The 70,805-nt window shown below is 43.7% G+C and overlaps 1 long non-coding RNA gene across 2 annotated transcripts; it reads left to right on the top strand.

The window, feature by feature from the left end:
* Positions 1-17,775: 17,775 nt before the first annotated feature.
* Positions 17,776-30,135, top strand: LOC127541503 (uncharacterized). Of its 2 annotated transcripts, none has more exons than XR_007948460.1 (2): positions 17,776-18,493; positions 27,809-30,135. It is a non-coding gene; the product is annotated as an uncharacterized LOC127541503 (long non-coding RNA). The 2 variants fall into 2 exon arrangements; XR_007948459.1 differs by lacking the exon at positions 17,776-18,493 and adding an exon at positions 26,984-27,702.
* Positions 30,136-70,805: the final 40,670 nt, after the last annotated feature.

The raw sequence follows: 70,805 nt of genomic DNA, 5'->3' as shown, positions 1-70,805 counted from the left end.
TTCCCTTCCCTTCCCTTCCCTTCCCTTCCCTTCCCTTCCCTTCCCTTCCCTTCCTTCCCTTCCCTTCCCTTCCCTTCCCTTCCTTCCCTTCCCTTCCCTTCCCTTCCCTTCCCTTCCCTTCCCTCCCTTCCCTTCCCTTCCCTTCCCTTCCCATCCCTTCCCATCCCTTCCCTTCCCTTCCCTGACCCATCCCTTCCCTTCCCTTCCCTTCCCTGACGCATTCCATCCCTTCCCTTCCATTCCCTTCCCTGACGCATTCCATCCCTTCCCTTCCCTTCCCTTCCTTGACGCATCCCATCCCTTTCCTTCCCTTCCCTTCCCTTCCCTTCCTTCCCTTCCCTTCCCTTCCCTTCCCTTCCCTTCCCTTCCCTTCCCTTCCCTTCCCTTCCCTTCCCTGACGCATCCCTTCCCTTCCCTCCCTTCCTTCCCTTCCCTTCCCTTCCTTCCTTCCCTTCCCTTCCCATCCCTTCCTTCCTTCCCTTCCTTCCCTCCCTGACGCATCCCATCCCTTCCCTTCCCTTCCCTTCCCTTCCCTTCCCTTCCCTTCCCTTCCCTTCCCCTTCCTTCCCTTCCCTTCCCTTCCCTTCCCTTCCCTTCCTTCCCTTCCCTTCCTTCCTTCCCTTCCCTTCCTTCCCTTCCCTGACCCATCCCTTCCCTTCCCTGACCCATCCCTTCCCTCCCTGACCCATCCCTTCCCTTCCCTACCCATCCCTTCCCTTCCCTTCCCTCCCTGACGCATTCCATCCCTTCCCTTCCCTCCTTCCCTTCCCTGACCATTCCATCCCTTCCCTTCCATTCCCTTCCCTGACGCATCCCATCCCTTTCCTTTCCTTCCCTGACCCATCCGTTCCCTCCCTTCCCTTCCCTTACCCATCCCTTCCCTTCCCTTCCCTTCCTTCCCTTCCCATCCCTTCCCATCCCTTCCCCTTCCCTTCCCTTTTCTTCCCTTCCCTCCCTTCCTTTCTATTCCCTTCCCTGACCATCCCATCCCTTCCCTTCCCTTCCCTTCCCTTCCCTCCCTTCCTTCCCTTCCTGACCCATCCCTTCCCTTCCCTTCCCTTCCCTTCCCTTCCCTTCCCTTCCCTTACCCATCCCTCCCTTCCTTCCCTTCCCTTCCCTTCCCTTCCCTTCCCTTCCCTTCCCTTCCCTTCCCTTCCCTTCCCTTCCCTTCCCTTCCCTCCCTTCCCTTCCCTTCCCTTCCCTTCCCTTCCCTTCCCTTCCCTTCCTTCCCTTCCCTTCCCTTCCCTTCCCTTCCCTCCCTTCCCTTCCCTCCCTTCCCTTCCCCTCCCTCCCTTCCTTCCCTCCCTTCCCTTCCCTTCCCTTCCTTCCCTCCCTCCCTTCCCTTCCCTTCCCTTCCCTTCCCTTCCCTTCCCTTCCCTTCCCTTCCCTTCCCTTCCCTTCCCTTCTTCCTTCCCTTCCCTTCCCTTCCCTTCCCTTCCCTTCCCTCCCTTCCCTTCCCTTCCCTTCCCTTCCCTTCCCTTCCCTTCCCTTCCCTTCCCTCCCCTTCCCTCCCTTCCCTTCCTTCCTTCCCTTCCCTTCCCTTCCCTTCCCTTCCCTTCCCTTCCCTCCCTTCCCTTCCCTTCCCTTCCCTTCCCTTCCCTTCCCTTCCCTTCCCTTCCCTTCCCTTCCCTTCCCTTCCTTCCTTCCCTTCCCTTCCCTTCCCTTCCCTTCCTTCCCTTCCCTTCCCTTCCCTTCCCTTCCCTTCCCTTCCTTCCTTCCCTCCGTGACCCATCCCTTCCCTTCCTTGACCCATCCCTTACCTTCCCTGACCCATCCCTCCCTTCCTTCCCTCCCTTCCCTGACCCATTCCATCCCTTCCCTCCATTCCCTTCCCTGACCATTCCATCCCTTCCCTTCCATCCCTTCCCTGACGCATCCCATCCCTTTCCTTCCTTCCCTGACCCATCCCTTCCTTCTCCCTTCCTTACCCATCCCTTCCCTTCCCTTCCCTTCCCTACCCATCCCTTCCCTTCCCTTCCCTTCCCTTCCCTTCCCTTCCTTCCCTTCCCTTCCCTTCCTTCCCTTCCCCTTCCGTTCCCTCCCTTCCCTTCCTTCCTTCCCTCCCTTCCTTCCCTTCCCTTCCCTTCCCTTCCCTTCCCTTCCCTTCCCTTCCCTTCCCTTCCCTCCCTTCCCTCCCTTCCCTTCCCTTCCCTTCCCTGACCATCCCTTCCCTTCCCTGACCATCCCTTCCCTTCCATTCCTTCCCCGACGCATCCCATCCCTTCCTTCCTTCCCTGACCCATCCGTTCCCTTCCCTCCCTTCCCTCCCTTCCCTTCCCTTCCCTTCACTTCCCTGACCCAACCCTTCCCATCCCTTCCCTTCCCTTCCCTTCCCTTCCCTGACCATCCCATCCCTTGTCTTCCCTTCCCTTCTCTGACCCATCCCTTCCCTTCCCTTCCCTTCCCTGACCATTCCATCCCTCCCCTTCCATTCCCTTCCCTGACGCATCCCATCCCTTCCTTTCCTTCCCTGACCCATCCGTTCCCTCCCTTCCCTTACCCATCCCTTCCCTTCCCTTCCCTTCCCTGACCCAACCCTTCCCATCCCTTCCTTCCTTGACCCATCCCTTCCCTTCCCTTCCCTTCCCTTCCCTTCCCTTCCTTCCCTTCCCTCCCTTCCCTTCCCTTCCCTTCCTTCCCTTCCCTTCCCTCCCTTCCCTTCCCTTCCCTTCCCTCCCTTCCCATCCCTTTCCATCCCTTCCCTTCCTTCCCTGACCCATCCCTTCCCTTCCCTTCCCTTCCCTGACCATTCCATCCCTTCCTTCCTTCCCTTCCCTGACGCATTCCATCCCTTCCCTTCCCTTCCCTTCCTTGACGCATCCCATCCCTTTCCTTCCCTTCCCTTCCCTTCCCTTCCCTTCCCTTCCCTTCCCTTCCTTCCCTGACCCATCCTTCCCTCCCTTCCCCTTCCGTGACCCATCCCTTCCCTTTCCTTCCCTGACCATCCCATCCCTTTCCTTCCCTTCCCTGACCCATCCCTTCCCTTCCCTTCCATTCCCTTCCCTTTCTGCCCTATCCCCTCCCTTCCTTTCTATTCCCTTCCCTGACCCATCCCATCCCTTTCCTTCCCTTCCATTCCCTTCCCCGACGCATCCCATCCCTTCCCTTCCCTTCCCTTCCTTGACGCATCCCATCCCTTCCTTCCCTTCCCTTCCCTTCCCTTCCCTTCCCTTCCCTTCCCTTCCCTTCCTTCCCTTCCTGACCCATCCCTTCCCTTCCCTTCCCCTTCCGTGACCCATCCCTTCCCTCCCTTCCCTTCCTGACCCATCCCATCCCTTGTCCTTCCCTTCCCTGACCCATCCCTTCCCTTCCCTTCCCTTCCCTTCCCTTTCTGCCCTATCCCCTCCCTTCCCTTCCCTTCCCTTCCCTGACCCATCGCATCCCTTTCCTTCCCTTCCATTCCCTTCCCTGACCATCCCTTCCCTTCCCTTCCCTTCCCTTCCCTTCCCTTCCCTTCCCTTCCCTTCCCTTCCCTTCCCTCCCTTCCCTTCCTTCCCTTCCCTTCCCTTCCCTTCCCTTCCCTTCCCTTCCTTCCCTTCCCTTCCCTTCCCTTCCCTTCCCTTCCCTTCCCTTCCCTTCCCTTCCCTTCCCTTCCCTTCCCTTCCCTTCCCTTCCCTTCCCTTCCTTCCCTTTCCTTACCCATCCCTTCCCTTCCCTTCCCTTCCCTTCCCTTCCCTTCCCTTCCCTTCCCTTCCCTTCCCTTCCCTTCCCTTCCCTCCCTTCCCTTCCCTCCCTTCCCTGACGCATCCCTTCCCTTCCCTGACGCATCCCTTCCCTTCCATTCCCTTCCCTGACGCATCCCATCCCTTCCTTTCCTTCCCTTCCCTGACCCATCCGTTCCCTTCCCTCCCTTCCCTTCCCATCCCTTCCCTTCCCTTCCCTTCCCTTCCCTGACCAAATCCTTCCCTCCCTTCCCTTCCATTCCCTTCCCTGACCATCCCATCCCTTCCCTCCCTTCCCTGACCCATCCCATCCCTTCCCTTCCTTCCCTTCTCTTCCCTTCCCTCCCTGACCTATCCCTTCCCTTCCCTTCCCTTCCCTTACCCATCCCCTCCCTTCCCTTCCCTGACCCAACCCTTCCCCATCCTTCCCTTCCTTTCCTTCCTTCCCTTACCCATCCCATCCCTTTCCTTCCCTTCCCTGATCCATCCCTTCCCTCCCTTCCCTTCCTTACCCATCCCTTCCCTTCCCTTCCCTTCCCTTCCCTGACCCAACCCTTCCATCCCTTCCCTTCCATTCCCTTCCCTGACGAATCCCATCCCTTTCCTTCCTTCCCTTACCCATCCCATCCCTTCCCTTCCCTTCCCTTCCCTTCCTCCCTTCCCTTCCCTTCCTTCCCTTCCCTTCCCTTCCCTTCCCTTCCCTTCCCTTCCCTTCCCTTCCCTTCCCTTCCCTTCCCTTCCTTCCCTTCCCTTCTTCCCTTCCCTTCACTGACCCATCCGTTCCCTCCCTTCCCTGACCATTCCCTTCCCTTCCCTTCCCTTCCCTTCCTTCCATCCTTCCCTTCCCTTCCTTGACCCATCCCTTCCCTTCCCTTCTCTGACGCATTCCATCCCTTCCCTTACCCATCCCTTCCCTGACCCATCCCATCCCTTTCCTTTCCTTCCCTGACCCATCCGTTCCCTTCCCTTCCCTTCCCTTCCTTCCCTTCCCTTCCCCTTCCTTCCCATCCCTTCCCTTCCCTTCCCTTCCCTTCCCTTCCCTCCCTTCCTTCCCTTCCCTTCCCTTCCCTTCCCTTCCCTTCCCTTCCCTTCCCTCCCTTCCCTGACGCATCCCTTCCCTTCCCTTCCCTTCCCCGATGCATCCCATCCCTTTCCTTCCCTTCCCTGACCCATCCGTTCCCTTCCCTTCTTCCCTTCCCTTCCCTCCCTTCCCTTCACTTCCCTTCCCTTACCCATCCCATCCCTTCCCTTCCCTTCCCTTCCCTTCCCTGACCCATCCCTTCCTTCCCTTCCCTTCCCTTCCCTTCCCATCCCTTCCCTTCCCTTCCTTGACCCATCCCTTCCCTTCCTGACCCATCCCTCCCTTCCCTTCCCTTCCCTGACGCATTCCATCCCTTCCTTCCCTTCCCTTCCCTGACGCATCCCATCCCTTTCCTTCCTTCCCTGACCCATCCCGTTCCTTCCCTTCCCCTTCCCTTCCCATCCCTCCCTTCCCTTCCCTTCCTTCCCTTCCCTATCCCTTCCCTTCCCTTCCCTTCCCTGACCCATCCCTTCCCTCCCTTCCTTCCCTCCCTTTTCTGCCCTATCCCCTCCCTTCCTTTCTATTCCCTTCCCTGACCCATCGCATCCATTTCCTTCCCTTCCCTGACGCATTCCATCCCTTCCCTTCCATTCCCTTCCCTGACCATCCCATCCCTTCCCTTCCTTCCTGACCCATCCCTTCCTTCCCTTCCCTTCCTTGACCATCCCTTCCCTTCCCTTCCCTTCCCTGACCCTTCCATTCCCTTCCCTTCCCTTCCCTTCCCTTCCCTTCCCTTCCCTTCCCTTCCTTCCCTTCCCTTCCTTCCCTTCCTTCCCTTCCCTTCCCTTCCCTTCCCTTCCCTCCCTTCCCTTCCCTTCCCTTCCCTTCCCTTCCTTCCCTTCCCTTCCCTGACCATTCCCTTCCCTTCCCTGACGCATCCTTCCCTTCCATTCCCTTCCCCGACGCATCCCATCCCTTTCCTTCCCTTCCCTGACCCATCCGTTCCCTTCCCTTCCCTTCCCTTCCCATCCCTTCCCTCCCTTCCCTTCCCTGACCCAACCCTTCCCATCCCTTCCCTTCCCTTCCCTTCCCTTCCCTGACCCATCCCGTCCCTTCCCCTTCCGTTCCATTCCCTTCCCTTCTCTGACCCATCCCTTTCCTTTCCTTCCTTCCCTGACGCATCCATCCCTTCCCTTCCATCCCTTCCCTGACGCATCCATCCCTTTCCTTTCCTTCCCTGACCCATCCCTTCCTTCCCTTCCCTTCCCTTACCCATCCCTTCCCTTCCCTTCCCTTCCCTGACCCAACCCTTCCCATCCCTTCCTTCCCTTCCCTTCCCTTCCCTTCCATCCCTTCCCTTCCCTTCCCTTCCCTTCCCTTCCCTTCCCTTCCCTTCCCTTCCCTTCCCTTCCCTTCGCTTCCCTTCCCTTCCCTTCCCTTCCCTTCCCTTCCCTTCCCTTCCCTTCCCCTTCCCTTCCCTTCCCTTCCCTTCCCTTCCCTTCCCTTCCCTTCCCTTCCCTGACCCATCCCTTCCCTTCCCTTCCCTTCCCTGACGCATTCCATCCCTTCCGTTCCATTCCCTTCCCTGACGCATTCCATCCCTTCCCTTCCCTTCCCTTCCTTGATGCATCCCATCCCTTTCCTTCCCTTCCCTTCCCTTCCCTTCCCTTCCCTTCCCTTCCCTTCCCTTCCCTTCCCTGACCCATCCCTTCCCTTCCCTTCCCTTCCTTGACCCATCCCTTACCTTCCCTGACCCATCCCTTCCCTTCCCTTCCCTTCCCTGACGCATTCCATCCCTTCCGTTCCATTCCCTTCCCTGACTCATTCCATCCCTTCCCTTCCCTTCCCTTCCTTGACGCATCCCATCCCTTCCCTTCCCTTCCCTTCCCTTCCCTTCCTTCCCTTCCCTTCCCTTTCCCTTCCTTCCCTTCCCTTCCCTTCCCTTCCCTTTCCTTCCCTTCCCTTCCTTCCCTTCCCTTCCCTTCCCTTCTCTTCCCTTCCCTTCCCTTCCCTTCCCTTCCCTTCCCTTCCCTTCCCTTCCTTCCCTTCCCTTCCCTTCCCTCCCTCCTTCCCTTCCTTCCTTCCCTTCCCTTCCCTTCCCTTCCCTTCCCTTCCCTCCCTTCCCTTCCCTTCCCTTCCCTTTCCTTCCCTTCCCTGACGCATCCCTTCCCTTCCCTGACGCATCCCTTCCCTTCCATTCCCTTCCCCGACGCATCCCATCCCTTTCCTTCCCTTCCCTGACCCATCCGTTCCCTTCCCCTTCTTCCCTTCCCTTCCCATCCCTTCCCTTCCCTTCACTTCCCTGACCCAACCCTTCCCATCCCTTCCCTTCCCTCCCTTCCCTTCCCTGACCCATCCTGTGCCTTCCCTTCCCTTCTCTGACCCATCCCTTCCCTATCCTTCCCTTCCCCGACGCATCCCATCCCTTCCCTTCCATTCCCTTCCCTGACGCATCCCATCCCTTTCCTTTCCTTCCCTGACCCATCCCATTCCTTCCCTTCCCTTCCCTTACCTTCCCTCCCTTCCCTTCCCTTCCCTGACCCATCGCGTCCTTCCCTTCCCTTTCCTTACCCATCCCTTCCCTTCCCTTCCCTTCCCTGACCCATATGGCCCTTCCTTTCCCTTCCTTGACCCATCCCTTACCTTCCCTGACCCATCCCTTCCCTTCCCTTCCCCTTCTATTACCCATCCCTTCCTTCCCTTCCTGACCCATCCCATCACTTGTCTTCCCTTCCCTGACCCAACCCTTCCCATCCCTTCCCTTCCATTCCCTTCCCTGACGCATCCCATCCCTTTCCTTCCCTTCCCTTCCCTTACCTTCCCTTCCCTTCCCTTCCCTTCCCTTTCCTTACCCATCCCTTCCCTTCCCTTCTCTTCCCTTCCCTTCCCTTCCCTTCCCTTTCCTTCTCTTCCCCATCCATTCCCTTCCCTTCCCTTCCCTTCCTTGACCCATCCCTTACCTTCCCTGACCCATCCTTCCCTTCCCTTCCCTTCCCTTCCCTGACGCATTCCATCCCTTCCGTTCCATTCCCTTCCCTGACGCATTCCATCCCTTCCATTCCCTTCCCTTCCTTGACGCATCCCATCCCTTCCCTTCCCTTCCCTTCCCTTCCCTTCCCTTCCCTTCCCTTCCCTTCCCTTCCCTTCCCTTCCCTTCCCTTCCCTTCCCTTCCCTTCCCTTCCCTTCCCTCCCTTCCCTTCCCCTTCCCCTTCCCTTCCTGACCCAACCCTTCCCTCCCTTCCCTTCCCTTCCCTTCCCTTCCCTTCCCTTCCCTTCCCTTCCCTTCCCTTCCCCTTCCCTTCCCTTCCCTTCCCTTCCCTTCCCTTCCCTCCCTTCCCTTCCCTGACCCATCCTGTGCCTTCCCTTCCCTTCCCTTCCCTGACCCATCCCTTCGCTTCCCTTCCTTGACCCATCCCTTCCCTTCTCTGACCCATCCCTTCCTCTCCCTTACCTTCCCTGACGCATTCCATCCCTTCCCTTCCATTCCCTTCCCTGACGCAACCCATCCGTTTCCTTTCCTTCCCTGACCCATCCCGTTCCTTCCCTTCCCTTCCCTTACCCATCCCTTCCCTTCCCTTCCCTTCCCTGACCCATCCCTTCCCTTCCCTTCCCTTCCCTTCCCTTCCCTTCCCTTCCTTCCCTCCTTCCCTTCCCTTCCCTTCCCTTCCCTTCCCTTCCCTTCCCTTCCCTTCCCTTACCATCCCTTCCCTTCCATTCCCTTCCTTGACGCATCCCATCCCTTTCCTTCCTTCCCTTCCCCATCCTTCCCTTCCCTTCCCTTCCCTTCCCTCCCTTCCCTTCCCTTCCCTCCTTCCCTCCCTTCCCTTCCCTTCCCTTCCCTTCCCTTCCCTTCCCTTCCCTTCCCTTCCCTTCCCTTCCCTTCCCTTCCCTTCCCTTCCCTTCCCTTCCCTTCCCTCCCTTCCCTTCCCTTCCCTTCCCCCGATGCATCCCTTCCCTTCCCTGACCATCCCTTCCCTTCATTCCCTTCTCTGACGCATCCCATCCCTTTCCTTCCCTTCCCTGACCCATCCCATCCCTTTCCTTCCCTTCCCTGACCCATCCCATCCCTTCCCTTCCCTTCCCTTCCCTTCCCTGACCCATCCTTTCCCTTCCCTTTTCTTGCCTTCCTTTCCCTTCTCTTCCCTTCCCTTCACTGACCCATCCGTTCCCTTTCCTTAGCTGAAGCACTTCTTCACTTCCCTTCCCTTCCCTGACCCATATGGCCCTTCCTTTCCCTTCCTTGACCCATCCCTTACCTTCCCTGACCCATCCCATCACTTGTCTTCCCTTCCCTGACCCAACCCTTCCCATCCCTTCCCTTCCATTCCCTTCCCTGACGCATCCCATCCCTTTCCTTCCCTTCCCTTCCCTTACCCATCCCTTCCCTTCCCTTCCCTTCCCCTTCCTACCCATCCCTTCCCTTCCTTCCCTTCCCTTCCCTTCCCTTCCCTTCCTTCCCTTCCCCATCCATTCCCTGACGCACTCCTTCCCTTCCCTTCCCTTCCTTCCCTTCCCTTCCCTTCCCTTCCCTTCCCTTCCCTTCCCTTCCCTTCCCTTCCCTTCCCTTCCCTTCCCTTCCCTTCCCTTCCCTGACCCATCCATTCCCTTCCCTTCCCTGACCAAACGTTTCCCTTCCCTTCCTTGACCCAACGTTTCGCATCCCTTCCGTTACCCATCCCTTCCCTTCCCTTCCCTGACCCATCCCTTCCCTTCCCTTCCCATCACTTACCTTCCCTTCCCTTCCCTTCCCTTCCTTTCCCAACCCTTCAATTCCCTTCCCTTCCCTGCCCTATCCCATCCCTTCCTTTCTATTTCCTTCCCTTAACCATCCCTTCCTTTCCCTTCCATTCCCTGACCCAAACCTTCCTATCCCTTCCCTTCCATTCCCTTCCCTGACGCATCCCAGCCTTTTCCTTCCCTTCCCTGACCCATCCCCTCCCTTCTCTTCCCTTCCCATGCCTTCCCTTCCCTTCCCTGTCCTATCCCTTCCATTCCCTGACCCAACCCTTCCCATCCCTTCCCTTCCATTCCCTTCCATGACGCATCCCATCCCTTTCCTTCCCTTCCCTTACACATCCCATCCCTTCCCTTCCCTTCCCTTCCATTCCCTTCCCTTCCCTTCCCTTCCCTTCCCTTCCCTTCCCTTCCCTTCCCTTCACTGAGCCATTGCTTCCCTTCCCTTAGCTGACGCACTCCTTCCCTTCCCTTCCCTTCCCTTCCCTGACCCATCCCTTCCCTTCCTTCCCTTCCCATCCCTTCCCTTCCCTGACCCATCCCTTCCCTTCCCTTCCCTTCCCTGACCCATCCCTTCCCTTCCCTTCCTACCCATCCCATCCCTTGTCTTCCCTTCCCTGACCCATCCCTTCCCTTCCCTTCCCTTCCCTTCCCTTCCCTTCCTTCCTTGACCATCCCTTCCCTTCCCTGACCCATCCCTTCCCTTCCCTTCCCTTCCCTGACGCATCCATCCCTTCCCTTCCATTCCCTTCCTGACGCATCCCATCCCTTTCCTTCCTTCCCTTCCCTTACCCATCCCTTCCCTTGCCTTCCCTTCCCTTTCCTTACCCATCCCTTCCCTTCCCTTCTCTTCCCTTCCCTTCCCTTCCCTTTCCTTCCCTTCCCCATCCATTCTCTTCCCTTCCCTTCCTTGACCCATCCCTTACCTTCCCTGACCCATCCCTTCCCTTCCCTTCCCTTCCGTGACGCATTCCATCCCTTCCGTTCCATTCCCTTCCCTGACGCATTCCATCCCTTCCCTTCCCTTCCCTTCCTTGATGCATCCCATCCCTTTCCTTCCCTTCCCTTCCCTTCCCTTCCCTTCCCTTCCCTTCCCTTCCCTTCCCTTCCCTTCCCTTCCCTTCCCTGACCCATCCCTTCCCTTCCCTTCCCTTCCTTGACCCATCCCTTACCTTCCCTGACCCATCCCTTCCCTTCCCTTCCCTTCCCTGACGCATTCCATCCCTTCCGTTCCATTCCCTTCCCTGACGCATTCCATCCCTTCCCTTCCCTTCCCTTCCTTGACGCATCCCATCCCTTCCCTTCCCTTCCCTTCCCTTCCCTTCCCTTCCCTTCCCTTCCCTTCCCTTCCCTGAGCCATCCGTTCCCTTTCCTTTCCTTCCCTTCCCTTCCCTTCCCTTCCCTTCCCTTCCCTTCCCTTGTCTTCCCTGACCGATCCCTTCCCTTACCTTCCCTTCCTTGACCCATCCCGTCCCTTCCCTTCCTTCCCTTCCCTGACCCATCCCGTCCCTTCCCTTTCCTTCCCTTACCCATCCGTTCCCTTCCCTTCCCTTCTTTTCCCTGACCCATCCCTTCCTTCCTTCCCTTCCCTTCCCTGACCCATCCCATCCCTTCCTTCCTTCCCTGACCCATCCATTCCCTTCCCTTCCCTGACCCATCCCCTCCCTTCCTTCCCTTCTCTGACCCATCCCATCCTTTCTGTTCCCTTCTCTTCCCTGACCCATCCCGTCCCTTCCCTTTCCTTCCCTTCCCTGACCCATCCCTTCCCATCCCTTCCCTTCCCTGATGCATCCCATCCCTTCCCTTCCATTCCCTTCCCTGACGCATCCCATCACTTTCCTTCCCTTCCCTGACCCATCCCGTCCCTTCCCTTCCCTTCCCTGACCCATCCTGTGCCTTCCCTTCCTTCCCTTCCCTTCCCTGACCCATCCCTTCCCTTCTCTTCCCTTCCCTAACCCATCACTTCCTTCCATTCCCTTCCGTTCCTTCCCTTCTCTTCCCTTCCCTTCCTTCCTTGTCCAATCCCTTCTCGTCCCTTCGATTCCCTTCCCTTCCCATCCCTTCCCTTCCCTTCCCTTCCTGACGCATTCCATTCCCTTCCCTTCCCTTCCATTCCTGACCCCATCCATTCCCTTCCATTCCCTGACCCAACCCTTCCCTTCCCTTCCCTGACCGATCCCTTCATGTCCCTTTCCTTCCCGTCCCTTCCCATCCCTTCCTTCCTTCCCTTCCCTTTTCTGACCCATCACTTCCCTTCCCTTCCCTTCCCTGACTCATCCTTCCCTTCCCTCCCTTCCCTTCCCTAACCCATCACTTCCCTTCCCTTTCCCTTCCTGACCCATCCCTTCCTTCCCTTCCTGACCCTTCCCTTCCCTTCCCTTCCCTTCCCTTCCTTCCCTTCCCTTCCCTCCCTTCCTTCCCTTCCCTGACCTTCCCTTCCTTCCCTTCCTGACCCATCCCTTCCCTTCCCTTCCCTTCCCTTCCCTTCCCTCCCTCCCCTTCCTTCCCTTCCCTTCCCTTCCCTTCCCTTCCTTCCTTCCCTTCCTTCCTTCCCTCCCTTCCCTTCACTTCCCTGACCCATCCCTTCCCTTCCTCCCTTCCCTTCCCTTCCCTTCCCTCCCCTTCCTTCCCTTCCTTCCCTTCCCTTCCCTTCCCTCCCCTTCCTTCCTTCCCTTCCCTTCCCTTCCTTCCCTTCCCTTCCTTCCCTTCCCTTGTCTTCCCTTCCCTTCCCTTCCCTTCCCTTCCCTCCCTTCCCTTCCCTTCCTTCCTTCCTTCCTTCCCTTCCTTCCCTTCCCTTCCCTTCCCTTCCCTCCCTTCCCTCCCTTCCCTTCCCTTCCCTTTCCCTTCCCTTCCCTTCCTTCCTTCCCTTCCTTCCCTTCCCTTCCCTTCCCTTCCTTCCCTTCCCTTCCCTCCCTTCCCTTCCCTTCCTTCCCTTCCCTCCCTTCCCTTCCCTTCCCTTCCCTTCCTTCCTTCCCTTCCTTCCTTCCTTCCCTTCTCTTCCCCTTCCTTCCCTTCCCTTCCCTTCCCTTCCTCCCTTCCCTCCCCTTCCTTCCTTCCCTTCCCTTCCCTTCCCTTCCTTCCCTTCCCTTCCCTCCTTCCCTTCCCTTCCCTTCCCTTCCTTCCCTTCCCTTCCTTCCCTTCCTTCCCTTCCCTTCGTTTCCCTTCCCTTCGTTTCCCTTCCCTTCCCTTCCCTTCGCTTCCCTTCCCTTCTCTTCCTTCCCTTCCCTTCTCTTCCCTTCCCTTCCTTCCCTTCCCTTCCCTCCCTTCCCTTCCTTCCCTTCCCTTCCCTTTCCCTTTCCCTTTCCCCTTTCTTTTCCAGTTGGAATTTTCACAAACTGCCAACTCATTGGAATTCATAGATTATTGATCCAATCTTACAAGAAGATGTTTTGGGTCAGATCCTGAAACAAAGTATTAAGTTCTAATAATTGATAAAATGCTTGTGTGTTTATCTTTACTTATTGTAGTTCACAAGAATGGGTGATTCACAAAATTAACTGTGTACGTTTGTGAATGCACACCTCCCTTGAAGTTTTTAGGGCCAGAGAACACAATGGAAGAAAACCAATAATCCCTCTGTGTCGTATCCTATAATTCCCCTCCCTCGGTATAAGAGAAACAGACAGAGCCTCTGGGACAGGTTTTTGCTGAATTAGGGCAGAAGCCGTCTCTCCGAGGCAAGACAGATTCAACTTGTAGCTGAACTGGAGTCTGAAGAAAGCAGAGGCAGAATCAACTGACAATATGCAAGATCTCTTGGAATCAAGCAGAGAGATAGGCCTCTAAGCTAACTGGGCTATATTGGAGGCAATAAAAGATCTGAACTTTTATCACTTGGCTGCATTTGGGGTAATTATTGTTTTGAACTGATCTTAAGCATGCCTCCAGAAAATCTCCCCGAGAATCCAATCTGCTCTCTTTCCCAGAGAGAACCTTTATATTATTTTAAAGAATAAAAATAACACCACATTTTGGTGCCCAATGTGGGGCCGATTCAGATCCTGATCCAGTGGAATAGCCTCTGATACTGATCCAGTGGAAAAGTCTTCTTGACCCAGGAATTAGGGTGAGTGCAACAAAGAAATTCTGTTAAAAGAGTTAAAGTAGAATTTCATCTTAGACGGGACAGATGTTTAGAAAACAGCCTTCTATTTCTGTTCAAGGAAAATGTTTAGAGAACATTGTCAAAGTTATGGAAAGCCAAGGTTTAATTATAATTTTACAGCAGATCACTGAACTTTTACAAACTGTAAAGCACATATGTCCTTGTTTCTCTCTGGAAAAGGAATTCGATCTAAATAAATGGGAATTGGTAGGAGAGGATCTTTGTCAATTCTATAATAAAAATGGACTTAACTCGATTTCCAAAGACATACTTAATACATATAATTTAATACAACTTGCTTTAGGAAATTTTATATGTATTAAAATAAGGAAAAGAAGAAACAGCAGCAGGGAGAGGTGTCAAGTATACTAGGTGAAAAGGAGCAAGAATCAGCTAACAATGGAATTAAGTACAATTCTGAGTGTGATATTTTACAGCAGGAGGAATTAGATCCTTCCACATCTCATGACCCTTCCCCCTCAATTAACCCTTCATGGGTGGAAGAAGGGGGAGGGAGAGAGGCAGAAACAAAGTTTCTCCTGTAAAGCAGAATTTGACAAGATTAGAAAAAGCATTAAGGCAAAAAAAAATTAAGGAGAAGATGAATCTGATTGTATAAATGCATATCCTGTGATTGAAGAGCTTAACTCCTCAGGTCAAAAAAGGAGAAGATATACTCCTTTTAATTTGGAAAAAATTAAAGATTTTAAAAAGGGTTGCACTCTTTATGGGGCTACATCATCTTATGTGAAGTTGTTCCTAGATAATTTGTCTTATGAAATCTTAACCCTGAATGACTGGAAATCCATAACTAAGACATGTCTAGAACCTGGACAAAATTTGTGGCTTTTGGAGTTTCATGAATTACGTAGGATTCAAGCCCAATGCAATAGGCAAACAGGAGCTATTGGAGAAATCACTTTTGACCAACTAGCTGGTGAAGGTCAGTATGGAGAGAGTTCAGAACAGATTTATTATCCCATAACAGTGTATGAGCAAATTTCTAAGGCTGCAATAAAAGCTTGAAATTCTCTCCCTGGACAGAAAGATGAAAATAAAGCTTTTACAAAAATAGAACAAGGTCCCAAAGAACCTTTTGCTGATTTTGTGGGACGTTTGCAAACAGTTGTAATAAGAACCATTGGAGATAATGCTGCCACAGAAATAATGACCAGACATCTGGCTAAGGAAAATGCCAGTGAGGTTTGCAAAAGAATTATATGGGGGAGTTAGACAAAGATGCTCCTTTAGAGGAGATCATAAGATGCTGTGCCACAGTGGGCACAAATCCCAAACTATTGTGGGGAATAGATAAGGTGAAGTACTTACAGGGATGTATGCATTCTTTTTCTGTATTTTATTATTTCTGTGTCTCCCCTATGACCTGTATAATGTGTGCAGGCTCATATCTATTTGAGCCTTGGCCAGCTAGAAACATATTTACTTAACATGAACTGATGACATTTATTGGTATTTGACATTTATCAATATTTAGTCTATTAGCTGGACCACTGTCTGCTTGATTAAGCCTGAAGGCCTGACTTTGTTTCCCAGAAATCAGGAGATTTCAGGGAAACAGAAACCTTCCATTCCAATCTCCCCAAATAGCAACAACCAATTAGATGCCTCTCCCTCCTCTTTCAATGCTCTCTTACTTGTGATGTAATTTCTTGTATAAAAGCTATGTATCTTTACTACTTCTTTAGCCCTCCTACCGCGAGCTTATCTTGCGATGGGACGGCTCATCCTCCAGAGGTTTTTCAATAAACAACTTTTCTGCCTTCTACTGAGTGATCTCTGAGTAGTCATTTTGGGTAAGGGTCTTCTACATCCCTCACAGTTGGGGGCTCATCTGGGATGGGGTCTTTGGGGGAGATAGCTATGTGCACCCCGAACAGGGACAGGCGCCCACGGAGTAGTTTTCTCCATGGTCTCTGGCTCTGGGTGAGCAGCCTCCCTCCCCTCTTAGACAACAACCCGAAGCAGGGATACTCAGTGGAACGCAGAATTGAAGATTGAAAGAAGTAGAGTCCTGATGGCCGGCATTTGCAGCCTGAAAAGAAACATATGTTCTCGAGGTAAAGCTCTTGGGAAGTCTGGGGGTTTATTGGCTGGGTCGAGGGAGACCCTGAGGGATTAGCCCTCTTAAATTTATTTTTGGTGTGGACTGCTGTTAACCCCAACGATAAAGGACTTTTCCTAAGGAGGCTCTCGGGTGGGTGTGGGGGTGTGAGGGTAACATAGGGCCTCTGCCTGGGCGTGAGGGTAACATAGGGCCTCCGCCAACACCTGGATTGGGTCCAGGGTGGTATAGAAGCAGTCCGAAAATTTGTATCAGGACGTTAGCTAGGAAATTCAAGACTGGAATGAACTTCCAGATATACAAGGGTAGAAAACTGGGAAGATGTATATCCCAGGATTATTTGGGTATATCAGACTTAAATCTGTATGTAAAAGGTGAAAATAGAGTTTTATGAATGTCTTGTGTGTATGTCTGCTTTGCATTGCCTTTGTTCTGTGTTAAAAGTTAGAACGCTCATAAAAGATAAGAATTCAGCTCTGTGTTACAGGCTTAGAAAAATATCAGACTGAATTGTGGGAACTGGAATTCATTCAGAGTAGTAATTCTTTCAGAATGGCTCAGAATGTATTGGTCTTAGAATTTGGGAACTAGTTTTGGGCTTCTCAAGGAAAGAAAATCTTTTTTTCTCTTTCTCTCCCTCTGTCTCTGGCAGTGGCTTTGCGGGAAGAGGGAAAGAAGGGGGAAAAATAAAAACATAGATTGAAAGTTTGGAAAGTTTTGAGAAAAATAGAAGAACAGTGGCTATCGCTCCTGTAAACAAGGAGCCTGTTATCAGGACTCAGCCAGAGAAAAGAATTCTCAAGGTAAAGCAAGGATTGGTGCTTAACTCTTTCCTGGTTACTAAAGAAAAGACATGGGAATAAAGTATCTAGGTAAATTTTAGGAAATTTCACAAACTGAAGTAAAATAACTTTAAATTGCTGTGTGTGTGTTAAGATTGGAAATTTTAAGATCGGAAATAAGAAACTGCAGATATTGGAAGGGAGGAATAAATATAGAGTAAGAGAGGTAAATAGTTGAACACAGGGACATTCTGACCTGTTGGACCTGTGGGAAAACTAGGCATATTTCTAAAGAAAAAAATTTGCAGGAAAATAAAGAAAAATCATTATTAGTAAATTTGCCTTCATGGAATTAGAGAACAGAAAGTTTAAGAAGACTAAACTGGGTAATTGTTTGCAATATTTGATTAAGAGTTTTGGGAATTTACTATATTTTAAAGAGGTACTATAATTTTGAAATTGGAATAAAATTAAAATTGGGGGAAATAATTTACTGTTGCCTTACACATGTTAGATTTATTCTGAGTATAAAATCTTAAGAATTTTTCGAATATTGTGGCCTTTACAATTGAAGAGAAAAACTTTTCTTTTTTTTATTATTTGGTTGGACTTCAAATTGAAATATAGGTTATTAAACAAAATGCCAGTAGCTTACCTTGGGGGGGGGCTTGTGTTTGTATCTCCCTACTTAAATGGTATATTGCTTTTTAAAAGTATTGAGTAATTTGTAAACTATATTATAAGTTTAATGAAATTTGATTCAAAATTAATTGTGACTCTTGAAGTTTAAAGTTTAAAAAAAAAGATGATTTAAAGACAAGGAAAAAGAGATTGATTTACAAAAGCAATTAATAGTTTAAATAGAGCATCTAGTCGGAAGGATTTTTGGTTTAGGAGTGTTTAAAGTATGTAATAAATTTTGAGCAAGTAAGCATTGGGAAGAGAGAGAGACAGAGAGATGGGATAGGAGAATGAAGGTAATTTAAGAAGGATTGATTAGTAGAAACAAATGATTTCAAGAAGTCGTCAGTGGGAAAAAGAAGGAACTGGTTGGAAAGGGTAGTCACAGAGAGATAGCTGTTAGAAGGGATGTGTTTTTGTGGGAGGAGAGCAAACGAGCAGCAGTGGAAAGTGGTAGCCGCTTGGTTCCTTTGACTGAAGAAAACAAACGGTTATTTAAAGAGACAAATTGCTCTTACAAGATGTCAATTGAATATTTGTTTCTTTAGATACATAATGGTTATGAATATTAAAGAATATGATCAGAAATGTGGTATATAGTTTGAAAGGGTTATTTCAAAAAGTTTAATTGATGTTTTCAAGAATTTTTCAGATTCTTTTTATGTGAAAATTGGAAGTTTTAATTAACTATATTGATGCCAATTATCTGAAATGGGACTTTAAGGATAATAGTTTTTGCCTTCTTCCTTTTGAAAATGTTTTTGTTGTGAACCATATGTAGTTTGGGATTTTTCTGTATATTGGGCATTTTAAAAGCAAAATGATTGGTATATTAAATTTATTCAAGATGCAACATCTAGTTGGGTATTTAAGAATTGTGTGAATTTTCTGGGATAAATTTCTTACTGTTATTGATATAAGGTCATGGTAAATAACTGGGATTTATTTGAAACTTTGGAGACGAAATTCTTTGGGCTTGTAATTAATGCTATTTGGAAGTTTTAAAGCTCCACTCTTCGATGTGCTGAAGATTGAGTTTTAACTGCTTATGTTATAGTTATGTTCTTGCATTTTTTTCCTCCTGTGACTGATTTCTATGATCAGAACAATAGTTAATAAGAACTGTTAATGTAATTCAAATATGTCATACCTTGCTGTTTCCAATCTGGTTATATGTAATCATTATATCCTAAATACTTAGGCAAATAAGTATTTAGCCTGGTCATCTGTCTGTTACTGGATATTTGTGTTTTATTTTTAAAATGTTTTTTTTTAAATGATAAGAGGACAATTTACAATGGTCTGTGAAACCTAATTGCTATTTATTGGAACTATAGCTGTCTGCCTGTCCTGTGAAGCAAGCTTATTCCTTCACACAGGAACTGCTGGCCAATCTATACTGGCCTCCCCACATGTTATTGCAGGTCCAGACTGTTCTAACTTTTTTTAGATTGGCCAGCAGTTCCTGTGTGAAGGAATAAGCTTGCTTCACAGGACAATCTATACTGGCCTCCCCACATGTTATTGCAGGTCCAGACTGTTCTAACTTTGTTAGATTTAGTTTTTTGTTGTTCTAGATTTTGGTCAAATTACAGATTATTGAATCTCTTCTGAGACATGGATCGGCCCATCTGAAGCTTAGATTGACACCACACCCACACCCCTGCATGGATTGAGCACCTTCGCCCATTTCTCAGCCTGAAGCAGCTAAAATCGAGACCATCGCCAGTGCTCCTGATGTAATTTGGACTGATATGGGGGAAGTGGGAAAGTGGTTGATGAATTTATTGTTAAAATTACAATTCTATTACTAGAGTTAGAAAAAAATGCAAACATTACTGTGTGTTTAAGATTTGGGATGGAAATTATTAAAAATAGTAACTATTGCTGTTAAGGAAGTTATATGTTTATAATATCTATGTTCACTTCAGAATATGTAATTGTTTAAGGTATTTGATTTGATTTGATTTGATTGATTTTAGGAAACTCCTCCTGTACTAGACTGTTATGTATGTAGGAACTTTAATTCACTCTTGGGATTTATATGTGGATGGTTATTTGACTATTTATTATTATTTTTTGGATGATTCCTTTCCATGAGGAAAAAAAAAAGGAGAGGAAGAGATAGGGAACTAGGGAAACTGGTGGATTTTTCTCAAAATACCTAAAAGAGTGGGAACCCTTAGTTTTCTTTCACTTTTGCCTTACGTACTTCTGCCCTACCCCCTAGACCACCAGTTCAGATTGAATTGGAAGTCCTTAAACAATCCTTTTTGTTTTTACTATGTTTTAGCTTTGAAACCCCTTATTCTGTGGAATTGCCCTGGCAGACTCAGTTTTGGGAATTATTCTGTTTTAAAGAAATCTCTAAGATAAAGACACTTGTCTTGGGACTGGCAATCTCCAGCCCTGTAACCCCAGTTTCTTAACTGGTACCTCAGCATTTTTAATAACATTGCCCTTTTGAGATCCAAGCCTTTAAAGTTTGGGGTTTGCCTGCCTTCATATTTTAACTGTGCATGCTCTGATAGCTCTGCTCAGAAATCTGTATTCTAGTAGCAGCCCTGTCTGTCCCCCTGGGTGGGGACAGGTGGAGCTACTCTAAGCCTCACCCTTCTCCCCTGAAGTGGGTTGCCCCTCTGAATGGGCAGCATGACTGTCTCGAGCCCTGCTACTCCCTTTATAAGCAGAAGCTGAGTTAAGTGCACAAATGACTGCAGACCACCTAACACAGTGAACTGTCCATCTCAAACTGGATTCTCTGGCTGAGATGAGGTTCTTTGTACTGCTGATAACTCTGGGGTTGTCAGGAAGAGACTTGCCCTTGCTATAAGTCCTTGCATTTTCTAGTTTCATTTTGACTTATTTGCCTCACATTGGATTGGTCAAAATTATGGTGCTGAGACCTCCTAGGTATCTTGGGGAGGTAATTCAATAATTCAAATATTCAGAAGAAGAGTGTGTAATGTTGTGCCTCAGTTTCCCTAGTTGTCATCTTTATTTATCTTTGTATTTTTATGTTTGCCAAATGCCAATCTGTTCTGTGATAACTGTTTCTAAGATAGTTGGTGGAAGCAATTTTTTATGGTATGAACTTATTGCAATCAATAGTATTCCTTGACCCATCCCGTCCCTTCCCTTCCTTCCCTACCCTGACCCATCCCGTCCCTTCCCTTTCCTTCCCTTACCCATCCGTTCCCTTCCCTTCCCTTCCCTGACCCATCCCTTCCTTTCCCTTCCCTTCCCTTCCCTGACCCATCCCATCCCTTCCTTTCCCTTCCCTGACCCATCCATTCCCTTCCCTTCCCTGACCCATCCCCTCCCTTCCCTTCACTTCTCTGACCCATCCCATCCTTTCTGTTCCCTTCCCTTCCCTGACCCATCCCGTCCCTTCCCTTTCCTTCACTTCCCTGACCCATCCCTTCCCATCCCTTCCCTTCCCTGATGCATCCCATCCCTTCCCTTCCATTCCCTTTCCTGACGCATCCCATCACTTTCCTTCCCTTCCCTGACCCATCCCGTCCCTTCCCTTCCCTTCCCTGACCCATCCTGTGCCTTCTCTTCCCTTCCCTTCCCTTCCCTGACCCATCCCTTCCCTTCTCTTCCCTTCCCTAACCCATCACTTCCTTTCCATTCCCTTCCGTTCCTTTCCCTTCTCTTCCCTTCCCTTCCTTTCCTTGTCCAATCCCTTCTCGTCCCTTCGATTCCCTTCCTTTCCCATCCCTTCCCTTCCCTTCCCTTTCCTGACACACTCTTTCCATTCCCTTCCCTTCCATTTCCTGACCCATCCATTCCCTTCCATTCCCTGACCCAACGCTTCCCTTCCCTTCCCTGACCGATCCCTTCATGTCCCTTTCCTTCCCGTCCCTTCCCATCCCGTCCCTTCCCTTCCCTTTTCTGACCCATCACTTCCCTTCCCTTCCCTTCCCTGACTCATCCTTTCCCTTTCCTCCTCTTCCCTAACCCATCCCTCCCCTTCCTTTCCCTTCCCTGACCTATTCCTTCTTTTCCCTGACCCTTCCCTTCCCTTCCCTTCCCTTCCCTTCCCTTCCCTCCCTCCCCTTCCTTCCCTTCCCTTCCCTTCCCTTCCCTTCCTTTTCTTCCCTTCCTTTCCTTCCCTCCTTCCCTTCGCTTCCCTTCCCTTCCTTCCCTCCCTTCCCTTCCCTTCCCTTCCCTCCCCTTCCTTCCCTTCCTTCCCTTCCCTTCCCTTCCCTCCCCTTCCTTCCTTCCCTTCCCTTCCCTTCCTTCCCTTCCCTTCCTTCCCTTCCCTTGCCTTCCCTTCCCTTCCCTTCCCTTCCCTTCCCTCCCTTCCCTTCCCTTCCTTTCCCTTCCTTTCCTTCCCTTCCTTCCCTTCCCCTTCCCTTCCCTTCCCTCCCTTCCCTCCCTTCCCTTCCCTTCCTTCCTTCCCTTCCCTTCCTTCCTTCCCTTCCTTTCCCTTCCCTTCCCTTCCCTTCCTTCCCTTCCCTTCCCTCCCTTCCCTTCCCTTTCCTTCCCTTCCCTCCCTTCCCTTCCCTTCCCTTCCCTTCCTTCCTTCCCTTCCTTCCTTTGCCTTCCCTTCTCTTTCCTTCCTTCCCTTCCCTTCCCTTCCCTTCCTCCTTCCTTCCCTTCTTTCCTTCCCTTCCCTTCCCTTCCCTTCCTTCCCTTCCCTTCCCTCCTTCCCTTCCCTTCCCTTCCCTTCCTTCCCTTCCCTTCCTTCCCTTTCCTTCTCTTCTCTTCGTTTCCCTTCCCTTCGTTTCCCTTCCCTTCCCTTCCCTTCGCTTCCCTTCCCTTCTCTTCCCTTCCCTTCCCTTCTCTTCCCTTCCCTTCCCTTCCCTTCCCTTCCCTTCCCTTCCATTCCCTTCCCCTTCCCCTTTCCCTTTCCCTTTCCCTTTCTTTTCCAGTTGGAATTTTCACAAACTGCCAACTCATTGGAATTCATAGATTATTGATCCAATCTTACAAGAAGATGTTTTGGGTCAGATCCTGAAACAAAGTATTAAGTTCTAATAATTGATAAAATGCTTGTGTGTTTATCTTTACTTATTGTAGTTCACAAGAATGGGTGATTCACAAAATTAACTGTGTACGTTTGTGAATGCACACCTCCCTTGAAGTTTTTAGGGCCAGAGAACACAATGGAAGAAAACCAATAATCCCTCTGTGTCGTATCCTATAATTCCCCCCTCGGTATAAGAGAAACAGACAGAGCCTCTGGGACAGGTTTTTGCTGAATTAGGGCAGAAGCCGTCTCTCTCGAGGCAAGACAGATTCAACTTGTAGCTGAACTGGAGTCTGAAGAAAGCAGAGGCAGAATCAACTGACAATATGCAAGATCTCTTGGAATCAAGCAGAGAGATAGGCCTCTAAGCTAACTGGGCTATATTGGAGGCAATAAAAGATCTGAACTTTTATCACCTGGCTGCATTTGGGGTAATTATTGTTTTGAACTGATCTTAAGCATGCCTCCAGAAAATCTCCCCGAGAATCCAATCTGCTCTCTTTCCCAGAGAGAACCTTTATATTATTTTAAAGAATAAAAATAACACCACATTTTGGTGCCCAATGTGGGGCCGATTCAGATCCTGATCCAGTGGAATAGCCTCTGATCCTGATCCAGTGGAAAAGTCTTCTTGACCCAGGAATTAGGGTGAGTGCAACAAAGAAATTCTGTTAAAAGAGTTAAAATAGAATTTCATCTTAGACGGGACAGATGTTTAGAAAACAGCCTTCTATTTCTGTCTAAGGAAAATGTTTAGAGAACATTGTCAAAGTTATGGAAAGCCAAGGTTTAATTATAATTTTACAGCAGATCACTGAACTTTTACAAACTGTAAAGCACATATGTCCTTGTTTCTCTCTGGAAAAGGAATTCGATCTAAATAAATGGGAATTGGTAGGAGAGGATCTTTGTCAATTCTATAATAAAAATGGACTTAACTCGATTTCCAAAGACATACTTAATACATATAATTTAATACAACTTGCTTTAGGAAATTTTATATGTATTAAAATAAGGAAAAAGAAGAAACAGCAGCAGGGAGAGGTGTCAAGTATACTAGGTGAAAAGGAGCAAGAATCAGCTAACAATGGAATTAAGTACAATTCTGAGTGTGATATTTTACAGCAGGAGGAATTAGATCCTTCCACATCTCATGACCCTTCCCCCTCAATTAACCCTTCATGGGTGGAAGAAGGGGGAGGGAGAGAGGCAGAAACAAAGTTTCTCCTGTAAAGCAGAATTTGACAAGATTAGAAAAAGCATTAAGGCAAAAAAAAATTAAGGAGAAGATGAATCTGATTGTATAAATGCATATCCTGTGATTGAAGAGCTTAACTCCTCAGGTCAAAAAAGGAGAAGATATACTCCTTTTAATTTGGAAAAAATTAAAGATTTTAAAAAGGGTTGCACTCTTTATGGGGCTACATCATCTTATGTGAAGTTGTTCCTAGATAATTTGTCTTATGAAATCTTAACCCTGAATGACTGGAAATCCATAACTAAGACATGTCTAGAACCTGGACAAAATTTGTGGCTTTTGGAGTTTCATGAATTACGTAGGATTCAAGCCCAATGCAATAGGCAAACAGGAGCTATTGGAGAAATCACTTTTGACCAACTAGCTGGTGAAGGTCAGTATGGAGAGAGTTCAGAACAGATTTATTATCCCATAACAGTGTATGAGCAAATTTCTAAGGCTGCAATAAAAGCTTGAAATTCTCTCCCTGGACAGAAGATGAAAATAAAGCTTTTACAAAAATAAAACAAGGTCCCAAAGAACCTTTTGCTGATTTTGTGGGACGTTTGCAAACAGTTGTAATAAGAACCATTGGAGATAATGCTGCCACAGAAATAATGACCAGACATCTGGCTAAGGAAAATGCCAGTGAGGTTTGCAAAAGAATTATATGGGGGAGTTAGACAAAGATGCTCCTTTAGAGGAGATCATAAGATGCTGTGCCACAGTGGGCACAAATCCCAAACTATTGTGGGGAATAGATAAGGTGAAGTACTTACAGGGATGTATGCATTCTTTTTCTGTATTTTATTATTTCTGTGTCTCCCCTATGACCTGTATAATGTGTGCAGGCTCATATCTATTTGAGCCTTGGCCAGCTAGAAACATATTTACTTAACATGAACTGATGACATTTATTGGTATTTGACATTTATCAATATTTAGTCTATTAGCTGGACCACTGTCTGCTTGATTAAGCCTGAAGGCCTGACTTTGTTTCCCAGAAATCAGGAGATTTCAGGGAAACAGAAACCTTCCATTCCAATCTCCCCAAATAGCAACAACCAATTAGATGCCTCTCCCTCCTCTTTCAATGCTCTCTTACTTGTGATGTAATTTCTTGTATAAAAGCTATGTATCTTTACTACTTCTTTAGCCCTCCTACCGCGAGCTTATCTTGCGATGGGACGGCTCATCCTCCAGAGGTTTTTCAATAAACAACTTTTCTGCCTTCTACTGAGTGATCTCTGAGTAGTCATTTTGGGTAAGGGTCTTCTACATCCCTCACAGTTGGGGGCTCATCTGGGATGGGGTCTTTGGGGGAGATAGCTATGTGCACCCCGAACAGGGACAGGCGCCCACGGAGTAGTTTTCTCCATGGTCTCTGGCTCTGGGTGAGCAGCCTCCCTCCCCTCTTAGACAACAACCCGAAGCAGGGATACTCAGTGGAACGCAGAATTGAAGATTGAAAGAAGTAGAGTCCTGATGGCCGGCATTTGCAGCCTGAAAAGAAACATATGTTCTCGAGGTAAAGCTCTTGGAAGTCTGGGGGTTTATTGGCTGGGTCGAGGGAGACCCTGAGGGATTAGCCCTCTAAATTTATTTTTGGTGTGGACTGCTGTTAACCCCAACGATAAAGGACTTTTCCTAAGGAGGCTCTCGGGTGGGTGTGGGGGTGTGAGGGTAACATAGGGCCTCTGCCTGGGCGTGAGGGTAACATAGGGCCTCCGCCAACACCTGGATTGGGTCCAGGGTGGTATAGAAGCAGTCCGAAAATTTGTATCAGGACGTTAGCTAGGAAATTCAAGACTGGAATGAACTTCCAGATATACAAGGGTAGAAAACTGGGAAGATGTATATCCCAGGATTATTTGGGTATATCAGACTTAAATCTGTATGTAAAAGGTGAAAATAGAGTTTTATGAATGTCTTGTGTGTATGTCTGCTTTGCATTGCCTTTGTTCTGTGTTAAAAGTTAGAACGCTCATAAAAGATAAGAATTCAGCTCTGTGTTACAGGCTTAGAAAAATATCAGACTGAATTGTGGGAACTGGAATTCATTCAGAGTAGTAATTCTTTCAGAATGGCTCAGAATGTATTGGTCTTAGAATTTGGGAACTAGTTTTGGGCTCTCAAGGAAAGAAAATCTTTTTTTCTCTTTCTCTCCCTCTGTCTCTGGCAGTGGCTTTGCGGGAAGAGGGAAAGAAGGGGGAAAAATAAAAACATAGATTGAAAGTTTGGAAAGTTTTGAGAAAAATAGAAGAACAGTGGCTATCGCTCCTGTAAACAAGGAGCCTGTTATCAGGACTCAGCCAGAGAAAAGAATTCTCAAGGTAAAGCAAGGATTGGTGCTTAACTCTTTCCTGGTTACTAAAGAAAAGACATGGGAATAAAGTATCTAGGTAAATTTTAGGAAATTTCACAAACTGAAGTAAAATAACTTTAAATTGCTGTGTGTGTGTTAAGATTGGAAATTTTAAGATCGGAAATAAGAAACTGCAGATATTGGAAGGGAGGAATAAATATAGAGTAAGAGAGGTAAATAGTTGAACACAGGGACATTCTGACCTGTTGGACCTGTGGGAAAACTAGGCATATTTCTAAAGAAAAAAATTTGCAGGAAAATAAAGAAAAATCATTATTAGTAAATTTGCCTTCATGGAATTAGAGAACAGAAAGTTTAAGAAGACTAAACTGGGTAATTGTTTGCAATATTTGATTAAGAGTTTTGGGAATTTACTATATTTTAAAGAGGTACTATAATTTTGAAATTGGAATAAAATTAAAATTGGGGGAAATAATTTACTGTTGCCTTACACATGTTAGATTTATTCTGAGTATAAAATCTTAAGAATTTTTCGAATATTGTGGCCTTTACAATTGAAGAGAAAAACTTTTCTTTTTTTTATTATTTGGTTGGACTTCAAATTGAAATATAGGTTATTAAACAAAATGCCAGTAGCTTACCTTGGGGGGGGGCTTGTGTTTGTATCTCCCTACTTAAATGGTATATTGCTTTTTAAAAGTATTGAGTAATTTGTAAACTATATTATAAGTTTAATGAAATTTGATTCAAAATTAATTGTGACTCTTGAAGTTTAAAGTTTAAAAAAAAAGATGATTTAAAGACAAGGAAAAAGAGATTGATTTACAAAAGCAATTAATAGTTTAAATAGAGCATCTAGTCGGAAGGATTTTTGGTTTAGGAGTGTTTAAAGTATGTAATAAATTTTGAGCAAGTAAGCATTGGGAAGAGAGAGAGACAGAGAGATGGGATAGGAGAATGAAGGTAATTTAAGAAGGATTGATTAGTAGAAACAAATGATTTCAAGAAGTCGTCAGTGGGAAAAAGAAGGAACTGGTTGGAAAGGGTAGTCACAGAGAGATAGCTGTTAGAAGGGATGTGTTTTTGTGGGAGGAGAGCAAACGAGCAGCAGTGGAAAGTGGTAGCCGCTTGGTTCCTTTGACTGAAGAAAACAAACGGTTATTTAAAGAGACAAATTGCTCTTACAAGATGTCAATTGAATATTTGTTTCTTTAGATACATAATGGTTATGAATATTAAAGAATATGATCAGAAATGTGGTATATAGTTTGAAAGGGTTATTTCAAAAAGTTTAATTGATGTTTTCAAGAATTTTTCAGATTCTTTTTATGTGAAAATTGGAAGTTTTAATTAACTATATTGATGCCAATTATCTGAAATGGGACTTTAAGGATAATAGTTTTTGCCTTCTTCCTTTTGAAAATGTTTTTGTTGTGAACCATATGTAGTTTGGGATTTTTCTGTATATTGGGCATTTTAAAAGCAAAATGATTGGTATATTAAATTTATTCAAGATGCAACATCTAGTTGGGTATTTAAGAATTGTGTGAATTTTCTGGGATAAATTTCTTACTGTTATTGATATAAGGTCATGGTAAATAACTGGGATTTATTTGAAACTTTGGAGACGAAATTCTTTGGGCTTGTAATTAATGCTATTTGGAAGTTTTAAAGCTCCACTCTTCGATGTGCTGAAGATTGAGTTTTAACTGCTTATGTTATAGTTATGTTCTTGCATTTTTTTCCTCCTGTGACTGATTTCTATGATCAGAACAATAGTTAATAAGAACTGTTAATGTAATTCAAATATGTCATACCTTGCTGTTTCCAATCTGGTTATATGTAATCATTATATCCTAAATACTTAGGCAAATAAGTATTTAGCCTGGTCATCTGTCTGTTACTGGATATTTGTGTTTTATTTTTAAAATGTTTTTTTTTTAAATGATAAGAGGACAATTTACAATGGTCTGTGAAACCTAATTGCTATTTATTGGAACTATAGCTGTCTGCCTGTCCTGTGAAGCAAGCTTATTCCTTCACACAGGAACTGCTGGCCAATCTATACTGGCCTCCCCACATGTTATTGCAGGTCCAGACTGTTCTAACTTTTTTTAGATTGGCCAGCAGTTCCTGTGTGAAGGAATAAGCTTGCTTCACAGGACAATCTATACTGGCCTCCCCACATGTTATTGCAGGTCCAGACTGTTCTAACTTTGTTAGATTTAGTTTTTTGTTGTTCTAGATTTTGGTCAAATTACAGATTATTGAATCTCTTCTGAGACATGGATCGGCCCATCTGAAGCTTAGATTGACACCACACCCACACCCCTGCATGGATTGAGCACCTTCGCCCATTTCTCAGCCTGAAGCAGCTAAAATCGAGACCATCGCCAGTGCTCCTGATGTAATTTGGACTGATATGGGGGAAGTGGGAAAGTGGTTGATGAATTATTGTTAAAATTACAATTCTATTACTAGAGTTAGAAAAAAATGCAAACATTACTGTGTGTTTAAGATTTGGGATGGAAATTATTAAAAATAGTAACTATTGCTGTTAAGGAAGTTATATGTTTATAATATCTATGTTCACTTCAGAATATGTAATTGTTTAAGGTATTTGATTTGATTTGATTTGATTGATTTTAGGAAACTCCTCCTGTACTAGACTGTTATGTATGTAGGAACTTTAATTCACTCTTGGGATTTATATGTGGATGGTTATTTGACTATTTATTATTATTTTTTGGATGATTCCTTTCCATGAGGAAAAAAAAAAGGAGAGGAAGAGATAGGGAACTAGGGAAACTGGTGGATTTTTCTCAAAATACCTAAAAGAGTGGGAACCCTTAGTTTTCTTTCACTTTTGCCTTACGTACTTCTGCCCTACCCCCTAGACCACCAGTTCAGATTGAATTGGAAGTCCTTAAACAATCCTTTTTGTTTTTACTATGTTTTAGCTTTGAAACCCCTTATTCTGTGGAATTGCCCTGGCAGACTCAGTTTTGGGAATTATTCTGTTTTAAAGAAATCTCTAAGATAAAGACACTTGTCTTGGGACTGGCAATCTCCAGCCCTGTAACCCCAGTTTCTTAACTGGTACCTCAGCATTTTTAATAACATTGCCCTTTTGAGATCCAAGCCTTTAAAGTTTGGGGTTTGCCTGCCTTCATATTTTAACTGTGCATGCTCTGATAGCTCTGCTCAGAAATCTGTATTCTAGTAGCAGCCCTGTCTGTCCCCCTGGGTGGGGACAGGTGGAGCTACTCTAAGCCTCACCCTTCTCCCCTGAAGTGGGTTGCCCCTCTGAATGGGCAGCATGACTGTCTCGAGCCCTGCTACTCCCTTTATAAGCAGAAGCTGAGTTAAGTGCACAAATGACTGCAGACCACCTAACACAGTGAACTGTCCATCTCAAACTGGATTCTCTGGCTGAGATGAGGTTCTTTGTACTGCTGATAACTCTGGGGTTGTCAGGAAGAGACTTGCCCTTGCTATAAGTCCTTGCATTTTCTAGTTTCATTTTGACTTATTTGCCTCACATTGGATTGGTCAAAATTATGGTGCTGAGACCTCCTAGGTATCTTGGGGAGGTAATTCAATAATTCAAATATTCAGAAGAAGAGTGTGTAATGTTGTGCCTCAGTTTCCCTAGTTGTCATCTTTATTTATCTTTGTATTTTTATGTTTGCCAAATGCCAATCTGTTCTGTGATAACTGTTTCTAAGATAGTTGGTGGAAGCAATTTTTATGGTATGAACTTATTGCAATCAATAGTATTATCCTGTTGCTGCTATGTCTATCCTGTATAATTACATTAGTAACCAGAATAGTTCAGTGGTCCCTATCAAAATATTGCATACAGAAGATGCTATTAAAATGATAATTCTTCAGAGAAAAGACTGGAATGTATTAAAGAGGGATGATCTTGATTGTGAACTTGATAAACAATGTATAGATATATTAACTGATTTTGAAAATGTGTAAGTTCTTCATAGAAATATGATAAAAATCATTTACATGTTAGAAGGGGGGAGCTGTGGGGAATAGATAAGGTGAAGAACTTACAGGGATGTATGCATTCTTTTTCTGTATTTTATTATTTCTGTGTCTCCCCTATGACCTGTATAATATGTGCAGGCTCATATCTATTTGAGCCTTGGCCAGCTAGAAACATATTTACTTAACATGAACTGATGACATTTATTGGTATTTGACATTTATCAATATTTAGTCTATTAGCTGGACCACTGTCTGCTTGATTAAGCCTGAAGGCCTGACTTTGTTTCCCAGAAATCAGGAGATTTCAGGGAAACAGAAACCTTCCATTCCAATCTCCCCAAATAGCAACAACCAATTAGATGCCTCCCCCTCCCCTTTCAATGCTCTCTTACTTGTGATGTAATTTCTTGTATAAAAGCTATGTATCTTTACTACTTCTTTAGCCCTCCTACCGCGAGCTTATCTTGCGATGGGACGGCTCATCCTCCAGAGGTTTTTCAATAAACAACTTTTCTGCCTTCTACTGAGTGATCTCTGAGTAGTCATTTTGGGTAAGGGTCTTCTACATCCCTCACACTATGATGAACATGGAAAGACAGAGTCCCTCTTGGCAAAGAAATTCTAGAGAAACTCCTTGATGTTTTCACTGTGGAAAAGTTGGACATCTAAGAGCCCAATGTAGAAATGGAGATAGAGTGAGAAGACAGGGTGAGAGAAAACCCAAAACCCCATATCCAAAATGTAACCAAGGCTTTCACTGGGCCTCTAAATATAGATTGACCCAGAGGAATGAGAGGCAGGGCCCAGCTCCAAAGTAGCAATCAAAGGACAGGTGGGGCATGATAGCAGCTGAGGTTACACCCAGCTTTAGAAATTCAGAACTCTGATGTCATCAACCAACAGAAAAGCAATCAGGATTACAGTTGGGGAGAAAATAGATTTTTTAACCCAACAGGGCAGTGTCCAATGCAAACAGCTCCAATGTAATTACTAGATGATGAAGAGAAATCCCAAAAGTGGTAAATAGAAGGGAATTAGATAGGTTGACTGCTTGGGGAAGAGGGTCTGCTTATATTTCCACAGGTAGAGAAAGAATCAGATGGCTGACAATGAGACTGTTGAAAGAACTTTAAAATCTTTAGCTTTCAGTTCATGAAAAACCAGCAACAATCATTGGATATCCTGAGATGAAATAGAAAAAGAGAAAACCTTCAAAACAAAGGAGATTTAAGAAGCATCTGATACTGAAAGAGCATGACTGACAATGAGACTGTTAAAAGAACTTTTAAAATCGTCAGGAATCATTGGATTTCCTAACACAAGATGAGACTATTTTAGTTCTTGAAAAACCAGCAAAAATCATTGGATTCTTTGAGATGAAAAAATTGTTGATGAGACTATTGCAGTACTTCAGAGCTTACAGGAACTATTGGATTCCTGGCACACAAACTAATGGACAATGGATTCCTTTCAGACTATTTCTAGGACTTATGGACATGTACAAATTTTCAGGTTGATTCATGTTATTTTTTACATTACTACTAGCCTGTGTACATTGCTATGTGCTTATGTAAATTATGTGTAATGCCTCCCATATTGATGGATTTATGTATACCATGTATATCTGTTACAAAGTTCTGGCCCATATTGATGGATTTATGTGTACCAGTTTCAAGTGAGCCCCTTCAGAAACCCGCTAATCTGATTTGATTTCCTATTTCCTTTGGTGTTTTCATCTCCCTTCCTGAGGTGTCAGGGAAGGCGTGATCACCTTTTTTTGGGGGGGTTCTCACCTCCTTGAGAAGTCAGGGAGGTCATGACTACCCTATGTTCTAAAACAAAAGAAAGGGGGAGATGTTGGAATCTTTACAAACTGCTAACTCGTTAGAGTTGATAGATTATTGATCTGATCTTACAAGAAGATGTTTTGGGCCAAAACCTGAAACAAGGTACTAAGTAGAACTAATTGATACAATGTTTGTGTTTGCACCTTTACTCATTGGAGTTCACAAGTATGGGAGATTCACAAAGTTAACTGTGTTACTTTGTGAATTCACACCTCCTTTGAAGCTCTTAGGGCCAGAGAGCACTATGGGAGAAAACCCATAATTCCTCTCTCTCATATCCCACAATTCCTCTCTCTTGTATCCCACAATTCCTCTCTCTCGTATCCCACAATTCCTCTCATATAAAAGAAACAGACAGAGGCTCTCGGACAGATTTGAGCTGAATTAGGGCAGAAACCCTCTCTCGGAGGCAAGACAGATTCAACTTGGAGCTGAACTGGAGGCTGAAGAAGGCAGAGGCAGAATCAACGGACAATATGCAAGAACTCTTGGAATCAAGCAGAGAGATAGGCCTCTAAGCTAACTGGGCTATATTGGAGACAGTAAAAGATCTGAACTTTTATCACCTGGCTGCATTTGGGGTAATTATTGATCTGAACTGATACTAAGGATGCCTTCAGAAAATCTCCCCAAGAAACCTGCTCTTCCAGAGAGAACCTTTATATTATTTTAAAGAAAAAGAAACACCACACCTTCCCTGTTCCCTTCCCTTCCCTTCCCTTCCCTTCCCTTCCCTTCCCTTCCTTGTTCCTTTCCCTTCCCTTCCCTGTTCCTTTCCCTTCCCTTCCCTTCCCTTCCCTTCCCTTCCCTTCCCTTCCCTTCCCTTCCCTTCCCTTCCCTTCCCTTCCCTTCCCTTCCCTTCCCTTCCCTTCCCTTCCCTTCCCTTCCCTTCCCTTCCCTTCCCTTCCCTTCCCTTCCCTTCCCTTCCCTTCCCTTCCCTTCCCTTCCCTTCCCTTCCTTCCCTTCCCTTCCCTTCCCTTCCCTTCCCTTCCCTTCCCTTCCCTCCCTTCCCTTCCCTTCCCTTCCCTTCCCTTCCCTTCCCTTCCCTTCCCTTCCCTTCCCTTCCCTTCCCTTCCCTTCCCTTCCCTTCCCTTCCCTTCCCTTCCCTTCCCTTCCCTTCCCTTCCCTTCCCTTCCCTTCCCTTCCCTTCCCTTCCCTTCCCTTCCCTTCCCTTCCCTTCCCTTCCCTTCCCTTCCCTTCCCTTCCCTTCCCTTCCCTTCCCTTCCCTTCCCTTCCCTTCCCTTCCCTTCCCTTCCCTTCCCTTCCTTCCCTTCCCTTCCCTTCCCTTCCCTTCCCTTCCCTTCCCTTCCTTCCCTTCCCTTCCCTTCCCTTCCCTTCCCTTCCCTTCCCTTCCCTTCCCTTCCCTTCCCTTCCCTTCCCTTCCCTTCCCTTCCCTTCCCTCTTTTTTCTTTCTTTGATTAGGTAGCTTTCCTAGTTTTAATTGTTAAATATATGTGAGGCCATCTCTAGTCATCCTGATCTATGTTTGGCCACTGGACCCAGATGGCTCTGGACTACCAGATAGAGTGAGGCAGGTGACTTTGCACAGCCCTTTCTCACTTAAATCCAATTCACTTGCAAGTCATGACATCAATTTCCTGGTGCCATTGGTCCTCTTTGAGAGAAAGACAAATAACTATCCCATATAGGAATGTAAATATAGTATAATCTTATTAAGTCTCTTATGATTTCTCACTCATTTCTTAAAAAATATTTTTCTTGAATCTTGTGTTTGAATGTCAAATTTTATATGCAGCTCTGGTCTTTCCAGCAGAGCCAAATTCAGATTAAGGTGTAATATAAGCTCCATGACAAATACTGAAATTTCAGCAGACAAAAAAAAAGTTTAGGAGTAAAGATCCTCCATCTACAAAATGGATTATTCTGAAATTAGGTTCTGTGTTATGATCAATAATGAACATTTTCTCAACGTTTTTGCCCAGGATCACACAGCTAGTAAGTGTTAAGTGTCTGTGACCATATTTGAACTCAGGTTCTCCTGAATCCAGGGCTGGTGCTGTATCCGCTGTCCACCTTGCTGTCCCATGTAATTTTTATAATTAGGTCTTTCTCCGCCTCTTTTTCCTAATTTATTTCTAGACTTTGGTAACTATCTCAGATTTGGGCTCTGCTTACCCCTGGGGAGGATGAGAAATATTTGACTTGGATTTCTGTCTTTTATCAGTTTTTATTAATTTTACAAATAAATTTTTAGTATTTCCTGAGTGGTGTGATATAGGAAGAGATCTGGTCACTGCCTTCCTAATCTAAAACTTATACAGGTAGGATCCCTGCTCCCTTGTGACTGTGACCACTTCACCCTAGGAACTGTGGCCCAGAACTGTATAATGGGGGGTCAGAGAACCTTAGAACTATGAGCCAGAACTGAATAATAGAGAAGCCAAATGATTTCCAATCCCATGACTGGTGCTAATATAATGATCCACTGGAATCTCTTTCTGATCTGGTATTTGTTCCCCTTACCTTCCCTGTGATCTACTATTGCTCTCAGTGCTGCTGATGCCATTGCTGCTGCTACCTCCAAAGTTCAGAGCTGGCACAGTGTCACATCTGCCACTTGCTACTTTTATCATGCTGTGCCTGCCAGACCCAATCCTGTTGTCTATAGATTTTTTTTTCTGTCCTCTTAATTTTCCTTGGGATGAATAAAATATTACTGTTTTTTTTTGGTTATTCTGATCAGAATTCAGTTCAACATATTTATCTTTAGCATTTTCTAGAGGGGGTGTAGTGGGAGAACTCAGAAAAAAATTCACTTCACTGTGCCATTTTGGTTCTGCCCCACCCTCTCCATGTTGCTTAGTAAATTGGTAGAGAAACTAATTGAGGCAACTACTACCATTAGTCAACTAACATGATACAAAATAAATATGCAAACATTTTTGACATTTTTATATAGTAGTAAAAGATCAGGAGGAAAATATGAGAAGAAAAATTCTATTCAAAGTAATGACAATATGGATAAGCTATCTGATAGTCTTTTATGATACATTCAAGACTTATAAAAACATAATTTAATTTTTTTCAGAAGTGAAGGAAAGTTAAACAATTGAAAAAATTTATTACTTATAATTTGGGCTTTACTGACATGTTAAAAATGATGATATTGCCTTTATTAATTTATACATCTTTTTCTATCCCTATTAAATGGCTAAGGAATATTTAGCTAGACTAAATAGCAGCAAGGTTCATTTGGAGGAACAAAATTCATAAAAAATCACAAGAAAAATAATGAAAAACTTGTAGTGATTAAACAGAAAAAACATTTCTAAACCTCAAGCTATGTTATAAATCAGGTGATCATCAATAATATTTGGTACTAGTTAAAAAATTGAAAGGCAAATCAGTGGAATAGACTAGATAAGGAAGAATCAGAAACAATTGAATTCAAAAGTTCATTGTTTGATAAACCCCCAACTTTAAATTATTTAAAGAAGTATTACTTGTTTGACATTAACTGACAAAAAATCTGAAAAGCAGTTTGGGAAAAATATGTTTAGACCAACACCTTACACCATATACTGCAATAGGTTCCAAAGGATACATGACCTAAATATAAATGTACACATCATAAAAAACTTTTTAGAATCTTTTAGATTTAGAATTTAGAAAGGAAGAACTTTAATAACTATTCTAGGGAGAAAATTAATACCCAAACAAGGGATAGAGAGAGGATCACAAAGAGAAAATGGATAATTTTGATTAAGTGAAATTGGAAAGCTTAAGTAATCTTAATGCAGCTGGGATAAAAATAGAAATTGTCAATTGAAAATGAGTTTTATATTAGATGTCTTTGAAAAATGTCTGATAGTCAATACATATAGGGAATTCACCAAAAATATAGCATGCCCAAAAGCTGTCGGGCCCTTTTAAGCTATTACAGATGAAATACTAAGCTTTTAATACCAATACCCATCCCCCCAATAGATGAATGGTTAAGGATATAACAAACAATCCTAAAAGGCACTCCAAGCTATTAACAACTACATGAAGTTCAAAAAATCACTGAAAAAAGGAAAAAAACCCACTACCACTCTGAGATTTTACCTAACAGTGTTATATTATATATCCTAACAATGAACAAAGATGACAAAAGATGAAAATGGTTATTGTTAGAATTATGATTTGGTATTGTCATTCTGGAAATAATTTGGAATTATGCTAAAATAATTAAAATATACTTATCCTTTACTTAGAGATTCTACTATTGGGCTTTTACGTATCTCAATGAAATTAAAGGCAAGCCAATCTCAGCATCACATTTTGTGACAAGGTAGATACAAATTGGTTTTGTTTTTTCTTTGTCATAGGGAGAGAAGTGCAAGGTAGAAGAGGAGGAGAGGTAAAAGGTAAAGGCAAAACAGGTATAGTTAAAAATATAGGTGATGCAGAAACAAAAGTTATCAATAAAACTTAAAAAAAACCACAGAGTAAAAGAGACAAGGAAACTATCACTGGTTACATACCTGCAGAAATTTCTTTAATCTGTCTTTGGTCTGCCTGTGGCTTGTGAGTTTCTTTTTCACATTTGGGCATTATCTGAGGCATTCACAGATAGTCATTTGTGATGCTTTCGAAGGTCAGACATTTTCTGGGTAAGCAGCATTGTGATTCTGCTATAATCAAGAAATTGTTCAGTTTTTTTTTTCTATAGTAATGTTGGAACCATCTACCTTCATAGAAATTGACATATTGTTATCTGCAGATCCCGAGATCATGAATCACTTCTTGAAAAGGGTGAAAGCTTGTTAAACCTCAACAGTCTTGTGTAAGGGTTAATGCTTGCACAAAATTCTTGTCAAGAGCACCATGACTATGAATGAATCTCTGCTAATATGCCACAAAATTTAAGGTGATTGAAGATCTTTGATAAATGTGGATGTTTTCCACTCTAAGACAGTTGTCACTTTTTAAAGATGTGACTCAGAAATTTAATTCAATGGAGACTGAACATTTATTTTTTTAGCATGTAGCCAGTGTTTCCAGAGCTTATCTCAAACTATATGGATAATGAAAGGATATTATTTAGGATAGAATAGATTATAATATGTTGAATAATGACACATTACACAAATTAGTTGATATCATTATATCAGTGAAGTATTCTTTCCAGGATCAGAAGGTTGCCTTTCATTCAACTTTTTTCCTATAGGAACTATTTGATATATTCTTTAAATATCTAGTGTTGTTTAACTGGAGCCTATGCAAAGAAGGTTAAAGAGATAAGGGTATGATTTTTGAACCATAATAGTATTAGCGAGAATAATTCTCTTTTATTTTTATAATAAATATAAGAACCCCTGGGTAATATACAGTCATAGTGTAACATATAGTGAGAAAAATACTCGTAGGTTCTTGGATTATAGATTTAGCAGTAGTTTGGTTTATATAGAAAGTATGTTATCTTAGGCATTGAGGATGACACCAAAATTGTGAACCTCCATGAGTGATGAGGATGGTGGTAACCTTGGCACTAAGAAAAAAATTGGAAAAGTTACTATTTTTCTCCTTAGGAGAAAGAATAAAGCAAAGTTCAGTTCAAGTTCATGGACAACAAAGATTTTTCTGCCTTGGTGATTTCCTTAGGTGCTTGCCAAAAGGGCAAGCTGTCTTTCATATCCTTTTGCTATTTCTGGGTGTTCTTGAGACCTGAAGAATGGTTTCTGGAAAAATTGTCTACAGCTGATGTCCCTACTTCCTCATCACCCACTCTTTTCTCAAACCTTTGCATTTTCCAGCATTTTACTGAAACTGCTCCTCAAAGGTCACTAATGGTCTCCTAATCACTGCATTCAATGGTTTAGACTTTATTTAGTTCATATCTTCCATGATGCTTCCTTGAAGCATTTGACATGATGGATGGTAATGAAAGACTCCCTTCTTTGGAATACTCTTGACTCCCTTGACTCTCCTTCAGAGATACTCTACTCTTCCTGCTTAGTAATGATTTCCCCTGTGGCATCTAAAACAAAATTCAGCTGACTCTTATTTCAACATACCTTTCTAGTTGTATACCCACTGCTTAAAGTGAATTGCATTTGCCTTACTATATTCATAGGCTATGCCAATTATTTACTATAAGAAATGTGATAGTATAGCTACTATTGCACTAGTCTCCTAATTGTTCTTCCTGCTTCATATCTTTCTCCTTTCTAAAGCACCCTCCTCTCAACTACTAAAATGGTTTCCTGGAGATGATAATGTCCCTTCTTTCCTCAATAAACACCAGAATCTCCCTATTACTTCTAGGGCCAGATACCAGCTCTTCTATATAACATTTGAATCACTTCACAACCTAACTCTAAATTACCTTTTTGACCTTATTACAAATTACTTCCTTCACCAACCTGGAGTTCAGGTCAATCTGGCCTTACTTTTCCTCTCATAAGATACTTCATCTTCTATCTTTTTACTCTTTCCCTTATGTCTGCACTAGTTGCTTCCCTGCTTGGAATGCACTCTTTCCTTGCCTCTGTCACTAAGAATTCATCGGTTTCTTCAGAATTCAGTTCAAATGTTATGTTTTGCATGAAGCCTTTCCTCTTCCCTCTGAAAATGATTTCATATTAATTTGGTGTATATCTCTATATATCAACAAAGGCACATATCTCTTATAGATTATAAACTCCTGAGGGCAGATTATATAGTTTTTGTGTTTGTGCCTTAAGCACCATTACAGTGCCTTGAAGAGAGTAAGTACTTAATAAATGCTTGTTTATTATGTGACATTAGAAAGAACACTTCTTTTAGTATCAGTCCTATGCTTTGTTCCCAACTTTGCCACTTTTTGGCTGCATAACTCTGGGCAAGCTGCCCAATCTCAGTTTTCTCATTTGTAGAATGGAGAGAGTAACAATTATATTACCTCCCTTTTAGTAGGGTTATGAGAAAAATGCTTTGTAAAACCTAAAAAGCTATTTCAATGTAATTCTTATTAATATTAATAATAAAATCATCATAATGTCATTGAATGGGGGTAATTAATAATTATAGCTTACATTCCCTTAACCAATTAATTGAATTCAACAGGCTTTTTAAAAAATGGTTCTCAACATATGGTCTAGAACCTGTAGGATCTCTCAGATCTATTTTAGGGGATCTATAGGGACAAAACTATGTTCATAATAACACTAAGATATTTTACTTCTATTTATGATAAATGTCAATCAATTACTCACTTAAACAAAAGCCCCTTATTGGGGAAGGGGAGGCTTTTTTAAAAGCATAAAGGAGTCCTGAAACCAAAAAATTTATATACAGGCACTGGACATAAAAGGATAAAAGGTTTCTCAAGGACTTTATATTTGTATGTGTGTGTGTGTGTGTGTGTGTGTGTGTATGCATAATAACGTATTCAGATATGCTAATACTATGCCCACATATGCACAGATGTGTGCATAGAGGAGAGACAGAGAAAGAAATAGAGAGACAGAGACACAGAAAGAGAGAGAGACAGAGAGACACAGAGAGACAGAAACAGAGAGAAAGGGAGGAAGGGAGAGAAGAAGAGGGAGAGAAAAGGAAAGAAAGTGAGAAGAGTTGGTGGAGCAACTAAGAAAGGCTTAAAGGTTTCATGAAGGGAGTGACATACTAGTTTACAGGAGGCAGAGAAAAGGAGGGAGAAAATTCCAGGGTCTGGAAATAGTTGGTGCAAAGAGACCGATTTGGCTGGAATGTTATAGTGTGTGTATATGCATGTATGCATGTGTGCATGTGTATGTGTATGTTTAGTAATGTGTCTGGAACGGTAAATTAGAGTAAGGCTTGAAAGGGTTTTAGGGGACCAGCCGAGGAATTGGAATTTGAAGGTCAGTAACATTTCTTAGGCAGAGGGATGATGTGGTCAAACTTGAGCTTTGGGAATATTGACTTGGCAGTAATGTGAAAACTTGGATTGGAAAGGGAGAGACTGGATGGGGAGGGACCAAAAAGAAGCTATTGCATTAGTCCAAGAGAAAGGTAATCAGAGTGGTGGCCATATAAATGGAGAGAAGGGAAAGGATGTGAGAGATGTTGGGGAGGTTGAGCACATTGCATCTAGTGGGAGAGTGGTGGTGGTGATGAATAAAAATGAAGAGTTGAGCATGACTCGGATTTTACTAATGCACTCATAAGAAACACAAAAGATGCTGGTGCCTTCCATTGAAATAGGAATGCTAGAAAGAAGGGTAACTTTAGAAAAAAGAAGCCTTTTTATCAGCAAGATGTGTATAGAACCTGAAAAACCTCTCAAGGACTTATTTGCTTTTCCTCCCTTTAACTGAACAGAGAGAATAATAGCACTCATGTGCTTCCCAATCATGCTGTTGGTATTTGAAGTTTTTGTTTTTTGTAGAGGACCATGACATCAGGAAGATGATGCCATGATTTGCAAATGAATTGGAGATAAGTGAGGGAGATCTATGCAAAGTCATCACCCTTAACTTTCTCCTTCAAAGCCATCTGGATCAAGATAAAGATCAATCATGCAAGCAAAAATCAGAATATAGTTAGGAGAACAGAACATTGTGGGGATGGGCAAAATCATCTTGTCGGAAAGCTGAGGAGATGGAGTCTTATTCCTCCATAATCCTTTCTTCCTCCCCTATTCCTCCAAGAGTAGTTTCAGACCAGTTTGTGGGTAATTGCAAAGAGACATATTTAGATTAGATAGAAGGAAAAGTTTTCTAATAATTAGACATATTTCAGAATGGAGCAATTTGCCTTGGAGGTAGCACAGTAGATTGGAGCTGGGATTTGGATTCAGAAAGAGCTGAGTTTGAATCCTGCTTGAGACACTTACTAGTTGATTGAAAAAAGTCATTTAATCTATAGTAATATGAGAGGCTTGGCCTCTAAGCTCTCTTTCAGTTTTAAAGCTTCATCCTCTGACCAATTGCAATTTTTAAAAAGAGACTGGATGACACTTTTTGGTGACTTTTGACTTTTAGATATAGATCTAGCCAAAGGGCCTCTGAGACCTTGTCCAAATGTGAAATTCTATGATTCTATCACATCTTTAGAATGTTGTCAAAGTAGGTTTGCAGAAAGAATAGTTTAGGGGTTCAGAGTAGGAAATCTGATGTCTTTGACCTTGTATTTCCATTATGAGACCATTTGCAGCCTTCTGTGCTTTCTGCATCTCAGTTTCACTATCTGCAAATCTGAAATAATGATCTCACACCAAGTGATATTTTGAAGGAAAATAAGAAAATGTATAAAAATATTTTGGATTCTACAGTTCTGTGCAAGGTAAAGATAAGGTATAAATATTAATAATATTATACAAGTGAACAAGTTTTATAGGTTATATTTCCTAGATTTACAAAGAAGAAGCAAATAATCTGTGCATTTGCCAATCAAATTCTTATTACTGACATTTTCTTTGTCTAATTTTGCCCAAATAAGAAACTCAATCATGGAGGGAAGTAGATTCTCTCTTTTCCCACTAATGAATGGAAAGTGATGACAACCATGTGATACAAGAGTTGTTTTTTTCATATTTGTTGAAATTGAAGAATTGAAATCATCCCTGACGGAGGTGTATGATATCATTCTACTATCTACCATGTTTGAGAAACCACTTCCTCTTTATGAAGTCCCATGACTGAAACTCAATATGGTCCCTCTTATAAGTGATGTCAGATCACTAGAGGTTGTTTTTTCATGGAATATTTTTTATTTCCCAAGTATTTAGTTACCTAGCTTTGAGATAAATACTACTGGAACCAAAATAAGCTATGTTTTAGAAAACAAGCAAATAATGCAAAAATGAATACCAAAAAAACTTTAGTTTTGGACACATGGCTTGAAAGTCACAATACCAACCATATTTAATGATGTCTATAGTAGAGATATAGTTTATTGTTGTATAGATTTGCATATAATAAATCAAATCATATCTCTGAAACATACTGATGACCTATGATAAAAATTAAAGTCTTTTGATCATGTAGGTGTTAGCTTATTATAGAAATATTAGTTCAGTCACCGATTTTTCTAAAGGATAAATAAAAGTAAGTATATCTAGATGATCTGAGTATAATCTCTGAGATCGTTTTATGCTGGAATGTTAGACTGTTTGTTTATGGCAAACATGGCAACTTTCAAGTTGTTTTTTCTAGGACTCAAAATATCTATCTGTAAAATGGGATGACATTGTTATCAGGAAAAATACTGCAAGAGTTTCTTTAATTTCTAGGGAGAAGGAAAGGGTGCTACCTTTTTTCTCTGACTAAAATTCAATACCAGATTATGGTATTGATAGAAACACATAGTAAAGGCAGGAATTCAGGCTAGAATTGTGGAGAAGAATGACTTTTCCCATTTTTGCTTATATTTTATTCTGGTTCAAATTCATTTGCATGTTGGCCATAGAAGATCTTGGTTATTTCTAACCCCAAGTGAGGTAATTCTTTGGGACATGTGACTGCAACCTCTATCTCGCATAGAGACTAAAAACAAAAGAATGAATCATAATCTAACGATTCTGACTAGCTTTGGTTAGTTCAGAGTGGTAGCTAGAACTAAAAAATTGTCAGCCTACTCTTATCAGGGCAAGGTTTTCTAACAACTACATCCTGATTAGAGCTGGGATGGTTAGCAGATGACTGAAGAAATGGAGGCCAGTAGTAATAGGAAGCAATGTTCAGCAGAGACTATGTAACCCCAAGACCACTAGAGACTGGTAGAACAATGCCCAACTAAGACAATGAGTCCAGCAGCAATGAGCAGTTACCATAAAACTAGCAACAAGATCAAAAGTTATACCATATCCAGCACAGAGTAGTTCCACTAAAGGCTTCATCGTGAAATTATTAGGTAAAATCTGGTGATCCTATATCATCAAAGATATTTTACTTTAGTATCCCTTAAAGATGTTCTCCTTATGCATAGTCCCGATTCTTGTTTATTCTTTTATTTACTGATATTATGTTTATTTGTAGGAGATTGTACACCAGATTTATGGTGTTGGAGGAATACTTTTGACTTTTCTTAGTATGCTTTTTCATTGTGTCTTTTTTTTAAAACTAAATATGCTTTCTGGGATTAAACACATTTGTGGATTCTTGTGAATTATAGTTTTGAGAACCCAAAGCACACTTTGGATCCAGAATAGCTATTTGGAAGGAAAGCTTTATGTGAAGGGTTGGGTACTTTTAAGTGTTACATATAGAAGGAAATGCTGTGTGTGTGTGTGTGTGTGTGTGTGTGTGTGTGTGTGTGTGTTGCAGCAAGAGCAAAGATTGTGACCTCAAGAATCAAGGTAATGTTAACCAAGCCTGAGTGCTGGAAGAGTTTATCTATTTATCAGCTCCTACCACCTTGGAATCCTTCCATTTCTTGAGCTCTGCTTAAGAGAAGATAAGGAACAACTTGCTGGTCTATGAATGTCTTTATGCAGATGCTCTGAAAACCTTTCCTATATATCATTCCTCAAACTTCCTACATGGTTGGTTATTCTTTTGCCCACATATAAAAATTAATGGAGACTATTTATATAATATATATATATATATATTTATACACACACATAGACATAGATATATACATATATAATAAAAATATATATACATGCATGTGTGTATTACATATATATGTTCTTGTTTACTTAGCTATTGCTTTATTCTTTTTGAAATCAGAAAGCTCTTCTTATCTTGGTTATGCTTTACATGATTTTAATGTTTTCTCTTTCTTAGTTTAGTTCTATTCTATTCAACACATAGTTATTCACAGATATAACCAGCACATTTCAGTGAAGTGTGCAAAAACCAAATTTTATTTTAATTTTAAAGGAGAATATTTATTAAATACTCAAACATAAAGGGCATTATTTTTACTCCCCAAAGACCTAAATTAAGTTAACTTGACTAAACACATTTAAAAAAATTACACTTAAAAGAATTTTCAAAGGGAAACTCAAAATATGACTTTTTAGGAGAGGGAGGTAGAAATTAGGGTAAGCCTAAGTCATGCTTGCTGAATGCCTATTATGTGCAGGGCCTCAATATATTTTCCATTTTATTCTCATCATGGTATTTCTGACAGCTCAAAGCATGTTTTAGTCGCTTCACCATCCAATTCTTCCATGAGAAAATAATGACAATTGCTCAATCTGATTTCTTGTGCAAGACTTGACACAGTTTTTTTTGTAATATTCAACTACTCCCATGATGAAAGATGGTGTGATCTTTAGTAATTACCCAATATTTATAAACAACTCTGATCTTATTACAATAAGACAGAATCACCATGATGCTTATGGAAGAGTTTTATAGGAAAAAAAGAAACAACTTTATAAAAGAAGCTGAAGGATATTACAAAATCAAAATAGATTTGGAACTGGAAGGAATCATAGACATATCAAGTCCAACTGCTTCTTTTTTTTAGAGGAAATGCTTCCACAGAAAGGCTAAGTATCTTGTGCAGAGATATGGATTTAGTTAAGGTCTGAGATAGGATCCAAACACTGACGTGACATCCAATGTTTATCTCTCCTTAAATTTTGATGTTTAAAAGAAATTTATTATAGATCTGAAAATATCTTGGAACTCTATTAACCTTACATCTTTTGAATGTAAAATGAAATATTATAAGTAACACTGAAATAATTTTTCCACCTTATAGTATTTCTGTTAAGTATTTTAAAAACTATTATATTGGCAGTCTTTATTCCTTTTCTACCTGCCTTGAGTCTCACATTCACTTTTTAGGATCACTATATTTTTCAAAGTTCAGTTCAGGTGCTGCTTCCTCTAAGAAGCCTTTCATAATTTACTCCCACTCCAACCTCCATCCCCACCCCATCTATGTTTTTGAAACAGTCATTTTGACATCATGACTCAGCTGCCTTCTCACCCTGCAACTTTTTCTAGTGTCTGGGGCCTTCTCACCCTGTGATATCCTTCTACCATGCTGGTCCCCTTTTCTTAATAGTGAGTCCTTTCTAAGCCTCAGCTTTGGAGATGGGCTCAGGATGGTCACGAGTCATTTCTTTTCTAGTTGTGTGTCTGACTTTAAAGACTTTACCAGTATACTCCTTATTAGAATGTAAGCTCTTTGAGAGCAGCACTGTCTTTTAAAAATTCTTTTTGTATCCTCAGCATTGACCACAGTGCCTTGAATTCCAGTGTTAAATAAATGCTTGTTAGCTATTTACTTATTCAACTTAGTCCCTCCTGCTCCAAGTTACCTTATTTTTTACTTTTTTATCCATTTGGGGTAAAGTATGGGTATATGTGGTGAATAGTTGGGTACTTCAAGAGACTACCCTTTTAAAACTCTCATCTCTATATACTTGCTATAAGTTCATACAATTGTATCATATTTAGAAAAATTTGTAGGTGGAACAAATTATTTTTGGAATAATGGTTAATAGAAGTCTTTATTTTTTGTTTCAGTTTTATTGCTAGAAGTCATTTGTAAGTGGGAAATGGTCTGAAATTCTCTTGAACATATGTAGTCTTTCACTTTCTGCCCCAATATAGAAAATAAATATGCCAAATAATTTATTTTAGCTGACAGATATTCACAATGGTTGATGGAGTTCCAAAAAAGTCACCCAATTGTTTCTATTCTTTCGGCAATGAGTTAATACAATTATACTTAATGGAAAAGAATTTTATAGGCCAAGAAAATGATTTTCCAAAGCAAGGTTAACAAAGAACCTGGAATTTATATACTGTTCTCTTCCAAATCAACTTCTATATCATTCTATGCTTTTGTTTTAGTGTGTAGAAGGTAATTTGGATTTGGTAAGCTGTTATGAGATAAAAAGCACTAGCAAATATACTCTGTTTCCCTGGTTCCACCACTGTGGAGATTGTGTATTGCAAATTCTTTCACTTTGGATAGAAACATAAGTAGTGATTTAGAACAGCTGAAGAGCTTCCTATGATCACCATATTATTTCAGTCAACAGGCTGATTTCTTAGCAATGAGGTGAAACAATTGGAATGAAAAGTTTTATAGCTCAATCAAATGGTTTTTTTAATGAAGGTAAAAAGAAATCTCATTTAAATCTGTGTTTTGGTTTTCCTTTATGCTGGAAAGTTTTGGCAAAATGTTTTGCACTGACAATCTTGCAATTGTATTGTCTACCATTTTTCTTCACTAGCATAGAAAGTGAGCAAACTAAATGATTCATTTTTAATGTAAATACAATGACTGGCTGGAAATGTTCCATTTATCACCCAGTTATTTTGGTCACATTGGGTATGCTACAGTTACACAGAACAACTGTGAATTATTTTAGAGAAGTCTGGTATAATAAATGATTTTTAGAAAATATTTTCAAGAAAAGTTTAAATAAAGTCCTCACTCCTCACAAAAGATGGAAGTATGAGCAGGCAGTAGAGTTCAGAAAATTGTTGGGATTATGAAAATTCAGAGAGAGCCGAGGCTGGTAAGGCAGGTTAAGGGCCATAATATTTTTTCAATTCAAATTTTAAGTCACAAGAGAAAAGAAAATCAAGGAAAAACCACTGATTAAGTGAGGGATATAACAGTGACAACAGATGACAGAGAAAACAATACTCAACTCTTGTTTTGTTTGTTTCTCTGCCAAACATAGTGATTTTTTGGAATAAAAGAGATATAATAAAAATGGCTAAGGGAAAATTATAACTAAAGATATAAAAGACTTGGAGAGTTACCAGTCCCATTGTTAATGATCTTTGAATAATTATGAAGGTCTGGAGAGTGACTTGAAGAAGTCTGTGCTTTACTTATTTAATAAAATGGAAGTGAGTAGAATCTGCCAACTAGAATCTTTATTAAGAGAAGACTTAGTTGCCCAAAATAAATGTGTTACTTACAGTGTATGCAGTATTGATCATATCATATCACGGGTATTATGTTTAAGGCTTCACCTTTTTAGGAAGTCAATGATAAATCAGGACAGTGAAAGGCCTTGATATCCTGTATTTTCAGAAGGATCTGTTGAAAGGATAAATTGAGGATGTTTAGCCTGCAGAAGAGAAGGCTTAAAAAAGATGTGATAGTAGAGTTTTGGCGTTTACAAGGCTGATAACTAAAGAACAAAAAGGAAAGGAAAAAACTGTGATGAGCAACAGGCCAGTTCTAGTTAGGTCTCCAGTGGAGTAGCTCCTACTATTACTCATGGATGTTGTTTGTCTTTGTTCTTGAAGAGAACCATGATATCAGGAGGTAATACTATGATATGCAAGTGAATTGGATTTAAGTGAGGGAGGGCTGTTCAAGGGTACCTGTTTCACTTTCTCCTCCAGAGCCTTCTAATCTAGTGGCAAGATATAGATTAGGATGACTGGAGATGCCCCTGGATTTAGTAGGAGATGCATTAGTTAAAGGAAAAAAATCTTTCTGGAAGGGAAGTCCCTCAGGATTTCTGCCCAAACAGAAACAAATTCTATTTACATTTATTTCGAATAAATCAAATTTAACAGGTTAAATACCTTAATCTAAAAAGATCAATGTCTCCCACTGCATCCAGGGCCCCCTTTAATTGTCCTGATGTATCTTTGGCCACTAGACCCAGGAGGGGAAAGTGAGGCAGGTGACTTTGCACAGCCCTCCCCCACTTAAATCTAATTCACTTGCTTGTTATGACATAATCTCCCTGATGTCATGATCCTCTTCGAGAACAGACGACAAACAACAACAATCTTAACAACAATAACAGAAGAGCAATTAGAACTACTCTGCTGAATTTCAGAATCATTCAATGTATAATTTACTTCAGATACTCAGGAAATACTTTTCTACTGTGAAAAACATCATAGACAAAATGAACAAAATAAGAGTAGAATAGTTATGCAACTCACAAAAGACTAGAGGGCAAAATAAAAAATAGGTAGGTATTTCACAGAGACATATTTAAATTTGATATAAGGAAAAAAAATTCCTAAAATTAGATCTATTCAAAATTACAATGGGAAATAGTGGATTTTTCTTCACAAAAGATCTTCAAATAAAGACCATTAAAGCTTAGTCAAGTACAGGTTATACCAATGCTATGATCCCTTTTAATTATAAGAATCTATGATGCTTTGCTACAATTTTGATTTGGCATAAAGAAAAGAGCACTGGGCTCTGGATTCAGAGAATCCAGGTTCAAATTCTGTCCCTGATGCTTGCTGTCTAGATGACCTTGGTTAAGTAGTAAATTTCTATCACCAAAATCTGCTTTGAAAAGTAATTGACATGGATAGAGCTGCAGCCCTGAAGTCAGGAAGACCTGAGTTCAAATTTGATCTCAGACACTTAACACTTCCTAGCTGTGTGACCCTGAGCAAGTCACTTAACCCCAATTGCCTCAGGGGAAAAAAAAGAAAAAAAAGAAAAGTAATTGTCTGTCTTGAACATTTATCTGTTCATCTATATAAAGAGACAGCATGCGTCTTGGTTATGCACAGATAAATATGTGTCTAGAATATCTGTTAGTTTTCCATAGATCACTATTCAATGGTCTCTAGATAATGCAAAAGTTACTTGTTTACTGAATATTAGCAGTTCTATTCAGGTGTTTGTTTCTGCCAGGACATAGTAGTTACTCATTTACTGGGGAGAAATGAAATGAAATTTCTATTGGTAGCTTGTAACTCTTGGTCTAGACATGGAGTAGTTTTTCCTAGTCTTTTGTGAGTTGCAAAACTATTCTTCTTATTATTCTTTTTTATTCATTTTGTCTGTGATGTTCTCATAGTAAAAAAATGTTTCCTAAGTACCTGAAGTAAATTATAAATTGAATGATTCTTGTAGAAATTCACATACCTCCCCATTTACTCACAGGCAATAATGATTCTAATGGAGTAGTCCTGACATCAGTTTGCAATGATTTGTCTTTATTTAGTCTGATTAGGCCATAATTAATGAAATTTCTAACCTCTGTTGCATACATTAGTGGTTCTTTTTCTGAAAAATATGAATCGGAACAAATTATTTTGGTAAAATTATTATTGACTCAGATGGCAAAAGCATTTTGATGTAGTAGAAAGTACTAGATGTCAGGAGACCTGATTTCTAGTTCTGGCTATGTCACTTAACTATGTGACATTGGGCAAGTCCATTAACTTGTTGGTGTTTGCATTTCTTCATGCGTAAAATATTAATAACTGTATTGCTTGCCTGACAGGTTTAATTATGAGTATTAAAATAAAGTGTTCAGGAGTAGTATGTTTATATGGATTTCCCACTATGTGATTTTCAACAGAAGATGGAGTCTCTTTTAAGGAGATCCATAAAGGAATCCATTAAATTGGCATAGTAGTGAGTTTAGTTGAAAGAAACTAAACATTTCAATAAGTTTACCCTATAGTAAGAATTTATTAAAATTATGGAAAATGAGGTATAGGGCCTTATTACAAAAGAAAAATAGTAAACATTGTATCTTGTAAAAAACAAAAATATCTTGTTAATTTAAAAAATGTTAACAAATTGACACTAAGCTCAAAATCAATGAATGTTATCAAAAAACATTCAATGAAAGACAGTTTATTTCCCATATGGAAACTTCCAGAATACTTCCAAATTATTATAAAGTTTGAAAAATACTAAAAACATTTATAGACTTGAACTTTAGAGCTAGAAGGAATATTACAGGGCATCAAAAATCAGTATCAGTGCCTAGGATGGTCCCTATAAAATATCAAAAGACCTCAAAGCATACCTTTTGATAGCGAATTTCTTCCAGATATGGGAATATCTCTTCAAAAATTGTATAGATTCAATTCCCCATTGGTTGTTTCCCCCATTATTAGGTGCCAGTGACTAGTGCCCCAATTCTCTTTTATTACTTAATGTTAATGAGCTTTTACAAGAAGATATGTGTTCAGAAGATCTAATAAGAGCAAAAGACAAACATTTTCCCCCAGCACTTTGGGGCTGTACTCTTTCCTGATACCACCTTGATTCTTGAGAAAGAATAAGGTTACTCATAGCACAACTCTTCTATAAGATTGGTTCCCAAATTCATATCCAGATGTAGCATCACTTTCCACTGGTTTGGGTCTAGAAGATCATTCCTTGCCTCATGGAGTGCCAATACTGCACTGATGTCAAATTCAGACTCTAGATTTCTAGGAAGTTGTTATTTTTCTGATCTTTTGAAACTCCTAGAATCAGAGATCCTAATCCTTTCATCTGAAGGGGAAAGGAACAAAAACAGAATGGAGGCCCTTTCATAGGTCATGGGGCCTTAAGAAGGCCTTATAGCATTGTTTTTCTCTGAATGCTGGTAGCATGGGAATTGATCATAGTTGAAATAGTTGGATCAAGAATGACTAAGAGAATGCTGACTTCTGCCACTGAAGACATCCCCAGTTTTAGCTACAAAGCCTCCTAACCATGCAGTTAGCAGGCCAGAACCAGCTACAGGATGTCTATGCTTGCTCTACAGTCTCTCCAAGACATTTTCATTATACTTCATCATGACTCTTCTGGGATCAGTCTCCTCAGCTTCTCCACATGAGGAAATGTTGACTCTGGGCCAGATTGAGCTAGATTTTTGTAACACTTAGTAGCATCAAAACTAGAAGCAAATGAGAGTCCTAAGATACTTCAATAAAGTCATAAACTAAAAATAGCAAAATTCTATAAAAACCAAAGTAAAACAATTGAATAATAAACTTTTCTCTTATTTTTAGAACAATGTAATTAAAAATAGATTTTTCATTTAATTTAATTGTGTGCAAAGGGAAGACCTGAGGTTCTTGAAAATTAAGTCAGCAAAATTCAAGTCCTTCAAATTGAAGCCTTTGAGTACAGGATTTACTATACTCTTGTTGTTCAAGCCTAACTAAGTTAAGGACTTTGATATCATTAGGTTGGCTAGGAAGTGATAATTTATACAGCTCTAGCAAGGACATGAGGGATTATAGTTGGCAGGAGTGGAGGCAGTGTTTGCCATAAAGAATTCATTGCTCTTTAGAGTACTGGTATTATCATACAAAGTATAAGGAAAGACATCCTTATTGGCCAGTCCTGATTCAATCCAGTTTGGTGCTTCTCATTTGAAATGAGGCACTTGAAGACCATCTAAAAGTTAATAAAAAAGTTTCACTTAACCATAGCAGGGAAAGAATACTCAGCAAGAATACAGCATTGATCCAGTTGGAAGCTTTCTTGAATTATCCGTGAGACAATCAGAAGCTTGAGGGAGAAGCCACTCCTGACTCCTTGTGGGCTGATTTTGGTATTTAGGAAACCATGAAACTGAGCTTCAGTACCCTAAATTCATTAAATTTGGAGGATGGTTTCAATACCTTTTAAGGGAATATTAATTTGTCACAAATACATGGCATATATGGCTTCTACCACAGACACCAACATCCTTGTCCATAGGAACATCAGGTCTTAATTAGTCACTGTAATCATCCATTTAACTTGATTGGAGAAGAGGTAAAAGAGAATCTATAATTAGATAGGCAAAAGTCTATAATTAGGTAGGCACTCCTTCTGAAGTTTGATGTTTGACTACAGATCAAGTATTTGCAGCTGTTAGTTTTTTGCAAATAAACTTGTTTGAAGAGAGAAAAAAGGAGATGGGATGGTTTGTGTATTGTTTCAATGAGAGAAAATGAAACAGGATGATTTGTTCCACAGCTTGAATTGAGAAAATGAGGAATAGGAGAAAATGGAGGTACGTCAGGTCTCACAGAAAAGATATGGGTTATTATCTTGTCCTATACTCTTTCCATGACAAATATTGTCTTTTTTTATTACCTTTTTAATTCTGTACCAATCAGTCTGGAACTTGAATGCGATTTCATAGAAGAATTAGAAGAATTAAACCAATAGTCATGGTGAAAATAATAGGCTTGAAATTAATAAAAGAAAAAACAAAACAAAGAACCTGAGAACGATAAGTCAATGGGGGGAGCAAAAGAAGTAATTTAGTCACTGGATTATGCTATAGACCACCTAGACGGAAAGAGGGAATAGATGAGGAGTTTGGAGAGTCAATCATAAGCTTGGCATAGAGGTATAATAAAATAGTGTTTGTTTGGGGAATTCACTTATCCAGGCATTTGTTGGAACTCTCTTCATCAAGCCAGACTAATAACTTCTCTCTCTCTTTTTTTTGAAAAGACATCAATAACTTCTGTTATTTTAATGTCAACTTTTTCTTCTTTATAAAATATTCATTAATGTTCATGCATATTGTGGGTACAAAAATGTAAGGGAACTGGTAATTTTTAAAAAAATAATTTCATGGCACACTAATTATCAAAATTTTCATAGAATGTAAGATCCAATGCATTTACTATTTTTTGGAATTACTCCCTCCAATTCTCCCTCCCCTAAGAATGAATAAGTATTAATAAAACGTTACTCAATACTACCAAATGGCTTTGAATCACAGACTAATAACTTCCCAACTTACTTTAGTGATAATTTCATCCTCTAAAAGGTAGAGGAATCAATAAGGGGAAACTGACTAGATCTCATTCTCGTTAACAAGGACGGGCTGCTTATTGTCTTGGAAATGATAGGTGCCCTGGTGGTAAATGACCACTTCCTCCTAGATTTTATGATAGAGGAGATAGAAACAGAGAACAGAACCTTAGATTTAGGGAAAGAGAATTTCAAAAAGTACAGAAATAAGATTTTATGAAGTAAAATGGTACAGGGGGAGCCATTATAAAAGGGATGCTTAAGAATTAAATTCTGAATACAAAAGGAAATAATTTTAATAAAAAGGAAAAAATGGGATTTATCTGAAGAAATCAATATGGAAACACAGAGAACTTATTAAACAACTTAGATTTTAAAATGAAATACAAAGAATGTGGAAGCAAGGCTAGGTATTATAAAAAATAATGTTAAGAATGCTGTAGTTTATTAAAGTAAGCCAGAATTATCTACAGAAGTGAAAGTTCACAAAATGCATGTAAATCTATATTGGAAGAAAAAGGAGATAAGATCTAGGCTTGGAGTGGATGGGACAATGATTGTTGGCAACAGAGAGAAAGCAGAGATGCTGAATTCTTGCTTTGGTCCTTTCTCTATCAAAGACCTTTGCACTGGAAATAGCAGAACAAAAATAAGCAACATGGAGTTGATACTCAAGTTAAGGGATAAGTAAGGAGCTGGGAAGAGATCATTTTATCGTCCTTGAGGAATTCATGAATTACATTCTTAGATAATGGGAAAAAAATACCTGACAGATATGACTGATGAATAACATTATCTATGATAGTCTAGATATCTCGGGAAATAGAAGGTATATATCTTGTTTTTCAAAAAAGAGAATAAGGCAGTTTGCTAACCACAGGTTGATGAGTTTGACTTTGATTTCTGTAAAACTCTAGCACAAATATGAAAGATAGGTGCATATTTAATAAGGGTAATGATGTGACTGATGTGACTTTGGTAAGAATTTCCTTCTTTGGACAAATTTGCTAAATTAACATGAATGAATGAAAAAAATCATTAAGTGTTTACTAAATGCTAAGTATTGTCAATACTTAGGCAAAAGACAGCCCCTTCCCTTGAGGAACTTATGTTCTAGTGGGGGAGATACAGCATAAGGGAAATAGTGTTTTGGGAGAGGTGTTTTGCTTTTGAAAATAACAAGAAACGAAGCCATTTCAGAGTGACAGAACTTTTCCAGTAGCAACAGCAGTATTGATTCAGTGGAACCATATCAGAATGACCCACTCTTTCCAATAGTAATAGCAATATCCATTTACCTGTGAGTCCAGGGCTGGAAAGCCCTATTTGTGCTCAAATGTGCCCAGGAAATAAAATGAAGCAAGACCAGAGCAAACCAGGGTATGGTGGAACATGTGAACTTAATCAGGGCAGCAAGAACTTAATCAGGGCAGTAAGAGCCACAGGTGTAGAATTTTAGAGATGAAATAATAAAGTCTTCCAGGGTGTGACTAGGCAGCAAAATAGAAGATGGCCAGAGAGTAGAGATTAAAGAATACTGTGGATATATTTTATCTAAGTTTCACTCAGAATTTTGATAAAATATCATATATTTTAGAAAACAATAGGTAAGCTAGGATAAGAATACAGCTAGATGTATCTTATATATTTATATAAGATTTATATATATGTGTATATATATATACACATATATACAGATATGTGTATAATACACACACACACACACACACACACACACACACACACACAGATATTAGGTGGATATCCAAAATTGGGTAATAGTCCTGAAAGAGTAATCATTAAAAATTAAATGTTAACTTAGCAGAAAGCCTATAGTAGTATAGTATTCCAGGGATTTGTGCTTGGTTCTGTACTAACATTTCTCTCAGTGACTTGCCTAAAGATATAGTTGGTATGCTCTTTAAATCTGTAAATGACACAAGTTGAGAAGGATGTCTAACATATTGTTTGTTATGTTTCTGGCTTCTTTGGGGAAAGTTTGAGGTAGAAGGAGCAGCATTAAGGGGAAGACTTAAAGAGAAAAAAGAGAGAAATATAATTGCAAGGTAAGGCAAGAAGGAAAAGATATATTAAAAAAACCTGGTAAACCAAATTGACCAAATAAATGGTGGAATAAATCAGAGGACTGTGAACAAAAGAAATAGGTTGTGGCTATTAAGTTGAGACAAAGGAAAGGAAATTGGTGTGCACATAAAGTTATTGAGGTGATAAAAAGCTGCAGAAGTCTTTAGGAGATACTTAGTTATAAATACTCTCAAGCAGATAAAAAAACTGAGAATCTCAGAGACTGCAAAGAAAAGTTTTCAATTATTTTCATAGAGTGTACAGTGTCTGAACTGCTGCTGCAACCCATTTCAAGAATTTCACTTATTCTTGAAATGCCATCTCTGTCTCCTAGATGAGAGGATGAATGACTGCACTCCAGTTTATTCTTTTCATAGATAATTAAATATTTTCTAAAAAAAAAAAAAAGGAATAGAACAAAAAAAATCTATCTATCTGAAATGATAGAGGGAAAATTTGATCCTTGTCAGGATGTCAGAAAACGAAAGAATATAACATGAGATCAGTGCATTGCAGTGGAAAGATCATTGGCTCTGAATTCAGAGGGCCTGGGTTAAAATACAATTTCTGTTTGGCCTTATTTAAATCACTTAAGTAACCTGGGCCTCATTTGTAAAAAAAAAAAAAAAAAAAAGAACTAGGACTGGGTTAGAAGACTTTTGAAGTCCCTTATAATTTTACATCTATTATCCCACATAGTGGAAGAAAGGAAGGAAAAGAACTATACAATTGAAGCTGGATGATTGTAGAAGGAAAGAAATCCAAGGAATTATAAAGTGGATCCCTAGAAGCCACTGACTGAGAGATCATTTAGTAAAGGTCAAAGAAAGAGGAGAAGATGTGGGTTGGTAACTCCTTTTTGAGAGAATTCTGGCAGCAATTTGTCTACTTTAAAACAAACATGAGACATGCTGTATTACCAGGAATTACTGGAGAAAGATGAAAAATTTACCAAGCCTTGTCAAAATGGATCACTACCACCTGTTTCTAGGGATTTATGTGGAAATGACTGATGTTGCTAGAATGAACTTAGAAAAGTATTGTCAACAAATATAAAGTCTTTGGCAAGAAATTGAAAATCATATGGGCACAGATTACGCTTTTCTCACACTGATATCCATTGAAGTCAAGGGATATAGAAAAGAGAATTTAATTTGGGAAGTGAACAGCTAGCTGACCATTTCTGGATGATGGCTTAAAAATCTAGGAATAACTGATTCTTGGGTCAGGGATAGAATACACCTAACAAAGGTTAATAAAAATGTATTTGCCATGTAACTTGCAAATATAATCCAAAGGAATTTAAAATATAAAGTATGAGGGAGAGGTAAAATTGCTAATGTAAATCCTCTAAGCTGAATATGATGGAGTGTAGCCATAATGAAGACTGAAATTCTCCCAGAAATTCTAGGCGACAGAACTCAAAAAAGAACTGTTATAAGACCCACAACTTGAATTGTGTATTTACAAATATTCAAAGGTAAGGCAATAGGGAAATAGGAACTAGAAGTCCTATTACCAAAAGGAAAATTTGACTTAATAGTGTCACTGAGTCTTAGTGAAATGAAATTCATGGTTAGAATATAATTCAGGATGGGTATAATTTATTGAAAATTTTTTATGTAAAATGAGGTGAATAGAGTAGTTGTATATCAAGAAAGTATATCCATGTGAAGAAATCTAGGAAATAGAAAGCTAAAAAGAATAGTGCAGAGCAATTGGAAGAAGCTCAATGGAGGGAGGGAGAAAAAGAAATGGTTTTTATTTTGATAATTATTATGTATTACTGGGCAATAAAGAAGAAATCAATGAGGTATTTGAGAAATAGATCATATCTGGTATGGGGGTATGATATGGTAGCAATAGCAGACTTCAATTACCCAGAAATCTGCTGGAGGTCTCTCTCTCTCTCTCCGTCAAAAGCAAGGTGAGTAATTGTTGGAATCTTTACAAACTACTAACTCATTAGAGTTGATGTTTTGGGCCAGAACCTGAAACAAGGTACTAAGTAGAACTAATTGATACAATGCTTATGTTTACACCTTTACTCATTGGAATTCCCAAGAATGGGAGAGTCACAAAGTAAACTTTGTAACTTTGTGAATTCACACCTCCCTTGAAGCTCTTGGGGCCAGAGAGCACTATGGGAGAAAACCCACAATCCCAATCTCCCGTATCCCACAATTCCTCTCTCTCATATAAAACAGACAGAGGCTCTTGGACAGATTTGAGCTGAATTATGGCAGAAACCCTCTCTCGGAGGCAATACAGATTCAACTTGGAGCTGAACTGGAGGCAGAAGAAAACAGAGGCAGAAGCAAAGGACAATCTGCAAGAGCTCTTGGAATCAAGCAGAGAGATAGGCCTCTAAGCTAACTGGGCTATACTGGAGACAGTAAAAGATCTGAACTTTTATCACCTGGCTGCATTTGGGGTAATTATTGATCTGAACTGATACTAAGGATACCTCCAGAAAATCTCCCCGAGAAACCAACATGCTCTCTCTCTCAGAGAGAACCTTTATAATATTTTGAAGAAGAAAAACAACGCAGCTTCCCTGTTCACTTCCCTTCCTTTCCCTGTTCCCTTCCCTTCCCTTCCTTTCCCTTCCCTTCCCTTCCCTTCCCTTCCCTTCCCTTCCCTTCCCTTCCCTTCCCTTCCCTTCCCTGTTCCCTTCCCTCCCGTCCCTGTTCCCTTCTCTTCCCTTCCCTGTTCCCTTCTCTTCCCTTCCCTGTTCCCTTCCCTTCCCTTCCCTTCATTTCCCTGTTACCTTCCCTTCCCTTCCCTATCCATCACTTCCCCATTCACTTCCCTATCCATCACTTCCCTGTTCACTTCCCTTCCCTTCCCTTCCCTTCCCTTCCCTTCCCTTCCCTTCCCTTCCTTCCCTGTTCCCTTCCCTTCCCTGTTCCCTTACCTATCCATCACTTCCCCGTTCACTTCCCTTGCCTTCCTTTCCCTTCCCTGTTCCCTCTCCTTCCCTTCCTTTCCCTGTTCCCTTCCCTTCCCTTCGCTTTGCTTCGCTGTTTCCTTCCCTTCCCTTCCCTTCCCTTCCCTTCCCTTCCCTTCCCTTCCCTTCCCTTCCCTTCCCTTCCCTTCCCTTCCCTTCCCTTCCCTTCCCTTCCCTTCCTTGCCCTTCCCTTTCCTGTTCCCTTATTTTCCCTTCCTTTGATTTCCCTGTTAACTTGCCTTCACTTCCCATCCCTTCCCTTCCCTGTTTCCTTCCTTTCCTTGTTCCCTTCCCTGTTCCCTTCTCTGTTCCCTTCTCTGTTCCCATCCCTGTTACCTTCCCTTCCCTTCCCATCCCGGTTCCCTTCCATTCCCTTCCCTGTTCCCTTCCCTTACTTGTTCCCTTCCCTTCCCTGTTCCCTTGCCTTCCCTTGGCTGTTCGTTTCCCTTCCCTTCCCTTCCCTTCCCTTCCCTTCCCTTCCCTTCCCTTCCCTTCCCTTCCCTTCCCTTCCTTCCATTCCCTGTTTCCTTCCCTTCCTTCCCTGTTCCCTTCCCTTCCCTATTCCCTTCTCTTCTCTGTTCCCTTCCCTTCCCTGTTCCCTTCCATTCCTTTCCCTTCCCTGTTCGCTTCCCTTCTCTGTTCATTTCGCTTCCCTTCTCTTCCCTGTTCCCTTCCCTCCCTTCCCTTCCATTCCTTTCCCTTCCTTGTTCACCTCCCTCCCTTCCCTGCTCCCTTTCCTTCCCTTCCCTGTTCCCTTCCCTTCAATTACCTTCCTTTCCCTGTTCCCTTCCCTTCCCTTCCCTTCCATTTCTTTCCCTTCTTTAACCTGTTCCCTTTTCTTCCCTGTTCCCTGCCCTACCCATCCCTTCCCTGTTCCGTTCCCTTGCCTTCCTTCCCGTCCCTGTTCCTTTCCCTTCCCTTCCCTTCCCTTCCCTGCCCTTTCCTTCCCTGTTCCTTTACTTTCCCTACAATTCCTTTCCCAGTTCCCTTGGTTCACTTCCTTTTCCTTCCCTTCCCTTTCCTGTTCCCTTCCCTTCCATTCCCTGTTCCCTTCACTTCGCTATTCCCTTCAATTCCCTTCCCTGTTCCCTTCCTTCCCTGTCCCTTCCCTTCCCTTCCCTTCCCTTCCCTCCCTTCCCTTCCCTTCCTCCCTCCCTTCCCTTCCCTTCCCTGTACCCTTCTGTTCCCTTCCCTTCTCTTCCCTGTTCCCTTCCCTTCTCTTCCCAATTCCCTTCACTTGCCTTCCTGTCCCTGTTCCTTTCCCTTCACTTTTTTGTTCCCTTCCCTTCCCTGTTCCTTCCCTTTCTTTCCCTTCCCTCCCTTCCCTCCCTTCCTTCCCTTCCTTTCCCTTCAGTGTTCCCTTCCCTTCTATACCCAGCTCCCTTCTCTTCCCTTCCTTCCTTTCCCTTCCTTATTCCCTTCCTTCCCTGTTCCCTTCCCTTCCTTCCCTTCCCTTCCCTTCCCTTCCCTTCCCTTCCCTTCCCTTCCTTCCCTTCCTTCCTTCCTTTCCCTTCCCTTCCCTTCCCTTCCCTTCCCTTCCCTTCCCTTCCCTTCACTGTTCCTTTCCCTTCCTTGTTCCCTTCCCTTCCCTTCCTTTCCCTGTTCCCTTCCCTGGTTCCTTCCTTTTCTTGTTCCCTTCCCTGGTTCCTATCTTTCCGTCTTCCTTTCCCTGGTTCCTTGCTTTTCCTTTTCCCTCCCCATTTCCCATCCTCTCCCTCTTCGTTTCTCTGGTTCCTTCCTTTCCACCCTCCTTTCCTGTCCTCTTCTTTTCTTTTTTCCTTTTTGCTCTTCCTTTCCCTCTTTGATTCACTTCCCTTCCCTTCCCATCCCTTCCCTTCTGTTCCCTTCCCTGTTCCCTTCCCTTCCTTGTTCTCTTCCTTTCCCTGTTCCCTTCCCTTCCCTTCCTTTCCTTGTTCCCTTCCATTCTCTTCACTTCCCTTCCTTTTCCTTTCCCTTTCCCTTCCCTTCCCTGTTCTCTTCCCTTGCCTTCCCTCTTCTCTTTTCCTTTCCCTTCCCTGTCCCCTACCCTACCCTTCCCTTCGCTGTTCCCTTCACTATTCCCTACCTTTCCCTTCCTTATTCCCTTTCCTTCCCTTCCCTTCCCTTCTCTTCCCTTCCCTTTCCTTCTCTTCCCTTCCCTTCCTTTCCCTTTCCTTCCCTTCGCTGGTCCATTCCCTGTTCCCTTCCCTTCCCTTCCCTTCCCTTCCCTCCCTTCTCTTCCCTTCCCTTCCCTTCCCTTCCCTGTTCTCTTCCTTTCCCTGTTCCCTTCCCATTCCTTCCTTTCCCTGTTCCCCTCCCTTCCCTCCTTTGCTTGTTCCTTCCCTGGTTCCTTCCTTTCCCTGTTCCGATCCCTGGTTCCTTCCTTCCCTCTGCCCTTCCTGGTTCCTTCCTTCGCTCTTGCCTTCCTTGGTTCCTTGCTTTCCTTCTTCCTTTCCCTGGTTCTTTCCATTCCCTCTTCCTTCCCTGTTTCCTTCCTTTCCCTCTTCCTTTCCCTGTTCCTTCCTTTCCCTCTTCATTTACCTGGTTCCTTCCTTTCCCTCTTCCTTTTCCTCGTTCCTTCCTTTCCCTCTTCCTTTCCCTCGTTCCTTCCTTTCCCTCTTCCTTTCCCTGGCTCCTTCCTTTCCCTCTTCCTTTCCTGGCTCCTTCCTTTCCCTCTTCCTTTCCCTGGTTCCTTCCTTTCCCTCTTCCTTTGCCTGGTTGCTTCCTTTCCCTTTTCTTTTCCCTCTCCTTTCCCTGGTTCCTTCCTTTCCCTCTTCCTTTTCCTGGTTCCTTCCTTTCCTTCTTCCTTTCCCTGGTTCCTTCCTTTCCCTCCTCCTTTCTCTGGTTCTTTCCTTTCCCTGATTCTTTCCTTTCCCTGGTTCCTTTCTTTCCCTGGTTCTTTCGTTTCCCTGGTTCCTTCCTTTCCCTGGTTCTTTCTTTTCCCTGGTCCTTTCTTTCCCTGGTTCTTTCTTTTCCCTGGTTCCTTTCTTTCCCTGTTCTTTCCTTTCCCTGGTTCCTTTCTTTCCTGGTTCCTTCCTTTCCCTGGTCCTTTCTTTCCCTGGTTCTTTCCTTTCCTTCCCTGGTTCCTTTCTTTCCCTGGTTCTTTTCCTTCCCTGGTTCCTTTCTTTCCTGGTTCTTTCCTTTCCCTGGTTCCTTTCTTTCCCTGGTTCTTCCTTTCCCTGGTTCCTTCTTTCCCTGGTTCTTTCCTTTCCCTGTTCCTTTCTTTCCCTGGTTCTTTTCCTTCCCTGGTTCCTTTCTTTCCCTGTTCTTTCCTTTCCCTGGTTCCTTTCTTTCCCTGGTTCTTTTCCTTCCCTGGTTCCTTTCTTTCCCTGTTCTTTCCTTTCCCTGGTTCCTTTCTTTCCCTGGTTCTTTCTTTTTCCCTTATTCCTTTCTTTCCCTGGTTCTTTCCTTTCCCTGGTTCCTTTCTTTCACTGGTTCTTTCCTTTCCCTGGTTCCTTTCTTTCCTGGTTCTTTCCTTTCCCTGGTTCCTTTCTTTCCCTGGTTCTTTCCTTTCCCTGGTTCCTTTTTTCCCTGGTTCTTTCCTTTCCCTGGTTCCTTTCTTTCCCTGGTTCTTTCCTTTCCATCTTCCTTTCCCTGTTCCTTTGCCTCTTCCTTTCCCTGTTCCTTTCCTTGGTTCCTTCTTTTCCCTCTCCTTTCCCTGGTTCCTTCCTTTCGCTCTTCCTTTCCTTAGTTCCTTCCTTCCCTTCCTTCCCTGTTCCTTCCTTTCCCTCTTCCTTTCCCTGGTTCCTTCCTTTCTTGCTTCCTTTCCCTCTTCCTTTCCCTTCCCTGTTCCCTTCCTTTCGCTCCTCTGCCTTTCCTCCTCTTCCTTTCCTTCTTCTTCCTTTCCCTCCTCTTCATTTTCTTCTTCCTTTCCCTCTCTTTCTCTCTTCCTTTCCTCTTCCTTTATCTTCCCTTCCTTTCCTTTCCCTTCTCTTCCTTCCCTTCCCTTCCTTTCCCTTCCTTCTTTTCCCTTCCCTTCCCTTCCAATCCCTTTCCTTCCCTACCCTTCCCTGTTCTCTTCATTTCCCGGTTCCCTTCCTTCCCTTCCCTTCCCTTCCCTTCCCTTCCCTTCCCTTCCCTTCCCTTCCCTTCCAATCCCTTTCCTGCCCTTCCCTTCCCTGTTCTCTTCATTTCCCGGTTCCCTTCCCTTCCCTTCCCTTCTCTTCCCTTTCCTGTTCCTTCCTTCCCTTCCTTCCTTTCCCTCCTCTTCATTTTCTTCTTCCTTTCCCTCTTCCTTTCTCTCTTCCTTTCCTCTTCCTTTATCTTCCCTTCCTTTCCTTTCCCTCTCTTCCCTTTCCTTCCCTTCCTTTCCCTTCCTTCTTTCCTTCCCTTCCCTTCCAATCCCTTTCCTTCCCTACCCTTCCCTGTTCTCTTCATTTCCCGGTTCCCTTCCCTTCCCTTCCTTCCCTTCCCTTCCCTTCCCTTCCTTCCTTCCCTTCCCTTCCAATCCCTTTCCTGCCCTTCCCTTCCCTGTTCTCTTCATTTCCCGGTTCCCTTCCCTTCCCTTCCCTGTTCACTTCCCTTCTCTTCCTTGTTTCCTTCACTTCCTTTCCTTTCCTGTTCCTTTCCCTTCTCTTCCTTTTCCTGTCCCTTTCCCTTCCCTTCCCTATTCTCTTCTCTTCCCTTAACTGTTCTATTCCTTTCCTTTCCCTTCCAATTCTTTCTGTTCCCTGTTCCCTATCCTACCCTTCCGTTCACTGTTCCCATCCCTATTCCCAGCCTTTCCCTGTTCCCTTCCATTCCCTTTTCTGTTCCCTTCCTTCCCTTCCCTGTTCTCATCCTTTCCTTCCCTTCCAATTCTTTCTGTTCCCTGTTCCCTATCCTACCCTTCCGTTCACTGTTCCCATCCCTATTCCCAGCCTTTCCCTGTTCCCTTCCATTCCCTTTTCTGTTCCCTTCCCTTCCCTTCCCTGTTCTCATCCTTTCCCTGTTCCCTTCCATTCCCTTCCTTTCCCTTACCTTCAATTGCCTTCCCTTCCTTCCCTCATCTCTTCCTTTCCCTGTTCCATTCCCTTCCATTCCCTTCCCTGTTCCCTTACCTTCAATTCCCTTCCCTGTTCCCTTACCTTCAATTCCCTTCCTGTTCCCTTCCCTTCCCTCCCCTGTTCTCTTCCTTTCCCTGTTACATTCCCTTTCATTCCCTTCCCTGTTCCATTCCCTTCCATTCCCTTCCATTCCCTTCCCCGTTCCCTTCCATTCCCTTCCCTGTTCCCTTCTCTTCCTTTCCCTATTCCCTTCCCTTCCCTTCCTTATTCCTTCCCTTCCCTTCCCTTCCCTTCCCTTCCCTTCCCTTCCCTGTTCTCTTCATTTCCCGGTTCCCTTCCCTTCCCTTCCCTGTTCACTTCCCTTCTCTTCCTTGTTTCCTTCACTTCCTTTCCTTTTCCTGTTCCTTTCCCTTCTCTTCCTTTTCCTGTCCCTTTCCCTTCCCTTCCCTATTCTCTTCTCTTCCCTTAACTGTTCTATTCCTTTCCTTTCCCTTCCAATTCTTTCTGTTCCCTGTTCCCTATCCTACCCTTCCGTTCACTGTTCCCATCCCTATTCCCAGCCTTTCCCTGTTCCCTTCCATTCCCTTTTCTGTTCCCTTCCCTTCCCTTCCCTGTTCTCATCCTTTCCCTGTTCCCTTCCATTCCCTTCCCTGTTCCCTTACCTTCAATTGCCTTCCCTTCCCTTCCCTCATCTCTTCCTTTCCCTGTTCCATTCCCTTCCATTCCCTTCCCTGTTCCCTTACCTTCTCTTCCTTGTTTCCTTCACTTCCTTTCCTTTTCCTGTTCCTTTCCTTGGTTCCTTCTTTTCCTCTTCCTTTCCCTGGTTCCTTCCTTTCGCTCTTCCTTTCCTTAGTTCCTTCCTTTTCCTCTTCCTTTCCCTGGTTCCTTCCTTTCCCTCTTCCTTTCCCTGGTTCCTTCCTTTCTTGCTTCCTTTTCCTCCTCTTCCTTTCCTTCCCTGTTCCTTCCTTTCGCTCCTCTGCCTTTCCCTCCTCTTCCTTTCCTTCTTTTCCTTTCCCTCCTCTTCATTTTCTTCTTCCTTTTCCTCTTCCTTTCTCTCTTCCTTTTCCTCTTCCTTTATCTTCCCTTCCTTTCCCTTCTCTTCCTTCCTTCCCTTCCTTTCCCTTCCCTTCTTTTCCCTTCCTTCCCTTCCAATCCCTTTCCTTCCCTACCCTTCCCTGTTCTCTTCATTTCCCGGTTCCCTTCCCTTCCCTTCCCTTCCCTTCCTTCCCTTCCTTCCCTTCCCTTCCCTTCCCTTCCAATCCCTTTCCTGCCCTTCCCTTCCCTGTTCTCTTCATTTCCCGGTTCCCTTCCTTCCCTTCCCTGTTCACTTCCCTTCTCTTCCTTGTTTCCTTCACTTCCTTTCCTTTTCTGTTCCTTTCCCTTCTCTTCCTTTTCCTGTCCCTTTCCCTTCCCTTCCCTATTCTCTTCTCTTCCCTTAACTGTTCTATTCCTTTCCTTTCCCTTCCAATTCTTTCTGTTCCCTGTTCCCTATCCTACCCTTCCGTTCACTGTTCCCATCCCTATTCCCAGCCTTTCCCTGTTCCCTTCCATTCCCTTTTCTGTTCCCTTCCTTCCCTTCCCTGTTCTCATCCTTTCCTTCCCTTCCATTCCTTCCCTGTTCCCTTACCTTCAATTGCCTTCCCTTCCTTCCCTCATCTCTTCCTTTCCCTGTTCCATTCCCTTCCATTCCCTTCCCTGTTCCCTTACCTTCAATTCCCTTCCCTGTTCCCTTACCTTCAATTCCCTTCCTGTTCCCTTCCCTTCCCTCCCCTGTTCCCTTACCTTCAATTCCCTTCCCTGTTCCCTTCCCTTCCTCCCTTCCTTTCCTTCCTTCCCTGTTACATTCCCTTTCATTCCCTTCCCTGTTCCATTCCCTTCCATTCCCTTCCATTCCCTTCCCCGTTCCCTTCCATTCCCTTCCCTGTTCCCTTCTCTTCCTTTCCCTATTCCCTTCCCTTCCCTTCCTTATTCCTTCCCTTCCCTTCCCTTCCCTTCCCTTCCCTGCCCTTTCCTTCCCTGTTCTCTTCATTTCCCGGTTCCCTTCCCTTCCCTTCCCTGTTCACTTCCCTTCTCTTCCTTGTTTCCTTCACTTCCTTTCCTTTTCCTGTTCCTTTCCCTTCTCTTCCTTTTCCTGTCCCTTTCCCTTCCCTTCCCTATTCTCTTCTCTTCCCTTAACTGTTCTATTCCTTTCCTTTCCCTTCCAATTCTTTCTGTTCCCTGTTCCCTATCCTACCCTTCCGTTCACTGTTCCCATCCCTATTCCCAGCCTTCCCTGTTCCCTTCCATTCCCTTTTCTGTTCCTTCCCTTCCCTTCCCTGTTCTCATCCTTTCCCTGTTCCCTTCCATTCCTTCCCTGTTCCCTTACCTTCAATTGCCTTCCCTTCCCTTCCCTCATCTCTTCCTTTCCCTGTTCCATTCCCTTCCATTCCCTTCCCTGTTCCCTTACCTTCAATTCCCTTCCCTGTTCCCTTACCTTCAATTCCCTTCCCTGTTCCCTTCCCTTCCCTCCCCTGTTCTCTTCCTTTCCCTGTTACATTCCCTTTCATTCCCTTCCCTGTTCCATTCCCTGTTCCATTCCCTTCCCCGTTCCCTTCCATTCCCTTCCCTGTTCCCTTCTCTTCCTTTCCCTATTCCCTTCCCTTCCCTTCCTTATTCCCTTCCCTTCCCTTCCCTTCCCTCCCTTCCCTTCCCTTCCCTTCCCTTCCCTTCCCTTCCCTATTCCCTTCCCTATTCCTATTCCCTTCCCTATTCCCTTCTCCCTTCCCTTCCCTTCCCTTCCATTCCCTTCCCTTCCCTTCCCTTCCCTCCCCTTCCCTTCCCTTCCTTCCCTTCCCTTCCCTTCCCTTCCCTTCCCTTCCCTTCCCTTCCCTTCCTTTCCCTCCCTTCTCTTCCCTGTTCGCTTCTCTGTTCCCTTCCATTCCTTCCCTTCCCTGTTCGCTTCCCTTCTCTGTTCATTTCGCTTCCGTTCTCTTCCCTGTTCCCTTCCCGTCCCTTCCGATCCCAGTTCCTTTCCCTTCCTTGTTCACCTCCCTCTCTTCCCTGCTCCCTTCCCTTCCCTTCCTTCCATTTCTTTCCCTTCTTTAACCTGTTCCCTTCCTTCCCTGTTCCCTGCCCTACCCATCCCTCCCCTGTTCCGTTCCCTTGCCTTCCTTTCCCTTCCCTGTTCCCTCCCCTTCCCTTCCTTTTTCTTTTCCCTTCCTTCCCTTCCAATCCCTTTCCTTCCCTACCCTTCCCTGTTCTCTTCATTTCCCGGTTCCCTTCCCTTCCCTTCCCTTCCCTTCCCTTCCCTTCCCTTCCCTTCCCTTCCCTTCCCTTCCAATCCCTTTCCTGCCCTTCCCTTCCCTGTTCTCTTCATTTCCCGGTTCCCTTCCCTTCCCTTCCCTGTTCACTTCCCTTCTCTTCCTTGTTTCCTTCACTTCCTTTCCTTTTCCTGTTCCTTTCCCTTCTCTTCCTTTTCCTGTCCCTTCCCTTCCCTTCCCTATTCTCTTCTCTTCCCTTCCCTTCTCTTCCTATTCCTGTCCTTTCCCTTCCAATTCTTTCTGTTCCCTGTTCCCTATCCTACCCTTCCGTTCACTGTTCCCATCCCTATTCCCAGCCTTCCCTGTTCCCTTCCATTCCCTTTTCTGTTCCCTTCCTTCCCTTCCCTGTTCTCATCCTTTCCCTGTTCCCTTCCATTCCCTTCCCTGTTCCCTTACCTTCAATTGCCTTCCCTTCCCTTCCCTCATCTCTTCCTTTCCCTGTTCCATTCCCTTCCATTCCCTTCCCTGTTCCCTTACCTTCAATTCCCTTCCCTGTTCCCTTACCTTCAATTCCCTTCCCTGTTCCCTTCCCTTCCCTCCCCTGTTCTCTTCCTTTCCCTGTTACATTCCCTTTCATTCCCTTCCCTGTTCCATTCCCTGTTCCATTCCCTGTTCCATTCCCTTCCCCGTTCCCTTCCATTCCCTTCCCTGTTCCCTTCTCTTCCTTTCCCTATTCCCTTCCCTTCCTTCCTTATTCCCTTCCCTTCCCTTCCCTTCCCTTCCCTTCCCTTCCCTTCCCTTCCCTTCCCTATTCCCTTCCCTATTCCCTATTCCCTATTCCCTATTCCCTTCTCCCTTCCTTCCCTTCCCTTCCCTTCCCTTCCCTTCCCTTCCCTTCCTTCCCTTCCTTCCCTTCCCTCCCCTTCCCTTCCCTCCCCTTCCCTTCCCTTCCCTTCCCTTCCCTTCCTTTCCCTTCCCTTCTCTTCCCTGTTCGCTTCTCTGTTCCCTTCCATTCCTTTCCCTTCCCTGTTCGCTTCCCTTCTCTGTTCATTTCGCTTCCGTTCTCTTCCCTGTTCCCTTCCCGTCCCTTCCGATCCCAGTTCCTTTCCCTTCCTTGTTCACCTCCCTCTCTTCCCTGCTCCCTTCCCTTCCCTTCCCTTCCATTTCTTTCCTTCTTTAACCTGTTCCTTTCCTTCCCTGTTCCCTGCCCTACCCATCCCTCCCCTGTTCCGTTCCCTTGCCTTCCTTTCCCTTCCTTCCCTTCCCTTCCCTTCCTTTTTCTTTTCCCTTCCCTTCCCTTGCCTTTCCTTCCTGGTCCCTTCCCGTCCCTGTTCCCTTCCCTCCCCTTCCCTTCCTGTTCCCTTCCCTTCCTGTTCCCTTCCTTCCTTTCCCTTCACTTCCTTTCCTTCCCTGGTTCCTTCCTTCCCTTCCCTTCCCTTCCCTTCCCTTTCCTGTTCCCTTCCTTCCATTCCCTGTTCCCTTCACTTCGCTATTCCCTTCAATTCCCTTCCCTGTTCCCTTCCCTTCCCTGTACCCTTCCCTTCCCTCCCCTGTTCCCTTCTCTTCCCTTCCCTTCCCTTCCCTGTTCCCTTCCCTTCTCTTCCCATTTCCCTTCACTTCCTTCCTTTCCCTTCACTTTTTTGTTCCCTTCTCTTCCCTGTTCTCTTCCCTTTCTTTCCCTTCCCTTCCTTCTTTTCCCTTCCTTCCCTTCCTTTCCCTTCAGTGTTCCCTTCCCTTCTATACCCAGCTCCCTTCTCTTCCCTTTCTTTCCTTGTTCCCTTAACTTCCCTTGCTTGTTCCCTTCCCTCCCTCCCCTTCCTTCCTTCCTTCCCTTCCCTTCCCTTCCTTCCTTCCTTTCCTTCCCTGTTCTCTTCTCTTCCTTTCCCGGTTCCCTTCCCTTCTCTGTTCACTTCCCTTCCTTCCTTTCCCTGTTCCTTCCCTTCCCTTCCTTTTCCTGTTCCTTTCCCTTCTCTTCCTATTCCTGTCCCTTTCCTTCCCTTCCTGTTCTCTTCTCTTCCCTTAACTCTTCTCTTCCTTTCCTTCCTTTCCCTTCCTTCTTTCTCTTCCCTGTTCCCTACCCTACCCTTCCGTTCACTGTCCCGTCCCTATTCCCAGCCTTTCCCTGTTCCTTCCATTCCCTTTTCTGTTCCCTTCCCTTCCCTTCCCTGTTCTCATCCTTTCCCTGTTCCCTTCCATTCCCTTCCCTGTTCCCTTACCTTCAATTCCCTTCCCTTCCCTTCCCTCATATCTTCCTTTCCCTGTTCCATTCCCTTCCATTCCCTTCCCTGTTCCCTTACCTTCAAATCCCTTCCCTGTTCCCTTACCTTCAATTCCCTTCCCTTCCTTCCCTTCCCTCCCTTCCCTGTTCTCTTCCTTTCCCTGTTACATTGCCTTCATTCACTTCCCTGTTCCCTTCCCTTCCATTCCCTGTTCCATTCCCTTCACCATTCCCTTCCATTCCCTTCCCCGTTCCCTTCTCTTCCTTTCCCTATTCCTTCCCTTCCCTTCCTTATTCCCTTCCCTTCCCTTCCCTTCCCTTCCCTTCCCTTCCCTTCCCTTCCTTTCCCTTCCCTTCCCTTCCCTTCCTTCCCTCCCTTCCCTTCCTTCCCTTCCCTATTCCCTATTCCCTTCCCTATTCCCTATTCCCTTCCTTCCCTTCCCTTCCCTTCCCTTCTCCCTTCTGCCTTCCCTTCCCTTCCCTTCCCTTCCCTTCCTTCCTTCCCTTCCCTTCCCTCCCTTCCCTTCCCTGCCTTGCCTTCCCTTTCCTGTTCCCTTATTTTCCCTTCCTTTGATTTCCCTGTTAACTTGCCTTCACTTCCCATCCCTTCCCTTCCCTATTTCCTTCCTTTCCCTTCCCTGTTCTCTTCATTTCCCGGTTCCCTTCCCTTCTCTGTTCACTTCCCTTCTCTTCCTTGTTTCCTTCACTTCCCTTCCTTTTCCTGTTCCTTTCCCTTCTCTTCCTATTCCTGTCCCTTTCCCTTCCCTTCCCTGTTCTCTTCTCTTCCCTTAACTGTTCTCTTCCTTTCCTTTCCCTTCCAATTCTTTCTCTTCCCTGTTCCCTACCCTACCCTTCCGTTCACTGTTCCCGTCCCTATTCCCAGCCTTTCCCTGTTCCCTTCCATTCCCTTTTCTGTTCCCTTCCCTTCCCTTCCCTGTTCTCATCCTTTCCCTGTTCCTTCCATTCCTTCCCTGTTCCCTTACCTTCAATTCCCTTCCCTTCCCTTCCCTCATATCTTCCTTTCCCTGTTCCATTCCCTTCCATTCCCTTCCCTGTTCCCTTACCTTCAAATCCCTTCCCTGTTCCCTTACCTTCAATTCCCTTCCCTGTTCCCTTCCCTTCCCTCCCCTGTTCTCTTCCTTTCCCTGTTACATTGCCTTCATTCACTTCCCTGTTCCATTCCCTGTTCCATTCCCTGTTCCATTCCCTTCACCATTCCCTTCCATTCCCTTCCCCGTTCCCTTCTCTTCCTTTCCCTATTCCCTTCCCTTCCCTTCCTTATTCCCTTCCCTTCCTTTCCCTTCCCTTCCCTTCCCTTCCCTTCCCTTCCCTTCCCTTCCCTTCCCTTCCCTTCCCTTCCCTTCCCTTCCCTTCCCTTCCCTTCCTTCTCTATTCCCTATTCCCTTCTCTATTCCCTTCTCCCTTCTCCCTTCTCCCTTCTCCCTTCTGCCTTCCCTTCCCTTCCCTTCCCTTCCCTTCCCTTCCTTCCCTTCCCTTCCCTCCCTTCCCTTCCCTTCCCTTCCCTTCCCTTTCCTGTTCCCTTATTTTCCCTTCCTTTGATTTCCCTGTTAACTTGCCTTCACTTCCCATCCCTTCCCTTCCCTATTTCCTTCCTTTCCCTGTTCCCTCCCTCCCCTGTTCCCTTCTCTGTTCCCTTCTCTTCCCAGTTCCCTTGGTTCACTTCCTTTCCCTTTCCCTTCCCTTCCCTTCCATTCCTTCCCTGTTCCCTTCCCTTACTTGTTCCCTTCCCTTCCCTGTTCCCTGCCTTCCCTTGGCTGTTCGTTTCCCTTCCCTTCCCTTCCCTGTTCCCTTCCCTTCCATTCCCTGTTTCCTTCCCTTCCTTCCCTGTTCCTTCCCTTCCCTATTCCCTTCTCTTCTCTGTTCCCTTCCCTTCCCTTTCCCTTCCCTTCCTTTCCCTTCCCTGTTCGCTTCCCTTCTCTGTTCATTTCGCTTCCCTTCTCTTCCTGTTCCCTTCCCGTCCCTTCCGATCCCAGTTCCTTTCCCTTCCTTGTTCACCTCCCTCCCTTCCCTGCTCCCTTTCCTTCCCTTCCCTGTTCCCTTCCTTCAATTACCTTCCTTTCCTTCCCTTTCCCTTCCTTCCCTTCCCTTCCATTTCTTTCCCTTCTTTAACCTGTTCCCTTTCTTCCCTGTTCCCTGCCCTACCCATCCCTTCCCTGTTCCGTTCCCTTGCCTTCCTTTCCTTCCCTGTTCCCTCCCTTCCCTTCCTTCCTTTTCCTTCCCTTCCCTTGCCTTTCCTTCCCTGGTCCCTTCCCGTCCCTGTTCCCTTCCCTTCCCTTCCCTGCCCTTTCCTTCCCTGTTCCTTTACTTTCCCTACAATTCCTTTCCCAGTTCCCTTGGTTCACTTCCTTTCCTTCCCTTCCCTTTCCTGTTCCCTTCCCTTCCCTTCCCTGCCCTTTCCTTCCCTGTTCCTTTACTTTCCCTACAATTCCTTTCCCAGTTCCCTTGGTTCACTTCCTTTCCCTTCCCTTCCCTTTCCTGTTCCCTTCCCTTCCATTCCCTGTTCCCTTCACTTTGCTATTCCCTTCAATTCCCTTCCCTGTTCCCTTCCCTTCCCTGTACCCTTCCCTTCCCTTCCCTTCCCTGTTCCCTTCCCTTCCCTGTACCCTTCTGTTCCCTTCCCTTCTCTTCCCTGTTCCCTTCCCTTCTCTTCCCAATTCCCTTCACTTGCCTTCCTGTCCCTGTTCCTTTCCCTTCACTTTTTTGTTCCCTTCCCTTCCCTGTTCTCTTCCCTTTCTTTCCTTCCTTCCCTTCTCTTCCCTTCCCTTCCCTCTCTTCCCTTTCCTTCCCTTCCTTTCCCTTCAGTGTTCCCTTCCCTTCTATACCCAGCTCCCTTCTTCCCTTTCTTTCCTTGTTCCCTTAACTTCCCTTGCTTGTTCCCTTCCCTTCCCTTCCCTTCCCTTCCCTTCCCTTCCCTTCCCTTCCCTTCCCTTCCCTTCCCTTCCCTTCCCTTCCTTCCCTTCCCTTCCCTTCCCTTCCCTTCCCTTCCCTTCCCTTCCCTTCCCTTCCCTTTACTGTTCCTTTCCCTTCCTTGTTCCCTTCCCTTCCCTTCCTTTCCTTCCCTTCCCTGTTCCTTCCTTTCCCTGTTCCCTTCCCTGGTTCCTTCCTTTTCCTTGTTCCCTTCCCTGGTTCCTTCCTTCCTTTCCCTCTTCCTTCCCTGGTTCCTTCTTTTCCTTTCCCTCCCCATTTCCCATCCTCTCCCTCTTCGTTTCTCTGGTTCCTTCCTTTCCACCCTCCTTTCCTGTCCTCTTCTTTTCTTTTTTCCTTTTTGCTCTTCCTTTCCCTCTTTGATTCACTTCCCTTCCCTTCCCATCCCTTCCCTTCCGTTCCCTTCCCTGTTCCCTTCCCTTCCTTGTTCTCTTCCTTCCCTGTTCCCTTCCCTTCCCTTCCTTCCTTCCTTTCCCTTCCCTTCTCTTCCCTTCCCTTCCTTTTCCTTTCCCTTTCCTTCCCTTCCTTCTCTTCCCTTGCCTTCCTTTCCTTCCCTGTTCCCCTCCCTTCC

This window comes from Antechinus flavipes, chromosome 1 (assembly GCF_016432865.1).
Source record: "Antechinus flavipes isolate AdamAnt ecotype Samford, QLD, Australia chromosome 1, AdamAnt_v2, whole genome shotgun sequence".
Classification (NCBI taxonomy): domain Eukaryota; kingdom Metazoa; phylum Chordata; class Mammalia; order Dasyuromorphia; family Dasyuridae; genus Antechinus; species Antechinus flavipes.
The sequence above is the reverse complement of the archived record's forward strand: the minus strand, read 5'-3'. Positions and strand labels throughout refer to the sequence as shown.